Source organism: Canis aureus, chromosome 38 (genome assembly GCF_053574225.1).
Source record: "Canis aureus isolate CA01 chromosome 38, VMU_Caureus_v.1.0, whole genome shotgun sequence".
NCBI lineage: Eukaryota > Metazoa > Chordata > Mammalia > Carnivora > Canidae > Canis > Canis aureus.
The window spans coordinates 4,335,069-4,407,157 of record NC_135648.1 but is presented as its reverse complement, the minus strand read 5'-3'; the positions used below and the strand labels follow the sequence as shown (position 1 = coordinate 4,407,157).

At 41.9% G+C, this 72,089-nt stretch overlaps 1 protein-coding gene and 1 long non-coding RNA gene across 10 annotated transcripts; one reads left to right on the top strand and one right to left on the bottom strand.

Annotated features, from left to right (window-relative positions):
• Nucleotides 1–22,078: 22,078 nt before the first annotated feature.
• On the bottom strand, nt 22,079–50,394 carry NUF2 (NUF2 component of NDC80 kinetochore complex). 2 transcript variants are annotated; one of them, XM_077887085.1, is made up of 14 exons: nt 50,253–50,394; nt 46,854–46,996; nt 45,564–45,638; nt 44,503–44,579; nt 43,961–44,022; nt 39,093–39,190; nt 37,819–37,892; nt 36,415–36,511; nt 35,072–35,134; nt 32,041–32,178; nt 29,930–30,070; nt 28,854–29,029; nt 27,797–27,932; nt 22,079–22,464 (listed from the first exon to the last, which is right to left on the bottom strand). In XM_077887085.1, exons 2-14 carry the CDS (start codon nt 46,974–46,976, stop codon nt 22,330–22,332), a joined length of 1,395 nt encoding a protein of 464 aa, XP_077743211.1. In that variant the 5' UTR covers nt 46,977–46,996; nt 50,253–50,394; the 3' UTR covers nt 22,079–22,329. The 2 variants fall into 2 exon arrangements, with proteins under 2 accessions (XP_077743211.1, XP_077743212.1); XM_077887086.1 differs by lacking the exon at nt 50,253–50,394 and adding an exon at nt 47,646–47,765.
• Nucleotides 50,395–50,618: 224 nt separating this feature from the next.
• On the top strand, nt 50,619–54,137 carry LOC144307355 (uncharacterized). Of its 8 annotated transcripts, none has more exons than XR_013374242.1 (4): nt 50,619–50,713; nt 52,341–52,472; nt 52,765–52,905; nt 53,045–54,137. It is a non-coding gene; the product is annotated as an uncharacterized LOC144307355 (long non-coding RNA). The 8 variants fall into 8 exon arrangements; XR_013374246.1 differs by lacking the exon at nt 50,619–50,713 and adding an exon at nt 50,925–50,943; XR_013374244.1 differs by lacking the exon at nt 50,619–50,713 and adding an exon at nt 51,000–51,018.
• Nucleotides 54,138–72,089: the final 17,952 nt, after the last annotated feature.

Sequence of the window (72,089 nt, the reverse complement as noted above, 5' to 3'; positions counted from 1 at the left end):
AACAAGACAAAACAAAGCAAACGCCTTACAGAATTGTGATGAACAAAGTGAAGTAGTAGTATCTAATGGTAAAAGCCAGACTCTAGAATCTGGGCCTTCTATGTATAACTTTGAATTTCTCTGGGCCTGTTTTCCCATATGTAGAAAGAGAATGCTACAATTTGCCTTGAAAAAACTTGTTATGAGGATTTAGATGAGATACTTTATGTGCAATGTTAGCTCCTTAGTAGCCATTAAATAAATAGCAGCTATTGGCAATATGTATTATTAACATAACATATTATTAACATATTAACATAGGGGACACACAAATCAATGCACAGCTACTAAAAAAGGAAAACAAAAAATGTGAATGAAGAGCCCAATCACAAAAGAATGAAGTCAAATAGGTAATAAAAAAAAAGAATATCATCCCAACTTCACATACAAAAAAATAAGAAAGAATGAGATGCATTTATTGACAACCAAACTGACGACTTATTTCTAAGTGTGGCAAGATTGTGGTAAAATAAGCTGTTTGGGGCCGCACAGTGACTTTGCCGAGAGTTGTAATCTTTCTGAGAAGGATTCATCAGTATATATCCAAGACCTTCAAAATGATCATATGGCCGTTAGCCCGGTAATTCTGCTTCTACTTCGAAGATATCCGTTATGCTACTTTCTATCATAAAGATTTTTCAAAACAATCTAGTTGTAAAATACAGGAAGATGGTAAGGTTTCATTCTACACCCATAGAGTAGACTATCATATAGTGATAAACACAATGGTTGGCTAGAAATTTTTTATGATCTTGATTAAAATGTTAAGAAGAAGGAAAGATACAAATTTGTTGCAATTGATGTAATCTCCACCATGTAAAAATATGTATCCGTAAGCTGTTGGTGCATAACAAACTGCCCCTCAAAATTTAGTGACCTAAAGTAACTATTAATTTAGCTCATAATTCTCTGGCTAATTCAAGCTGGGCTCACGTGGGCAGTTCTCCTCCCTGTGTTCATCTCCATTGGGTTGGTTTGGGCATCCTTGATTAGCTGGTCAGTGGGAGCTGGCTGGTGTAGGACAGCCTCAGCTGGAATGATTCACCTGTTCTGTGGATGTTCTTTTCTCCCTCATCAGGCCAACCTGGGGTTGTTCTCATGGTGTCTTGAGGTTCCAAGAAAGAAAGTGCAAGTGCAAGGCTCAGAATGCACATGCCATCACTTCTGTCACGGTCCGTTTTCCAAATAAGGTCACAAGGTCAACCCTGACAAAAGGGAGGTCAAGTAGACCCCATCTCCTGATGGAAGACGCCCCAAAGGCATATTGCAAATGACAAGAAGGCAGTTGGAGGTGAAGAACTGAGGAAATGTTTAGTGATTCACCTATCCACCATACACGCAGAAAAAGGTGTGAAAGGTAATACTAACAAAATATTAGCATTGTATCTCCGAGTGGTAGATTTACTGGTGATTTTCAGCTTTTCATAATTTTCCCTTTTCTGAATGCAGACTTTACCTTTAGAAGGAGATAGAAATTAATGTGGAAAATGCATACCTAGTATACACGCATCTAGTGCTGTAGACACATGAAGGCAGCTGTGGGATTAGGGCCCTGACGTAGAAGTCAGGCTTCTAGAGGCATTTGATCTGGAAGTCGATGGAAGTATAAAGGGGATTTGGCCAAGCAGAGAAGGTCAGGACTTTGAAGGCAGGACAATAGGTCAAGAAAAACCCCTGAGCAGGTTGGGGGAAAGAGTCCTGAAATATGGGGTGGGGGGAGTCAGGTGGGGAAGGGGGTTCACGGAGGGGGCTTGTGTTTCACTGTCTGGACATGAGCTATGAATGTTTAAGTCTAGTCCTTGCAAACTCAGAGCTGGATCATTGTGAAAGGCGGTTCTCTTTTCAGGTTTTAAAAATATTAAATTATAGTCAGGGGGACACTGCTGCTAAGGAAGTTTGCTTTCCGCTGAGGTCAGAACTCCCAAAGGACAGGGTGCGGAAGTAAAAGGACGACCATCTATTTTCTCAGCAGCACCGACCACCCCCCTCCCCCTTGCAAAGCATGGAGAATCTGGGCAACCACCAGCTAAGGGAAGATTTTTAGAGCGGGATTAATCAGCACCTGCTGATTAAATTTTGGGCCATAAAATTGCAATATAGCTGTCACAGTTCTAGTGACAGTAGTCTATGTTATGTGTTTTCCAATGAAGTGCTTAATTAAAATGAATGCCTAGATATTTAAATTCCTGAGCAATCCATCAGCTGGTTGTTTATGGCTTCTCAAAGGACCCCTCGTGGTCCCGGCGTAATGTCAGCTGTGGTCCCTCCACTAAGAGACTTCACCTATTCCGAAAATCAAGTGCACAGCCTTGTCAGAGCCTGACTGGCCAAAGGAGGAGAAAAAAAAATGCAACAAAATGCAGCAAACTGAGATCTGAATGGAAGGTCATGTATGGAAATCCATTCACCAGCTTTCCAAATGCCACCTCCCACAGTCGGCTGTCAACTCCACTCCCTCGTGAAGAAGTCGGAGGAACACGACGTACGTGCGCTGCCTGTGACAGCAACTGGCACTTACTAAAAGCTCGGGGAAGGTTCTTTTACTTCCCTAACTTTCCGTGACTTTATGTGATGGTGAGTAGAGCCAACTGAGCGAAATGGTGTTCTTCTCGTACTGATGAATGTATTTTAATTAGGATTGCTACATTTAGCAAATAAAAACTACAAGATGCCCAATTACATCTGAATCTCGGATACACAACAAATATAAAGGTAAAATATACTTATACTAAAAAAAAAATACTCGTTGTGTATCTGAAATTCAGATGTAACTGGGTATCCTGGATTTTATGTGCTAGCCCTGATGTCAAATGTTTGCTGGGATGGCAAAGCTCCTTCTTCAGAGAATCACTGAGACTCTGAATGGACCTTGGAGACCCCGACAGGAGGGCAAGTGTCTGAGTCCGCACCCCTATAGGGGAATGCATGCTCTTCCGAGCCCCCGCTGGATTCTCTTTCATCCCAACACCCTGGTGCTCTGTGGTTGGGCAAGTCATTTCGTGAATTTCATCATCTTCCAAAGGATTCTATCAAATTTTCTGTAGCTTACCTGGGGAGAAATAAGCTTCTCTAAACAAAAAACTACCTTATTTGCTAAGTTGAGAGCCCAGAGTTTGGCTGTTGGGGTCACCATAGGAGCTACTCAGTCCAAATGTGCCAGGATCTTGGAGTTGAGGGGGAAATAATGAAGACTTTGTGAAAACCCTGAAGTATGAACTGCAAATGAACATAGTCACTTTGAGGGACCCAACTGCCAGAGGGAGGACTCTCCGGACCTCAGCTAGAGCAACTGTAAAGTAGGACGTGGCCACTCCTCTTCAATTCCTTCCTCAGGGAGAAATTAAAGACAAAATATCCTTCAGCTTGATGTGGCCAAAAGGGAAAAATCATGCACACACCTCTCTTTTCTAGAAACAGCCAGATTCCTCTTCCACATAGCCCTAATTTTGGAGATTCTGCTGTATAATATGCGCTCTGTCCTCACCGCCACCCTGGTCTCTCTGCAGTGATGCTTCCAAATAGCAAGGTCTTTCCTCGTGGCCCTGCAAAGATTTTTCTTAGTATTTTCTTAGACACGCTGCCAAATATGTGCTGGTTACCTACCATCCTAGGAACAGCTTCTCTAGCTGCTTGATGCTGCAGCTCAGCGCTCTGCCCCGATGGACTGTCGGCGTGCTGCGGGGACAGAGCGTGTTCGTCTCCCCTCCTGGGAGAAAGTGCCATTTCCTATTTGGGACCCGGCCTGAAAATAAATCCCCCACAGAGCAGAGCCATTGATTTCATGCATGCATCCTTCCACAAAGTATTACTGAGCGCCGATTGTGAGCCAGGCACGATACGAGGCCGTGGGAACAGAAATGAAACAAAGAAATATGCCCCCAGAGTCGATTGTGGAAGGCAGATATATATTAATAATTTTTATAATGTTCAGTGTTTTGATAGGAAGAGCATGGCATATGTGAGGACGCCACCGGGGGCTTAACAGAGGTTAGGAAAGGCTTCCTGGAAGAATCAATGTTTAAGGTGAATAGTAGGTAATAAAAGTAAAAAATAAAAACCAAAAAACAAAAAAGTATGTATGTTGGGGGGTGGTGGTGGTGAATGAGAAATACGTGTCAAGGGCCCTAAGGAGAAATATAGAGCATGAGGTATCGTGAAAATAATCCGAACATGAAGGAGGCTTCAGGAGATCCACAAATAAGTGTCTGCTATGTACCAGGCACCGTTCTAGAATCTGGAGGAAGAGCTGTGGGCATGACAGACATTGAGGGGGGCCTTAAGTCCTAGCGGGGGAAGATGGCCAGGGGGCAAACAGGGGGACAGTAACAAGACTACCTCATGCCTGGAAAGCTCACTAAAAAAGTAGAATAATGAGATCGGGGTTGAGTGGGTTAGGGGTCGGCTGCTTCAGCCACAGTGGTCAGGGAGAGAGTCTTTGAGGAGGTGACATTTGCATGGAGGTCTGCATTCCAAGGGCTGGGAGAGGCAAGAGTGTGTGAGACAGAAAAGATCATCAAGGGCCCTTGGAGCCATGTTTCAGGAGTTTCATCTTTATCCCAAGGGTAATGAGAAGATAGTGGAGTCTGCTAGGTAGATGACAGTATTTCTAAGAATTATGATTATTTTGGCTTTTCTGTAGAGTCTATGTTGGAGAAGAGCAAGACGGAAGGTAGCAAGTGGTCCAAGGGATGAAAAAAGGATCCGGGTCCAGAAACATTTAGAAATGAGAGTTGGTTAGAGTGTTGACTCAATTGTACAAGGGATGAGGGAAGAGAAGAAATATAGAGCAGGGAGGTGGGTTTTTTTTTTCTTTCTTTTTTTGTCTTGTGCAACCAGATAACTGGTGGCACCACTGCTAAGAAGGGGACATGAAATTGACGGGTTATATTTCGGATGCGTTGGAATAGGGTCCTATGGTACATCTAAGTGGGGGTGCTCAGAAGAAAAGCACACGCATGGGTCCAGGTGCAGAAGAAAGATCTGGGCTGGACATGTAGAATTGGAAGTTAACAGAAAAGCAGACAACAAAGCCCAGGGAAACAGCAGACCGTGAAAAGAGGGCCTCAGACACAGCGCTGAGGAACGCCAGCTGCAGCCGCTCAGGAGCACGATGGTCTTCCACGTCCAATATTATGCACACACATCTCCTGGCAATTGTTGAAAGGCCTGACACAGCTTGGGATGACTTCCGTTTTGCAAAATTTATTATAGATCTAGCCTGAAAAAGGTCCTTTGTGAAGCATGGTAGACATATCTCTTGATAGAAATTGTGTATAGGAGGCCAAGGATATGACCTGGATGCCATGGGGGCCAAGGTCATGGGATGACCCCCCCCCCCATATTGGTAATAATAACAATAACGCGTAATGGAGTGTCTCTGCGCCGGATGTTGGAGATCAAACAGAGTGAGCCCAAAAGCTCACAGGTGGAGGTGGAGTTGCTCATGTAGGGAAGTAACAACAAACTCCTGTGACACACAGACAGGTAGGTAAAGGCTATCATGGGACATAGAGGAGGGAGGTGGTAGTAATGGCCTGGAGCACCAAGGAGAGGAGGTCATGCCCTGGACCTGTGGTCACGGCCAAGGTCATACCGAGTAACCATAATAACCCTTAGTGGGACTCGCAAAGATAAAGCCCAAAGCCCCTCTTTATGGTTCATAAATACTTATGCGCTGGTGGGTATTTTTAACCTGTTTTCAAACATTACAAAAATGAAAGCTTTCTATGGCAAAATAATTTGATTAGACGTCACTCTTACCTGGTCCACATCAGGTGACTGATTGGGAGCTAAAGTAGGAAAGCCAGAGGCTGCTATGAGGACGTGCTGGCAATCTGCTTCTTGTGCTTGGGCTTCCATGAGGGTCGTCGAACTTCTCCGACCTGAAGTTCCCCCATCTGTAACCTAGGTGGGGGGGTGGGGGGGCATGAAAACAGTCTCCACGTGATGAGAATGAATGTCATGATGTTCCCGAATCAGACCACGTACTCGGGAGACGGCCCAGGATGTCCTAAGTATTCCAGTTACACCCAATAACACTGATGGATGCTTCCAGATGTATCCAGACAGGCATCCCATTTGAAGGAGCTGGGCGTTGCATGTTGGGATGTCCCTTGATCTACACAATTAGCAGCACTATCCATGCCACCCATGAGTGAACTTGCTGAACAGAAAGTATCCTTGCTGAAGACAAAATAGAATGACCAAAACCACAGTACTGGGGAGCAAGTCGGAAACTCGTTCCGACTGACGCAGATTAAGAAAAACAGTATGTAGAACAGGCCCCGATATTGCCTGAGGTTGGGATTAATTAGCAGAGATGCTCCAGAATCAGGGGACAAGGTCAAAACTGCTCCTAATAAGGTAAGAGTATTTAGAGTCCATAACGATTTGCGCTGAAGCCATCATTTGAACGCTGACGATGTCCTCCACGTTCATGTTTCAGTCTAGACTTTCCAAATAAACCAGAGCATTTGTTGATCAACCTCACATTAATTTTTAGTTATTTTTGCAGCACCAATGGTCTGCTCAAGTCAATGGTTTTAGTCACAAAGACTAGGCATAGGGAGGGAGGGAGGTCGTGGCAGCTCTGAGCGTTCTGCAAGGGTGATCAGGGACCAGCCAGTCAGGCCTGGTGCCCAGCCGCGAGCCAAGAGGAAGAATCAAAGTCCAGAAGTTGTAGCGTTAGGTGACAAGCCTAGGTGGCATTTGGGATCCGAGGGCTAGGCCCTGTTCTTGGAGTCCCATCCCGGTGTCCATCACAGCAACTGCCCTGGTGGAGAAGGGAGTCATCTGCCACTTTCTAAGCAGATGGAGCTCAGATCCAACAGTTCTTCCCTGGGGAGTGAGTGCAGGGGATGGGGGGCTGCAGAAGCATCTAGATAGTCATCCTCCTTCCTCCCTGTTCAGCTCCTCTGGAAGATCTTCAGGGAGCCGTGGAAATCCTGCAGGACGACCTCATTTCTCCTGAGCCCTGGGCTGGTTTTCTCCTCCGGCTGCCTTCTCATGAGCCAGGAGTTGGGTAAATGGTGGTGTACTTCTGGCCCTCACAGGTCAACACGTGAACCTCCAACAGCCACTCCAAACATTTTGCCCAGTATAAAAATCAATCTATTTTACAGCATTCTTTTCTCCTTTAAGAAAAGTGTTTATCTTTCAGAAAAAGGGAAGGTTACTACACTGTGAATGATAAGGGACATCCCTGTGACACCCTCTAACTTAAGGAAGCATTTTTTTTTAAGAGTTTATTTATTCACTCATAAGAGAGAGAGGGAGGCAGAGACACAGGCAGAGGGAGAAGCAGGCTCCATGCAGGGAGGCCCGATATGGGATATGGGACTTGATCCCGGGTCTCCAGGATCAGGCCCTGGGCCAAAGGTGGCGCCAAACCGCTGAGCCACCCGGGCTGCCCTAACTTAAGGAAGCATTAGGGATGCACTGCAAGCCTTTGCTAGAGGCCTGGGCGAGGACAAGGCACCCACCAGGCTCCAGCAACCACTAACCCCGAAAGCGAAAGCGACTGAAGCTTAAGTTGGAAAGAGGACCACCGGCTCCTGCGAGGCTTGGGCTTGGGGAGTGGGTAAGGACTCCCGTGCCAGCCATGGCTCTGGGGCACGGTTTTCCCAGACCCCAGGCCCCCCGAAAGGCCGGTGAGGTGCCCTCCCAGCATTGCACAAATCCCTGTTGCCAATTAATACCAGCAAACTTGAAAACTGCAGCGAGGAGTCTGCTGTAGCACATTTTTTAAAAATTCAAATTCATTACCATAAAAATGAGCCTCTTTTCTGTCACAGCTTGCGATTCTCTCTGACATTCAATTGACTGATCACCAGACCTGTGCTTTATAGTAGGAGACTTTTTGCATTCCTCTTTGATCTGATTTCCCCCTATTTAATAGACAATTATAGGCTCTTTAAATCCCAAAGGTTCGGAGACAGCAAATAATTACCAGTAGCAATTTTAGAATAAAGCCCATCTAAATGAGTTCAGTTAAATTATGCAATACTAAGTAGTGGCGGGTTTTTTTTTTATTATTTTAAATAAGGACAGCAAACCAAAACCCCAAACAATCGTTACACTGCCTCAAATTCCTCCTGACAGCTGCCTGTTAAACTTCTGACCTGTTTGTAAAAATCTGCACACCATCTACCAAAGGGATACACACATGATTGCAAACTTCTGTTCTAAGGACATTAAATAAATTATTTCTTTAAGATCATATGGCAGATCTATAATTAATTAAACCCACCATGATATTACGGCAAAATAATTTAGCTTTTCTAAAAAGGTAAATGTAATTTGCCGATCCGGTATTTGGAAGAATGCTTTGCCCAAAATCAATTCCTTTAGTTTCTAGAGAATAGAAACTAGAGGCAATCTCATTTTAATTATATCTCTTTATTGCTAACAAAGGAATGATTTATGCAATTAAATTAACTGGCTAGAAAATTATTCTCAGCTGGGCTGTCCTAATTCTTTGCTTTCTGAATTGCAGGCTCTCACACTTTCCTACGTAGATTAATTTTCCTGATATGCAAACAATGCTTCTGTGTTCGTCTTGTCCTTTTTTTTTTTTTAATTCAAAAGTCCTCTTTTCTTCTTGCCAACGACATGAGTAATATTTGTTGAACTGCCGGGCTTTGACAAGTATTTTTTTTTTAATGTTAAAAAGATGAAAAAGATCTTTTCTTTCCAATCTCATTATTACAGAACAGAGAGAGGTTTGAGGGTTTCTTATCTGTCGTCCTGGAACAGCAGCGAAGACACGGAAAAATTGCAGAAATGTCAAAGGCTGCAAAATCTGAAAGTGGTTTCGGCGGCCCCAGAAGTTGTAAATTAGCAAATGCTTTCAAGACCGTCTTCCTTCACTGCTTCCCTCTGTCCCTCTGCCCCCCCCCCCCCATGCTCCATCCTAGGCCCCCTCCGTCTGCCCCAATTATTCCCTACAAACTGCCACCAGGTAAATAATGCGCTCTAATATCAGGAGCCGTAAAGCCACATTTATGGAGTGACCTCCTCTGTGGGCAGCAGAGGGTGATGGTGGGGAGGAAGGCAGGGGAGGGTGCTTACAAAGGAATTCCAAGACTCCTTCTCTGTCCCTAAGTAGTTGGTGAACCTGGAGGCAATTTTTGGTAGAAATTTTTATGAAATAATATCCATTTCTGTATCGGTGGGTTAAAGATAGAATGATGGCATTATGGGGGGGCTACATTAATTTAGATTATTTTTAAACATTCTGTATATTTTATCATTGAACTTTTAAAACGGGATGAGGTGAGGAGTGGCGACACGCATAGGCTGGTGATGTTAGGAAAATAAAAGAAGAGATTCGGTGCATTTTTTTCTTTTGAACACAAAGTGTGTGATCATAGCACGCTTGACAGGGTGTCACCTTGACCTACTGGACCAGGGCTTACAACCTTCCCCTGGAAAGGGCCACATAGCCAGGTCCGAGCTTGTCCTGCTCGCCACACAACAGGCCAATGAGTTGAGGCAAGATCACTGGGACTGCGACTTTACTGGGGAACGTCAGCAAACCGAGATGACAGCAGACCCCTGTCCCAAAGAACATCTCCCCTGGGTATAACGATGGAGCTTCTTTTTTTTTTTTTTTTTTTAAAGATTTTATTTATTTATTCATGAGAGACACACAGAGAGAGAGGCAGAGACACAGGCAGAGGGAGAAGCAGGCTCCATGCAGGGAGCCCGACGTGGGACTCAATCCCAGGACCCCGGGATCATGCCCTGGGCCAAAGGCAGGCAGGTGCCCAACAGCTGGGCCACCCAGGCGCCCTTTTATGTTAATTATATTAACATAACATAATAATAACAATGTTAATTAATTATAAATTAATTATGTTAAGTCTGTTGAACTCAAGGCAGCTGGTTCTAATCCCTACAAAATAAACTAGAAATAGGAATTCTTAGGTCGGGGCAAACTTGATCCCTCAGCCTTTCTTACTAGACGTTGTTCACCTATATGTGGTAAATGCACCCACAAGGGAAGGCTTCACAAACACCTGTTTTGCTCCAAAAGAAGGCTTCAGGGGAGGAGAGGAACTGGAGACATAGGTGAGGGAGATTAAGAGCACACTTCTTGTGAGGCGCACTGAGTAACGTATAGAATCGTGGAATCATTATATTGTACACCTGAAACTACTATAACTGTTTCTCATACTTGAACGTAAAAACTTAAAAATAAACGACTAAACATCCACCCCCTCCAAATTAACTAAAATAAAAAGGCCTTAAAAGCAGTAATCTGTCCAGAAATTCTAACTTTTTTTTCCAGTCGAGTTTTTCCATGAAATATTTCCTTACCTTTTTCCTTCCTCTATCACTGCAAGATTTGTATTTTGTTCATTTGTTTCAGTTTTGGTCCTTTGCGGTCTAGAGAAACAACATACTGTGTCAAGTGACTTGTTACTCACAAATTTATCTTTAAATTATGGGGGGAAATAAATCTAATAGTGGATTAGCAAGGCAACATTTTTCTGCACCATTTGATTGCAATGGCTCGATGTTGGGGAATGCTCGTAGACCCACGCTTGCTTACTAGGTTGTGGTTTACTGGAAAAGTGATCCTTTCTTTCTCAAAACCTCCAGCTGAATTAACAGTAATGGCAACTGTAGCCACTATTAGGTGACACTCTGGACAGTCTCTTTGGGGGTGCAGAGTTTACATTTATTTGAATGCTCTCTGTTTATATTCTGAAAGCCTCTTTCTTTGCCCTCCCCATGAAGATCCATCTGAAGATGTTGACTCCAGCTTTCTCAGAAATACTAATTAATATGCAATGACAAAGACAAAGAGCATTCCCATGTTTCTTTTATTTTATATTTAAGATTTCATTTATTTATTCATGAGAGACACAAAGAGAGGGGCAGAGACACAGGCAGAGGGAGAAGCAGGCTCCATGCAGGGAGCCTGACACGGGACTCGATCCCAGGACCCCAGGATCATGCCCTGGGCCCAAGGCAGGTGCCCAACTGCTGGGCCACCCAGGCGCCCTTTTATGTTTGGAGAAGGCAATTGACACCCAAGGAAGGTGTCCTCGGTCAGCTGATCTTGGCGTACAGGAACGTGGTCGCGTCGTCCCCATAAATCTCAGACTTACTTAGTCATTTCTGACTCACGTCCTTCTCTCCTCGAGGGGGGTAGTTGTGGGGAAAGAGCAGTTCTTGCACATCTCATTGTCACACGCCAGCGTTCAGGGCTAAGCAGAAGCTTCTAGGCAATAGGTCACTGCAGCAGGGAAGGCAGCAGAAGGCAGGCGGACGGGCTCACCTGCTCCGCTCACCGGCAGACACTAGGTGTTTCGGGACCCAGAGGCCCAGGGGGGCTCAGAGGTTGAGCATCTGCCTTCAGCTCAGGTCGTGACCCCAGGGTCCCGGGATCGAGTCCCTCATCGGGCTCCCCGCAGGGAGCCTGCTTCTCTCTCTGCCTGCGTCTCTCATGAATAAATAAATACATCTTTTTAACAATATAAAAATAAGTAAATACCTTGGGACCTGTGGGCCACATGGTCTTTGTCACGACAACTGAACTCTGCCGCAGCAGCAGGAGGACAGCCACCGACCACCCCGGGGGCAATGACCGTCGCTGGGCTCTGATACAACTTCATTTCCAAAGCACCAAGCGGGCTGCTCCGGCCAGTGGCTGTGGTTTCCCAACCCCTGGACGCTCCCCACTTGCTGTCTTTCACTTTGTCTGGGGACGGAGCCCTCACCATTCCAAAACTGAAAGTCAAAAGAATTTATTGGGCCCCAAAATGTACAGGGCACCATGAATGATAGTTTGCCTCCGAGGACCCCACAATCTAGTGGATGAAGTATTTTTAATGGATTGTAATGGATTGAAAATTACAACTCAATGGAATAAGTACTACAGTGCAAGGTTGTGTTTTGTTTTGTTTTGTTAAATCCTGCAGGGAGAAGACAATGAAAAGATAAGCCACAAATGGAATAAGACATTTGCAAAGCTGACAAAGGATGACACCCAGAATTAATAAAATGTATATTCTTGGAGTGCCTGGGTGGCTCGGTTGGTTGAACGTCTGCCTTCGGCTCAGGTCACGATCCAGGGTCCTGGGATCGAGCCCCAAGTCGGGCTCCCTGCTCCTCGGGGAGTTTGCTTCGCCCTCTCCTTCTACCCCTCCCCCTGCTTGTGCTTGCTTGCTCTCTCTTGATACCTAACAAATAAATAAAATCTTTTTAAAAATATGTATATTCTTGAAAGCAGTAAGGAAAAAAATAAGTAACCAAACCAAAAAGTGGTCAAAAAATATGATCGGGTAATTCATCAAAGAAACATGAACGGTCAATGAACGTATGAGAGGATGCTATCCTAACAGTAAACAGGAAGATAGAAAAGGAAAAGTACAGAGAAATGCCAACACATTCATCCCAATGGCCAACATTAAGAATTCTGATTAAACCTAGTGTGGAAAAGATAGGAAATCTCTAGAATGCACAAATGTCACTGGCACTGATATGAAATGGCAAACCACTTGGGAAAGCCCATCATCCTACTCTGATATATACCCCAGAAGTGTCACTATCTGTCTGGAAAGGTAAACAGATGTTTGCAGTGCATAGCACATCTATAATAGAAAATAAGGAAATGATCTAAATATCCTTCAATGGGACTATGTGATGTAACCAAGTGAAATACTACACAGCAGTAAAAATGAAACAAGAGCAATACGTATGTAGACAAAGCTTACAAATATCATGCTGGTTTGGTCTAGAAATACTTGAGTACCCGCTACGTGTCTGGCACTGTCCTAGGTGGTGAACAAAACAAAATCATCACTTGTAAGTTGTTCCCAGTAATTGAAAAAAACGAGCTGCAAGAGAACATATAAAGTATGGCATTCAACATTATGCCCATGTATTGTTCGAGATGCTTCATAAAGGCAGTAAAAGTATAAAGAAATTCATGGTGGGACGCCTGGGTAGCTCAGTGGTCGAGCATCTGCCTTCAGCTTAGGGAGTGACCCCAGGGTCCCGGGATCAAGTCCCGCATTGGGCTCCCTGAAGAGAGCCTGCTTCTCCCTCTGTGTCTCTCGTGAATAAATAAATAAAATCTTTAAAAAAATTAAAAAATAAAGAAATTCATGGAAATAATCAACTACAATTTCAGGATCATGATTATCTGCGAGTGGTGAGGGGGTTGGTCATCGTGGGGCTATGGAAAGGGCTCTAACTGCATGCGTGCTTTCTCTTTGAAGTTAGGTGGTGGTACAGGGATGTTCATTACTATTCGCAATGCAATAGCCTTGCATATTTCTGAAATATAATGCCTTTCTTTTAGAAAAACAGAAATATCTTTGCATTCAGTCATTATGTAAAGATTTTGGTTATCAAGTATTACAACCAAATATTTTAAAAAGATGTAAGCGTCTGCTTGATATTCTGAATATCCAGGATAGAATCAACTGGCTCTTGGGAAATGAAGCACATTATAGAGTTTTCATTACATCAAAACTAGTGCTGGGACTTGGTAGCGTTATCAGTTAAAACAATAAGCCTCTTGTTTCAGGGTTTCTGGGCTAAAACCCCATGTCAGATGTTTATAAATCCTTAGAAAAAAATTCCCTTGTAACCAGGAAAGAAAAAAAAAAAAAAAAAAAGATGGTGGCCTTCGGGGAAGCCGAAAATGAAGAATAATTTTATCTGTGAGAATCAGGGAAAACTTCTCAGTGGGTACTCCAAGCTTGACCTGGATTCCTAGCCCTCTTCCATTTATAGCAGTGCTGTCTAACCATGCATGCCAGTGGTCTATTTAGAAGACTTTGAGGGGACATTTCTCCTGGGGTTGATGGAGACAGAACTGACGTAGTGGGCCTACTTTACTCTGACACCACCTTTGGAAGGTAAGTCAACTATTTGGGACATGCTAACTGTCAAATCACTGGGATGAGGGTAAGGTAGGCTGGTCTTGAGTTTCAAAGAAAAATTGAAGTAGATCAAGACTTATATGGGGCCAAAAAAAAAAAAAAAAGACTTCTATGGGGCCAGAGGTTGGTGGTAATCCCAGAGGGCCACAACAGAAAGTTGAAAAAGAGCCATATTTGTTTCTATTATAAGGGAAGCCCAACTAGGGAGCTTCCCAGAATCTACGGATCTAAATCCCTGCCATCACATCTGGCTTGTAGAGTTCAACCTGCAGGCTCCGAAATTCTGGAGATATGGCTAATAAATATCCGATTGCTTTTGTTAAAAGTTAAAAAAAAAAAAAAAGTTGCATCCTCTTTGGAAGAAAATATTCTTTTTCAAATAACTAAATGAATATTTTATATTTTTATATATTTAATTGCAGATACAGAGAAATGATAGTCACACGGAGTCCTAGACCACCACCAACTTTCTTGGTACATCACTGCATAGTTAAAAGCACAGCAGGAGGGAGAAGCTCCAGCTAAAACTCCAAGGTTTGCATTTTTTTTTCCTTTCCATTAATAAAAGGGGGGAGCTGGGATGTGGTGCAGGGGCTGGAGGGGTGGGGGAACTCTGAATGTGTTGAAGAGAGGAGCTTTTTTCCTTGAATGCCTAGATCCCACAATCCCATTGATGGACAGCTGTGAGCGAGCAAAGGGTCTCCCTGTGCAGATGCTCTGTAGGCTGGGAGGGCGTGTGGTGCTCTGATCTTGCTTCCCCACCCACCTTTCTGGGCACTTGGAAAAAGGATCTTCACTCATAGGAACTTCGGCTGTTTCCCTTCACCCTGAACATAAAAGTTAAGCAAAAAAAGGTCATCCTTCTCTGTGTTGGCAGAGGATGGGCTAGGTCTCTCTGAGATAATCTAGGGCCTGGTGGCCTAATTTGTTACACAGCCATGGGTTACAAACACAAGGACTGGAGCAAAAAGGAAGACTCTGGATGGAGAGAAAGTCTTTCAGAGTTGACAATGTCCCTGGATACTTCTGGAGAACAGAAATTATACTTTCACTTCTTTTCCTGCACACAGATTGGACCTGGTATAACAAGGACTCTTAGTAGGTGTTGTTTGAGTTATTGAGCGAAGGCGGGGTGGGTAGGGGTGGATGCTAAACTTTGTCAAAGTAAGGAGCCCAGCCAGGGGTAGGAGCATGGGGTGAATAAGTCTTCATGTATAAGAATATTCCTCAGCCATTAGAAACGACAAATACTCCCCATTTGCTTTGACGTGGATGGAACTGGAGGGTATTATGCTGAGTGAAGTAAGTCAATCGGAGAAGGGCAACATTATATGGTCTCATTCATTTGGGGAATATAAAAAATAGTGAAAGGGAATAAAGGGGAAAGGAGAAAAAATGAGTGGGAGATATCAGAAAGGGAGATAGAACATGGAAGACTCCTAACCCTGGGAAACGAACAAGGGGTAGTGGAAAGGGAGGTGAGCAGGGGGTTGGGGTGACTGGGTGATGGGCACTGAGGGGGGCACTTGGCGGGATGGGCACTGGGTGTTATGCTATATGTTGGCAAATTGAACTCCAATAAAATAAAATAAAATAATAAAAAAAAAACCTGACATGGCTGTTCTTGCACTAGAGCCATCCCACGCCGAACAATCCAAATAAAAAAAAAAAACAAAAACAAAAAGAAAAAAAAATACATGTCTAGGGGGACCAACCATTGTGGCTCGGCCAGCACAAAGGGGTTTCCTGAATGTGGGATATGGAGCGCTCAAACTAGGAAAGGGAGGGAGCCCAGTTAGAGGAACCCTTCCAAGGAAAGCAAAGAATTCATGGAAAAACCTAATGAGGGGCAGCCTGTTATACCTTTGAATACAGTGAAGTTTCTTCACCAAATATCATTTCACTCCCATCGTGTGCTAAGTTCTAAAATGAAAAAAGTCAATCCTGGCCCCCGAAGGAGAACTGCTATAAAGTTGCCTTGGTTACACCGGACAGCTTTGCCCTCCTGGAGACATGCAGTTGATTTCTGAGAATTTTTAGGAGATGTTAACATTCCCATAACACTTTTTTTCCTTCAAATCTTATCCAAAGGATGGCTTTAAGCATCTCTGTATTTTCTGAATCCTCTCTCCTTTGCCTGGTGATGGACCTGATAGCAACAAGTGAACATTGGTCCTGGGGAGTCAGAACCCCTAGGAGGACTTGTTACTTCTGGTTCCATTCTGTTTCTTTCCAACTGTAAAAGCTCCCCTGGCGCGTGCCACAGCCCCTCGATCTGTCACCTCCATTTCTTGAGCTTTACCAGTAACAATAGCCATTCACCAAGAGTGCTAAGTAGTTCACATTTATTACCTGATCTAACCCGCACAGCAGGCTTGTGAAACAGAGACACTATAATCCCTGATTCACACCCTTGAGGCTCAGTGCCATTCTGTAACGCGCCCCAGTTCACACGGCTGGTCAGTTGTAAACGTGGATTTTGAAGGTCTTTCCAAAACCCACCCACTGCACTAAGTACCTCGTCTTCATAGTGGCCAACACGTATAAAGTGCCTGCCTACGCCCCGGCCACTGCGCCAGGCGTTTTGCCTACATCCTCCCAGCCTTGAAGGGCGAGGCACCTGGCGGTAGGAAGGTGAGATCAACGATCAGAGGCTATTACTGTTATATTCCAAGTGTGGCCTGCGGCCAGCAGCACCAGTACCGGCTACGAGCTTTTTAGAGATGCAGGTATCAGGTCTCACCCAGACCAGCTAAGTGTGTGTCTTCATTTTAAAGGAGAGCTCTAGGTGACTTGGACCTCATCGGGCTGTGGGTGGATTTCCTTAAAGCAGTGGCTCTCCAACTGGGATCCCGAACCAGCAGCATCAGCTTCGCCTGCACTGGATTGAAAGGCACATTCTAGAGCCCCAGCCCAGCCCTTCTCCATCAGAAACTCCAGGGCAGTAAGCTGGGCGAGAGTCCAGAGGATTTCCGATGAACCCTGGGGTCTGAGACCCTCCTCCTGCCTTCTTACCTCTGCTCAACCTGGAAAGAAGAGCCAGCAGCGACACCCTGTGGACCCAAGGGAAGTTTGCACCTTTTCTACAAGTACCTGCTGCCTTTCCCTGGTGAGGTAAAACTGTCATGAGCTTTGTCTTTTTGCGCTAGGAATACAAAGCCCATTTCTTTCCCTGTGAACTACTTGCTTTGGGATCTTGTGCTCATTGTGATCAAACAGACTAGATCCTTTAATGCAGCAAACATTCATCAACGAGGAGTAGAGGGTTATAGTAGAGCTAGTGCAGAAGGCAGGGAGCGTATCAGACTCGTCCCCAGAGCAACGTACTGCCCCTGGAGTATTTGCAACGTGGCAGGCACTGTGCTAATTGTTTCCCCAAACTCCCTCAGTCCTTACGAGCTAGAGATGTAGTTATTATTCCCATTTTATATAAAGTAATGTGAGGGCTGGTTCTAATGCTGATGCTCTTAATCCCATAGCAGCGTTTCTTGAAGTGATCCCCAGGGATCATGTCCGGAGGGTCACTCAGTGTGTTTGTTACAAGTGTAGGTTCCCAGAGACCCGCCAAAGCAAGGCATGTTTGACAAATACCCCAGGCACATGTTACACTCCCACAGTCTGAGAAGTGCTGCACTACTCTGTACTCCCTCCATCACGACATTGCCCTTCAAAGGGCTGTGGACTCTTCCGAAATGGTGAAGTGAGCAGCAAAGATTCGTCAAGCAATGGGGAAGAGATGGCCAAGGGAACTCCGAAGAGAGATCTGTGGGGTGGCAGTATGAACAGATTGGAGGAGGATGTGGTGGTAGAGAGTGACTTTGTTATCTTAGAAGAAGAAGAAGAAGAAGAAGAAGAAGAAGAAGAAGAAGAAGAAGAAGAAGAAGAAGAAGAAGAAGAAGAAGAAGAAGAAGAAGAAAGAAGAAAGAAGAAAGAAGGAGAAGAAGAAGAAATGTCCCCCAATGTCATCAGGGCCAGTGGCGATTGAGGTTCGAGGTTTGCTTCCTAAGTGACCTGCTCATCGTCATCGTATTGGGTGTCTCAAATCCCTGTCTCGGGAAAATTCAGTTTCAAGAGTTGCATGAAATTGGAGCTGGAAATCCAGAGCCAAGCACGAGGAGGATGACTTAGATAAAATAATCTTTAAAAGATAATAAAATAGGGTCAGAAATTGGAGCTTTGCGTTGAAGTCATCTTTGTAGCAACATGATAAGTAATTTTAAGTTACTGCTTAGAACGTATTTTGACTCTAAATAGATTGCCTCTAAGTTCTTTCTGACACTTTCTTTGGGTTGTAACTATCACTTTAAATTTTTCAGCTTTCCGATCTTAAAATCAAGTTATTCCAGCATTGGTCATGCAAGCTGTGTCATGCCCCCTGGTGGCAATATGGATAGGAAGATGAGAGGCCTGTTGCAATCAAAGACAGGGAGCCAACTTAATTGAAGTAGGTGGCGGGCCCTGAATTTGAAATGGAATTTCATATAAAACTTTCCTGGTCTTACTAAAAATAGGAAACATCCTGTTAAGCTAAAATCAGATGTATTAACTTCAGCCTGCAAGGTGCATATTTCAATTTCCCTTGCTTTGTCATAAAATGGATTAGCTCCTTGAAATATGCCAGTTGAATTTGAAATTAAATATTTGCTCTACATATAGCTAAGTAGCTGGACTCATAAAAGACGCCTGGACTCTAAATATGGGCAGAGTTTCCTTCCAGCTCAGGCCTCAGCATATGTCACACACACACACTGCTCTTTCCTTTCTTCAGAGCAGTTGGCGCCTTGTTAATAAACTTTAAAATGCTACACAGCCCAAGTAAGTCATATATATTCAAGGCGGCTTTGGGGGGGAAAAATTTCAAATTTTATGTGTTCTTCAATTGAAACAGCCCAATATAGGTTTTGGTGGGGATTACACTGAGGGCTTCTTGAATGTGGCTTTTTATCTGGGGAGGGGAAGAGAAGCTAGCAAACTCATAGTTTGGTGCAAAAAAAAATGCACGAAAGACACAAGTTTCTTGCTGGATTTAGATAAACCTGACCTCGATGGATAAATTATTTGGTCACAGGAGAGAAAAATGGCAGTTCCTTAAGTAAACAGAGTAAGTGACAAGCAGATGCCCAGCTCTATGCTATCCTAGAAGTATGGGACAGAGACAAGAGACAGAGAAGGAGAAGCAGAGAGATAGAGCGACACACACATGGCCTCAAGAAACACGAAGTCTAGCAAGTGAAGATGTGTAAAAAAATCACAATGAGTTAGTGAAAACCATAACTGACATAGAGGAAAACCTGACAAAGCTTAAAAGTGTATTTCAGCTGTTGTTTGGATTGAGACTTGAAAAATGAGTAGTTTCCAGTTGAACAAAGGAAAAACATAAACGAAGGGAGAAAACACGTGCAAACACATGGAAGTGTGACGCGCTGAGGACACCAATCTAGTCCCGTACTGGTCCAGGGTAAAGTTCTGACGAGGAGTGGCAAGGGTCTAGATTAAGATGGGGCTTAAAACTCACGCACATTTACTTTGTCCTGTGAGTGAGAGGTCCCACGACTTCCCCAGTCCATGAAGCCCTTCATGTTTCAGAATCTCATCAGTTCCCCTTGCAATCCGTATTTTATTTCCAACACGAAAAATGTTATTTTTGAGAGAGTCCATTAGGCTCCCCCAGAATGCCAAAGGTCAGAAAGATCTACTGACATCACATGCAAGTGTGAAATTCAGGAGAAATAGGAAAAATGTTATTGAATGTGCGTACTGCAGCAAAAGTTGCATGGATGTCGTGAGTGAAGCTGTGAGAGTAGATGTAAGTTCTCAAGCAGGAGTGAGAGGCTGAGGATCAAGGGAGAGGCCTAGAACACAAACACTTCAGAGGTGAACAGAGAATTTAAAGAAACTGGGAGTTAAGAGAACCAAGGAAGTGGTGTTAGGAGACCAAAGAGAAAAAAGGATTGGACAGACAGAATGAAAGGAGGATAATTCAACAGTATCCAGGGAATTTTGATACTAGTAATGTCTGGGTGATCTCAGAAAGGTCAGCGCGTTACTCTGGATAAAGCAACGGTGTCATGATGGGCAGGGCATGGAGCAGATTCACATGTATAGAATTAGGTTTTCAAAAAAAAAAAAAAAGAATTAGGTTTTCTAGGAATTCTGTTCTTTTTCTGAAGTGTGATTAATATAGCTACTAGTTTCAGGGTACAATATTGTGATTCAATAATTCTTTACATTACTCAGTGCTCATCGCGATGAGAGTTCTCTTCATCCCCATTGCCTGTTCCCTCCATCCCCCCATCCTCCCCCCCTCTGGCAACCACCAGTTTGTCCTCTATTTAAGAGTCCATTTTTTCCCTCAAATTCCGCATGAGTGTAATCCTATATCTAATTTCACTTAGCATTACATCCTCTAGGTCCATCCATCCATGTTGATGAAAATGGCAAGATTTCATTCTTTTTTTTTGTGTGGCTGAATAATATTCTATTGTGTATATACGTACACCTCATCTTTATCCATTTATCTACCGAAGGATACTTGGGATGCTTACGTATCTCGGCTAGTCCGAATAATTCTGCAATAAACATAGGGGCGAATTAGTCTTTTCATTTTCTTTGGGTAAATACCCGGTAATGGAATTACTGGATCATATGGTAATTCTATTTTTAATTTTTTCAAGAACCTCCATATTGTTTTCCACAGTGATGGCACCAATTTGCATTTCTCCTTTTTCTCCACATCCTCACCAACACTTCTTATTGTCTTTTTTATTTTAGCCTTTCTGACAGGAGTAAAGTGATTATCTAAGTTGTCAAAAAAAAAAAAATAGCAATAGCCGAAAGTGGAGATAGGTTCCGGGGGGGGGGGGGGGGTCACAGTTTTAGATTTAAAAAGAGACAGACATGGTCATGTTTACACCTGTTACGTGGTCTCATCAACAGACTGTTTAAAGGCTTAAAATCCTAATAATTTAAAAAGAAGCAAGGAAGGGACAGGCCAGTAGCTCAATCTTGTACCCCAATTCTTCCTCCTTGGACACTTGTATTTTTCTACTCCTCCCATTGCAGGGCTTTTCCTCTCACTGAAAAGCTGTTCTCTACCTACACTAGTATTTTATAATCTCTGACAAAGAGACGAGTACTTGGACTTCCCATGACTCTAAATACTAATATTTAGTATCTACTGAGGTCTACCATGGCTCTGGTCTAAGCCCGAGGCACATTTTACCTCATTTTCCTCATAAAAATGCCATGGCATTGTGAATATTAATAAAGGCCAACCTGGCCACAGTAGAGTCTGGAGCTAGAAGCGGGGGCCCTTCCACTCAACAACAATTACTGGAAGAACTGCCAATTACAGATCCTTCTGTTAGGGTCATTACAGGCCAGCAGGGAGAGAGGAACATTGCATCTCCGACAAGAAACAGACCACGCCAGCAACTCCACCAATGAGAAACCATCCTCACCTTCAACTCTTGCTTCTCTCCAATGGACTTTCGTTCCAGCAACCCCTCCCAACTTCCTCGGTCTTCTCCATAAACTAATGTCCCTCTGCTTTGTTGGACTTGCCTCTGGTTTTCCCACAGCCCGCATGTCCTGAATTGCCATCTTCTGCTATTACTGAATAAACTCATTTTTGCTGGTAAAATCATGGACCATCTTAAGTTTACGAGCATCAGTGAAAAATGAGACCACTGCACTCAAACTTTCTCTTTCAAGTGATTACACTAGAAAGTGTGGTACAGGGGCGCCTGGGTGGCCCAGTGGTTGAGCGCCTGCCTTTGGCTCAGTGCGTGATCCCAGTCTGGAGATCGAGTTCCACATCGGGCTCCCTGCAGGGAGCCTGCTTCTCCCTCTGTCTGTATCTCTGCCTCTCTTTGTGTCTCTCAGGAATAAATAAATAAAATCTTAAAAAAAAAAAAATCAAGTGTGATACACCGCCAACATTATTAACAGCGCACCACTCAAGTTCTGGCTCAGCTGTTTAATCTCAGGACCCTCGTGGTCACTTCACCCAGAAAGCAGTAATAAAAATATGCAGCCAGAGTTGCCCAAGTGAGGATCAAACGATATCTCAACCTCAATGTTCCTGATGTCCACAAAGCAAGCACCAACGGCCAGGATAACAATAGAAAAACTGCATCTTTCAAATCCATGTATTTTGGTTTTATTCCAACTACTTACAAGGGGCAAGGACATGAATAGCTACACAAGTTATTTTAATTATAAGTTAATAAAAGCCTACATCAAATGCATTATCTTACAAAATACCAAGCTATGAGAGTATATAGAGTAATGTGCTGCTTCTGATACTTCGTTGACTTCAATTTCACTACTCCTTCCAAAGGTGAGATGAAGGCAGTGAGCTATTTGCAGAAAGAAGTGACTGTGTCCATCAGGCTGACATTCTGAACATCCTCTTCCTCAGTTCAGCCATCTTCTGCTCCAGCTGAGCACCACAGTCCTCTGTGGCCTTTTCAATGCCTTCATGGTATTTCTCCAAAGCAGTTTTCAAACTTAGAAATATTTCCTAAGAGGAAAATGAAATGGACTAAGAATTATCCCATGTGTCAGCCTAAACTGATGAGTTACAAGAATTCTAATCATCTCATTAATATTTATTAATAACACTGTAAAGCCTAAATGATCTTCTGTGCGGGCACACACACGCACACACACACGCGCGTGTGCTTACTCATTTTAAGAATCCTTCTGCAGGCTCAACAGACACACCGAAAAAAGTCCACTGCTTAGAAAGAACAGAGCAGAGACCTGTGACAATGATTTGGATTCTAAGATGTGAAGAATGTATTTTTAATTGTCAAGGAAAAGCTTTTACTTTGGAGCTTTTCATCTCTACCAGGCAGGTGCCTGGGTTACTGCAGACAACTAGACCCTCTGCATCTGGCCCCAATCACCACTGAAAAGACAGGTCAACAGATTTAATAAGTAATCTGTAAGACTGAAAAATACACATTACAGACATTTTACTAAGCTCATCAGATAATTCTATAAGCTACGAGTTTTCATATAAACCTTATGTGGATGTGTTAAGAATTAAGAAAAAAAACAAGAACAATTTTTATAGATGGAATAAAAATAATGAAAGAAGCCAGTTGGCCTTTAAACACTTTCTTGTATCTCATACTCATCCAGTGCAATTTCAATCCTTGTAAGTTATTCATTTTTCTGGAAAAAAATAACTCTCAAATCTTGATACAAGGAGTGGTATTCTAACTTTACAGGTGTTTCATCACTGAAATAAAATAGCAGTCCTCTTCCAGTGGGAGAAGCAGGAATAAATAGGTATCACGTCCTCAATTTTAATCATCCCTCTCATTACATTTTTCTTAAACCTAGAGTTTGGCTGCTACTTACCTTAGTTTAAATTTTAGTGTAGATACTATCTGATTTCGAACAAATTATATAGATTATAATTTAATATAGTGCAATTCATAACGTTTCAAAAAAGAACAAAACTATTTCCAGACTCTGACATTTATGCAAGTTTGAGAACTATTGCTCAAGATTCAGCGAATATAAATAGATGCTTAAGGCTAAACACTTTCCCAAAATCCAAACACAGATAGTTATTAAATCCTAATACAAAAATAGAAGAGTCTATTTAGATTTCTAAGATCTAATTGGGCATCAAATTACTACTACTATGATGGAATGTGAATCATTAAGAAAATAAGTCAAACATTTTTGAAAGCTTTATTTCTTAAATCTTAAAGGAAAAACAAGGTGAATTAGTTGCTAGCTTGCGTAAACACTATTTAAAAAAAAATACTCAGCACATTCAGCAGCTATAGATCAATTTAACTTCCTAGTTCCATAGGAGTGTCTATTTATTCTTACTAAAAAGGAAGCTAAATAAATTTGGTAGAACGATAGTACTCGTAAGAAACTATTAAGACCAAGTATGGTTAAAGAAAGATACACAATCTAAACATCTGAACCAACCACCTTGACATGTCTAAGGAAACCATTTCCTACCAAGGACAAAGACACCCTCATGGAGGAACCAAACCCTGAAGGTAGAGCCCCATTAAATGAATGACATGTTAAAAGCCCATTCCAGGGGTGCTTGGGTGGCTCAGGGGGTTGAGCATCCAACTCTTGATCTCAGCTCAGGTCTTGATCTCAGAGTTCAAGCCCAATGTTGGGCTCCATGCTGGACATGGAGCCTACTTTAAAAAAAAAAAAAAGCCCATTCCAGGGCTTCTTTCAGCAGAAAGAAGCAAGAAGCAAGCACACGGTAGAAGTTACGAGGCAAACCTCACAGAATGTTAATGACACAAGCACAACCCTCTCAAATGCTATTTTAGCTTCCAACTGAATTCTGTATCCAAGTGGAACTTTATATTATTAATTCACATATAATTCACAAAATAAGTATATCTTACTATGATGACATCACTAAAGTTAAATATTTTTAAATTCAAAGTCTGGTTCTGTGGTGTGTGTGTGTGGTAACCACTAGGTGCCTGAGGCTAGAAAACTGACATTTAAATACCTACAGGCCCCTGAGCTGCCCTTTCCACACTTCAGCTGCTCAGCAGCCACAGCTACCTAGTGGCTACTGTACTGAAAAGGACAGAAGAGCATCCCCATCACTGCAGAAAGTTCTACTGAATGGCACTGGTCTAGGTAACTTTCTCACTTGCAAATTAGGTAAGTTTAAGATGACAGTTGACCCTTGAGCAACGTGGATTTGAACGGCGCAGGTCCACTTACACACGGATTTTTTCGTGGTATAGGATTATAAATGTATTTTCTCTCTCTCGTGATTTTCTTCATGACATCTTCTTTTCTCTGGTCTACATAATGTAAGAATATGGTACAAAATACATACAGCATACAAAATATGTGTTAATTGGCTGTTTATGTTATCAGTAGGCTAGTAGTCACAGCAGGCTATCTTTTCCTTTTTGTGGAAGGTAATTATGAAGGAAGCTAAAAGGAGCTCTTTGGCAAAATGCATCATGCACCACAGGGTTCAGACTCTCCCACACTGTTTAGGACACACTGATAGCACAGCGCAGACTGGGTAAAGTTATAACTTAACAACTTCAACAACTGCAGGAACTGTCCGGATCAGTGGCTCTGTGCCACTCGGAAGAAAAGAAAGATTTAATGTAGCAAAGGGCCCAATTCTACTTAGCATTTTTATTTTGGAGAAAAAGGCATGTTGATCAAGTGTGCAGGTGACGCTAAGCCATGAAAAAATCGTTAATGTGAATGATACAAAGAGTTGATATGACCTTGATACTTGGAAATTCACACTGAAGGAAGCAGATGAAGCCTTAAAGAAATAATAGTAAAATTCTGAATTAAAAGTCCCAAGAAATGGCTGCACTCAAGCATGGTGAAACATTTTAACTAGACAGAGCTACATGCGGAACCGACAGGGGTCATTTAATTGATCACCAGCTCAATATGAGCCAAGGCGAGAAGCTGCTGCTAAAAATCCAAGCCAGTAGTACACTTCATTAACAGAAGCACTGTGCTTTGGGACTGGCCATGGTATTATCTGGGAGGCTATGTTTAGTACTGGGTTCTACATTTTAAACAGAATAATGACAAGCAGGAAACAGAGGGGAGAAGACAGTAAACAGGATAGTAATGAATCTGAAAATTAAGCTATATAAAGAATGGCTGGAAAACTGGGGCTCATTAACCCAGATGAGATGGCTGGAGGAACCCATGATCATTATCCTCAGATGTCTGAAGTGATATTAGGCACACGACGATATAGATTTGTTCCAGAGAGATCTTGGTTCACTTGAGTACAGAAATTTTAAATTCGAAATAAGAAATAACATTTTAACCACTAAAGCTGTCCTAGTAGAAGAGCTTGGATGGTTATGAGCTCAATGATATTGAAAACAATGAAGCAGAACCTATCAATGGTTCTCAAAAGCCACAGGAAAAAAATGCCAATCATGAACCCTAAAGAAGCTGACGATTCCAATTCAGGACATTTGGGTGGGGTTGGTTTGTTCATTTTTTAGTTCCTCTTTGAATTCTAATGCACAGCCAGTTGTAAAAGAAACACCGTACTGGATGACCTTCCAAGTTTACAAATATTGATGAAAAACATCCTACATCTAAGGCACCCATTCCAGGCACGGTTTGACAGGACATACTAAGGTAAGAAATACATGATCGCTATTGTCAAGAAACTTAGAATGTTACTGGTGAGACCTGGAGGCACCGACCCCAGTTACACAAGGCCGTAAGGCCCGCAGGGACTGCCAGCCAAGTGCTGACTTACCTAGTCACTGGTCCACTCATTGTGCCTGACCATGTAGTAACAAAGAAATATTAACTAACTGATTGCTTTAAGAAGTAGGACTGGGTTTCTCCTAAGATACTCACATTTGTAACCCACATTCTAAAGACAAAAAAGGGCTGGGCCTTGGTGAATATCCAGTTATGGGGCAGGAGAAGAGAAGTAGTTGAAATGTGTAAAGAAAGTCAGGATAGCAGGCCGGATGGACCGCGGCAGAGAAGACAGCCATTCTCTTTTCCTTTCCTTCGTTCCATCCTTCCCTCCTTCCTCCCTTTCCCGGCAGCCTGGAGACGACCCTCAGTGTACGTATGTGCACAGTTAGCGATGTTGTCTCTGGAGGGGTTAAAGTTCCTGAGAACCCATGCGGGACTGTCTGTGGCATCTCAGTACTAGGACCCCTTGCAAATTGGATGTGGGTGGTGGAGGGGAGAGACAGCAAGTATTTAAATATTTCTCAGGCATCAGGGTTTTAGGAAACCTGGATCCAATATGTCAATAGAGGCAAGGCGAAAAAGAATGAGGGGAGGGGGGCGGAAAGAGAGGCCATGGGCTTTCATAGGATAAAGGGCTGTTTTTAGTGATTTCTAGTACAGGTGTTCAGGGCAATCTGGAAGATATAGGTCAAACTTCAAAACTTAAGCAAAAATGAGCACTAGGACATGTATCAGGAAAAGACTATTTCTTTGAGACCCTGGCAGTTAAGAAAAGGACAGAAACAGGTAAATACTTGATGTGTGGCATATGACATTTCGGAAGGACAAAAATGTAGAAGATATGTGTCCTCATTAAACAGAACTGTTTATGAAATGATAAAATAAATACTCTGAAACAAGCACGAATAAGAGCAGAAGTAACTTTAGGCAACTATGATAAGGATATCATTAAGTCTCATCACACAAGGGGCCACCCTCAGCTATTCTGTTTCAGCTAACAACTCAAGCACATTTAACACTGATGTTGAGAAGATAAAATATATTTTTTTAAGATTTTATTTATTTATTTATTTGAGAGAGAGAAACAGAGAGACAGAACATTAGCAGAGGGAGGGGCAGAGGGAGAAGCAAACTGCCTGTAGAGCAGGGAGCCTGATGTGGGGCTCAATCCCAGGACTCTGGGATCATGACCTGAGCCGAAGGCAGACGCCTCACCAACTGAGCCACCTAGATGCCCCAAGAAATACTTTTGAGATCCTTTTATCAGGACCAAAAAAAAAAAAAAAAAAAAAAAAAAAGGCAGCAACTTTTTAGAGGATATTACTTAACGTCACTATCCAACTTCACTTACCAAAAAAGTTCAGGACGTATATGGAGCACCACCCACTCCTACTGCAGAGCACAGTGCTCGGCTGGGTCAGGGGGAAAGGACAAGGGGAAAAAAAAGTATGAAGGAGGCATACCTCCAAACACGAGTAATGGAGAAGGGGCTGTAGATGGAATCAGAACCAGAGAACTGGGAGGTCAATCTCTATTTCAGAGAGCCAACAGAATCTTGAACGTGAGGGCAGCAGAACCGCCTCTGTGAGCTGGTGAGACCGCCAGAAAGGCACCTGTGGGCACCCACTCACCTGAGACTTCAGCTTCTCCCTCTCAGTGGCATCCTTCAGTTGCTGAATTCCAAATTTAATTTTCTGGATTTCTTGATTCATTGTGGTTACTCGCTCATAGACAGCTCCTCTTTTTTCTTGAACTTTATTGCAATCTCTAGAGGAAAGCAGACAGCTAAATTTTAACTCTGCGCAAGCATCTGAAAAGGTAAACATTAACTTCTTCCTTTTGATTCCAAAGAGATCGTGTATATTTGTTTGACAAACCTAACCCCCTTCTCAGGACATAAAAGCAGAGAGCTGCAAACCCCCCCCCCGGGGGGGGGGCTGCACCCAAGGGCTATAATTTACAATGGAGACTTTAAAGTGTGCACCCCCATGTGTCCCCCACTGGGGGGGATGTGGCTCAGGACTTTTCTGCAAGGCAGTTTGGCAGCAAATACAAAATCTGCCGGTTCCGCTTCATCTTCATCTGCATGACCCAGAACAAAGGAAATCTTTACCATGTGCAGGCTGAAACGCAGACATCTCAGAGATGGGGGGGGGGGGGGGGAGGCGGCGGGGGCATATTCTAATAATACATTCTCAGAACCAACGGGAAGAAGGCTCTCCCCAAGCAACACCCCAGCATCCTAACGACAGCCATAAACACTTAGGCAAGTATTCATTCTTACCTGGATAAGGTAGACAAGACTTTTTCTCAAAATGTGGATGCTATGATGCCACAGCCCGCCCGGACTATCACATGGCCAGTTGATTCATGTAAGGCAGCCCTGGCCCAGTCCTTTAAGTACACTGAGACAAGCTGTGGCACCAGAGCCCTTCACAGAGACAAGCTGTGGCACAGAGAGCCCTTAAGGGAACTGGAAGCAGGACATCCGGAATGGGAAAAATCTAGGACCTAAAACATCTCTAGATCTAGACACAGCATTATCCAATTCAAAACGAATTCATCCTTTTTTAGTCACCCACAGGTGGAATAACTTTTAGAAATCATAGGAGTTTGGGGATCTTGGGGAAAAAATAGACCAGCTTCTCCCAATTATTTTCCAACATGTCAAACAAAACAAGTTCTTACTCGATCACGGTGCGTTTGTACTGCTTGACATCCTCGTGCTTCTTATTTATTTTGAATTGTGCTGTGGCGAGTTTTTCCTTCTTGACGATCATCAGTCTTTTGAAGGAATTTTCTTCTGTCTTCAACTTCTTCAGCTCTGACTCGTCACTCTCAATTCGGTCCTCCAAGCTCAGGCTCTGTAGGTCACAGAAGGTATGTAAAGTTGACATATCCAATTAGGATTTATAAACACGAACACCTATTTCCTGGGGTGAGCTATGAGATGAGACAATCTGAAGGTGAAATAAAACTGCCTGAGCCTGGAAAGCCGAGCAGAAGAATGTAGAGTCAGGAGGAGGCCGCAGCAAGGTGCTGGGGATGTGAGGAAAGAACAGGACCCCAGTCCAGGCTGCACAGAGGGGTTTGGGTCTCAACTAAGGTAGGAGGAATGGAGAGAAAAAGGGGAAACCCTCGGGTAAAAGCAGCAACCTCAATCTTTTTTGTTAACTCCGGATGACAGATAAGGGAGTGCAGGACACCTCAGGCCACCTCGCCTTCCAACCCCTACTTCCCTCAAAAAAAAAAAAAAAATCCTTTATCAAATGCAATGTTAGTGATCCTGGGGACGGTGTGGGTTACTGTGATAAAGTTAAGAAGTAAAAAAGGATTTTCAAGCTTCCAGCCTGAGAAACTTAAATAACATTGGCATTAGCTCTCTCCATCTTCAGGGCAGGTACATAAACTACAATCCCAGGTACAATGTGAGGCCGTCCATCGAGACTTTAGGCTTACTGGTGAGAGGATCATTTCCAACTGTTAGAATAAGTTTAAAATTCCATTACTTTCTCCCAAAATATACATGGCAATCTGCCATGTTAATTAATCATTCATTTCATCTGAAGGTTACCATAGGTCTTACCGCGGCTGTGTTTAAGAAGAAAAATGTTTTATTGCTCAGTGTACACTGCCACATTTATTATACTCTAGAATGATCCTGCCTTTCTTTAGGAAAATAGTAACAAAAAGTAAAAGCAAGTCCGAGGAACTATAGTAAATGATTGCATAATAAAAACATTAAAATTCCACACTATACAAACCTCTTTTAAGATGCTGGTTAATTTTTCCCTATTATCTGCAAGGTCCTGTATTTTCTTCTGATATAACTGTAATTCCATTTGACATGAAGGCAAGCAATCAACGGAGTCTCTATAGATTTCATACTTTTCCATCACTTCTTGCTTTGAAAAAAAGAAACACAAAAACCAGTTTGATCGTCTCCTTTATGAAACTGCAGTACTGTCAATTTGTTTGCTCTTAAATAATTTCTGCACTTAATACTGAAAGCTTAAGAGCAGAGAACAATTAAGTTTCTAGGTCAGTAAGAATGTGCTATTACTGACATGTGTCTAAGTACATATAATTACGCTTCTTAATTGCCAAATATCCTTACACAAAGGAAAACTGCCACAATTTTACTAAATCACTCACTGAAGTACCTTCCAAAAGTTATTCATGATGATTTTAAAAGAGTTCGTGTCTGCTAATATTCAAACTGCTCCTAATTACTCCTGGGCAATTGTATTACCAATTATAATCTTCCTATTCATCTGTATAATAACTATCACTACAGCTGATTCTTTTTAAAAGATTAATTCCTCTTCTAAAATTAGAAAATGAACATGTTCACTCCAACCACCGTAACAATACAGACCGACTTTTCTTCTCCCCACTAGCCTACCCCTCCACCCACCTTATCAACCAATTGGACTTTGTCATCAGTGAAATGCTTAATCATATTATTGCTCATTTTTGTTGTCTTTTTCTTACCAATCTGTAAACACTCTTTGCATGTCATGGATGTAATTCCTTTACCTCTCATAGGCACTATAAACATGTTCCATAGGTTTTTTTCTATAGCCTTTGGGTTTCCAATCTCAATTAAAAAAAAAAAAAAAAAAATTCATCCCATTTTAAGATTATACAAATGTTCTCCTAAAATTTCTAAAATTGTTAAAGTTTTAATCCACAATTTGTTTTTGTAAATGGTGCAAGGTATAGACACAGTTCCCTTTTCTTCTAACTGAACAGCTAACTGAACCTTAATTAATTTTATTAAGTAAACTACACTTTTCTCCTAAATACTCAGACCTATTTTTGGCTCTCATTTCTGTTCTGGTGATCTTTGTCTATTCCTGTGTGATAATTCTTAATTATCAGGAATCACTAGAATAGGAAATTCAGAGATAAACCAGAAATGTTCTTTCAATTGATAATATAAAATCTCTGTCTCAAAAAAAAAAATTTAAAAAAAAAATCCCTGTCTCACAAAGGATGCTAACTTGTCTACCTGCTGCTACTTCTATCCCACTGTGTCTCCAGCCATCTCTCACAGTAATTCATCTTTTTAAACATAAATTATATCATGTTCCAATATCTGCCTTTTAAAGTAACCAGTGGTGTGCCCTTGTTCCTAAAGTAAAATCCAGTATCCTGAATAATCTGCCTATTGTTTATTTTTCTGTGGTCGCCTCATGCCACTCCCCCTCCTGTGCATTAGGCTGTGTTCCTTGAATATACCTTGCTTCCTTCTACCTCAAAGAATTTACACATGTTGCTCCCTCTGCCTCCAATGGTCTTCCATGTACAAATTTAGTAGAATAACCACTGTCTATTCTTCAGATGTCAGCATCAATTCCTACTTCCTTCCCCCCACTACCCCAGGTTTCCAAAACATTATATCAGGCTACCCTCATTATTTCAAAGAACCCTATACTATTTTTTGTTTCTCTTTTTGATGCTTTTTAAAAAATATTTTCAGAGCAGTTTTAGGTTCACAGCAAAACTAAGCAGAAGGTATAGGGACTTGCCATGTACTTCCATTATATAATTGATTATAAACTTAATACTTTTCTCTATCAGAAAAAATAACTAAATAAGTCTCCTGAGGACAGAATTTCTATTTTGATCACCCAGGACAAAAATCTCAAAAATGTGTTGCATAATTGAACAAATGTCTTAAAACTATACTTCTTTTCCCTACACCTACTTTAGAAGAGAATTACATATCAGGGACAAGAGCAAAAAGTTTAAGAGGAAAAGAAGTGTAGATAAACTTGGAAATCACAAAATTAACATACAACTAAACAAGAGTTGCTAAAAAGAAAAAAAAATATATGGAAAAGTGTTAAAATTATAAAAGGAAATTCACCCTGGAATTTTTAAGTTTCTGGACTGTGTCTTTCATTTTTTCTTTATAATTCTTTAGCTTCTCTGGAGAATCCACAATTTTTGTTTTCAAACTCTCTTGAACTTCTTTCAAAGAAACTACTGACAATTTCAGCTCATTCTGTTGAGAAAACATATTTACATATTAGACAGAGTAATAAAATTGTTAGCTTACCATATAATGGAAAATAACAAAGAAATTGGGTCCATGCTTGTTGTTGTGGGGGTAAAATTAAATTATGATCACCTGCTTATTTGCTCCCATTTGTCTATGGGCTAAAGACTAAGCCTCTCAGCAAGACATTCGAGGTCCTTTACTGTACTCCTCCTGTCCTTGCCAATGTCCTCTTCGGCCAGTTCCAGTACATCAACAACCTGCTAATACCAGTCCTAGGTTTACAGATGCAAGTGATCTTTCTTTGAGCAGTACAGTCCTTCTGAATACCATCATCCCACTCCTGTAGAGCCTCTTGAGTTTCATTCAGCCTTGGAAATCCTGCTCCCACTTCCTCTACCTTCTTTCTATGAAAAGTACAATCACTGTACACACAATGGTTTAATTATGGACTTAATCTGTGTTACTGAATTTGACTGAATGATTTGGGGTTGTGAAGAGTTATCTTTGTTCTCCCAGAACACAGACAAAGCAACAGCACTGAGGAGGTGGTCAATACAGGCCTGTTGAATTATAACAAATTTCCTTGCTCTCCTGAATTTCAAACCATTTGGGGAACTGAAGTGAAGGGCATTGGAGAATTCTGTGAAAACTCTCTGCAAGTCTCAAATTATATAAAAAGATAAAAATATTCATATAAACTTCCTCCCCAAGAATTAGTTGATAAATTACGTTTACATTGTGAGAGACTCTATGTATCGATATGGAAAGATTTTCATGAATATTAAGTAAAAGAATCAATTATAGAGGGATCCCTGGGTGGCTCAGCAGTTTAGCGCCTGCATTCAGCCCAAGGCATGATCCTGGAGTCCCGGGATTGAGTCCTACATCAGGCTCCCTGCCTGGAGCCTGCTTCTCCCTCTGCCTGTGTCTCTGCCTCTCTCTCTCTCTGTCTTTGTCTCTCATGAATAAATAAATAAAATCTTAAAAAAAAAAATCAATTATAGGTCAACGTATAACATAAACCCATTTCTAGGAACACAATAAGAAAGTAGCAACAGATAACTATATGCATCTATATAAAAAAATGCATGCAATGTCACTGGAAAAGGACAGGAGGGGAAGCAGGCCAGAGAAGAGGGCCTTCTGGTCTGACTCTCTGTCCCTCTCACTATACATATGTATGCATTGGAGTATTTTGTAACAGGAATATATTCCCCTACAGCTTGTGTAAATTGTCTACAAATTATTTTTTAACTAACAAATACCACAAATGATTTTACATTTTGACCAACTAACTCAGAGGCTAAAATTCAATGTTTGAAACAATATGTTATTTTAGCAACAGCCCCACTATGTTTGCTACTTTCACAAGCTTTACAAAACTAGAGGCCACCCTCCTTACAACTGACATTGACTTTTTTTTTTTTTTTTTAAGATTTTATTTATTTATTCATGACAGACACAGGGAGACAGAGAGGCAGAGACACAGGCAGAGGGAGAAGCAGGCTCCACGCAGGGGGACTTGATCCCAGGTCTCCAGGATCACACCCTGGGCTGAAGGTGGCGCTAAACCGCTGAGCCACCCGGGGTGCCCTGACATTGGCTTTCATCACATTTCTTCCCTTTATAAGAAGACTAAACTGGATATTCTAATTACAAAATGATGTTGTTTTAATGTAGATTTTAATGGGACAGAAAGAACTGCATAATAAAACTGAACCACAGTCAATACTACTCAGATCAAAGCATTTGCTAATAAAAAAAAGTGAGAGAAAAATGAGGAATATTTTATACCAAAGTAAATTTCAGGTAGTTCTATAATATGTGTTAATAGGGAAGCCATAAAAGTACAATGAGACAATGTGGGATTAAAAACATGAGAAATGGGACAGGGTTTTTTATGTATAGAATTAAATCCACAAACCATAAAGGCCGTGTCTATAAATTTTACAGTAAAAACATAAGCCTTCTAATGGAAAAAAATCATGAATTTTAAAGATAGTTAATATCCCTAATTCATAGTTTAAGAAAAAAAACACAAAAAAACACCAAATAAGCCAAGAACCACAGGTAGTTTACAAAATAAGAAATAACAACAAACCATTGAATAGATGTCAAAATCACTAAGAATGAAAAAAGAAAATCAAAATTAAAATGAGGTGTTTTTTTTCCTATATAAGTGACAAAGCAAACTAAAAGCATCACATTTTGGCAACAATAGAAAAAAAGAACACTCTCAGATTCTCTTGGTAGGAATGTAAATTGATATCCTTTTAGAAGTCAGTTTGGCAAGGTGGGATAGTTTTAAACGTGTATTTCTTTGAACCCAGAAATCTTCCATGTAGGAAGATGAAAAGCAGCCCAGTACACAGACACCTGTGTGTGTATGCGGGTGGGTGTGCAGCACACACACGCAGCTGTCCAGCAGAAGAAACATTAGAAGCCAGCAAATGTCTGTCACTAGGGCACCAGAAGGACCTACATTAGTGCAATCACAGCCACATGCAGCTGTTAAGGTAATGAGGATCTACAGTGGAGTGCAAAGCATTTCTGCTCTTTTGTTCAGTGAAAAAAAAAAAAAAAAAAGGCAGGTTTGAGGCATATAGAGTCTAATAGCTGATGTAAAATTACACATGCCTCTCTGCACAGAGAGGTGTCATATATGACACAAATCAGACTGTGTGCTGAGCTTTCAGGTGATTTTCACTCTCCTCATACATTTCTGCGTTTCCATTTAAAAAAAAAAACAGTAGTCAGCTATTATATTTAAATTGAAAACAGTTGAATTAGTTTCATTTTAAGGAAAAATGGAGAAACATTAGGCTATAATAACAGTTAAAATACTCCACACAAAACATTCAAACCTTAAATGCTGGTTATATGAAAAGACACTTACCAAACGCTTGGTTTTCTCTGAAATATCAGACTTCTTTTGGGAATTTCCATCCTGAAGCACCATCTAAGGAAAAAAGAAAACTGCTTTCTGTAATGATTCAAAATAGATTAAATTTCGCCACTCTATGCTTTCTCATAAAATAAAAGGTAAGAAAGGAAAGGAGTTAAATGGATTAGATCAAATATTCTCAAATTTCTCTGTTCACAATGCCCCCAGGCCAGAAGAAATACCTAAGGGTTCCTTTAGTAAGTAGTGGAGGCCACATCACTGCATAAGTACTTATGTCCTAACAACTTAGTAGCCCTTTGAAAAAGTCATGCATACAAATCCAAAGAAAAAACAATGTTTCTTTCATTCTTAAATAACCACAACTACTCCCATTGGATGCATGACCTATTGGATGCCCTGTACAAATTCACACGCGTTGGAATCTGAGTGGACACACATTCTCATTTCCTGCTCTATGAGTTTTTTCTTGGAATACTGGTTTCTCACCACAGCAAATGCCAAAACCCAGGTTTGCAAAGATACAAAAGGAGGCAATGTCAGTTACTGGAACCCGGAGCCAGCGGTTCAAGCACGGCAAAACAGATGCTGAGCATCTCTGTTTCCCCTGAAATTTTAAAACACCCTGAAGCAGCCCCGCAGGTTTGTGTCAAGTCCAGGGTGCTCCCACACATCATGGGAACAGCAAGATTAGAACGCGGAAAATCCTAAAAAATTCTAGTCAACAAGACAGTGTAGAACTTTGACCACACAAATGAATAATCACGGTGGACAGAAGTACATTTCCATCACAAGGAGCACAAACGGGCACAGCAATAGACCCTATATCTTTAGTAACTGAAAGTAACGTGCCCTTACCCCCTCCACATCCGTTAATTTTTTTTTTTTTTTTTTTTTAATTTTAAGCTAACAATGGTGGAAATAAAATGAAACCTCATTCACTTGGGGCTGAGAGGCCAGGAGGGGGAGCTCTCACTCCGCACCACCAGCGTCAACCACAGGAAGCCTCATCAACAACCTCATCAACTGGGGGACCCAACAGGGCAAGACACCCACCCCATCTCCACGGGAAAGGCACTACCCCTGCCGCTCCACCAGTGAGGAACCATCACCACCCTCGACTCCTGCCTTTCCTCCCAGGACTTCCATTCACAACAACCCCTCCCAACGTCCCCCTTTCTCCATAAAATAACATTTCTCTCGTTTGTTTGTTGGGCTAGCCTATGGTTTTTGCCGCAGCCTACTTGTGCCAAACTGCAATTCTCTGCTATTCCCAAATAAGCTTATTTTTGCTGATAAGATAACTGTTTAATTTTTAAGGTCAACATAGCTGATACCGTTTTTTGACGAAATTCTTGATTCAGTGATTGCTGCAGCTCCTGAATATCATCGGAAAGCTGCTTGAACTCTGCTTGTTCTTCAACTGGAACAGAACTAAACATAGCAAAACAGATGAAAACAATATGTATCAAGTTCTTAACTTTGCAAGGCCAAAACAGTCCCTGTCCTCAAACGACTCAAGTGAAAGCAACAACAAAAAACTATCTGCTTTCATGTTTCTGAGTTCTCATCCCTCCATGTGACAGAGATTTAAAATAGATGACCTGGCCTCTACAACACAGAAAATAAAGATCAGATGGGCTCCTTCGGCCTTCCACCACCGAATCTATGAATTCACCTATGGACTAGCCTGCATGCGGACCTGTCTTTTCTAATGCGGCTCCTAATTCGAGGAGTGAGATACTCCCTTTCCTGTCAGTGATGGCTCCTGCCAGACTCCTCTCCTCCCCTCTCTCCCAGATCAGCCATTCCCTTTGCTCGGTCCATCCTTCTTAACAGCACTTGCCCGTGTAAAAGTTTCTGCCATGGGCATGGTTCACAACTTCTGTTTTGAGACATGGTACAGAATTGTGGTTTTAATTATTATTTCCCCGACCGCTGGTGAGTTTAATAATCTTTACATATTTTTAATTAGCTATTTGCATTTCTTCCTCTGTAAATCCCCTGTTCTTAGCCTCTGCCCATTTTTCTATTTTCCTTCTGCCCTTAGTTGGTAGGAACTTCATACATTAGGAATATTACACAGGCTTTCTTATGAGGGACAGTGCTCCTCTGCTGCATAGGCTGCAAATACCTGCTCCCAGTCTGTCACTTATCTCTTGACTTGGTTTATGCTAAACTTACCTGTGAAATTTTAGTATCTGCCTCCTATTCCCAGTCTCTGCAGTGTACTGCAGTCTCTAAAGACAATCTATATCAGGCCAGTTTAGGAAAGCTCCCCCGTGAAACAAAGAAACTCATAGCCATCAAGAAATTACAAGGGATGGGAAATCCTTCTGCTCAAAATCTATCTATCTACCTGACCAAGAAATCCTAATTCCTGAATGACTCTCCTAAGTGACTGGTGAGGCAAAACAAAACAAAGCTCTGTTGAAGGAGTAAAACTTTTAACAGAATTAACTGACCTTAAGGAAGAAGGAGAGGCCAGTTACTGCTCACCAACACACAATAAATACTTCCAGACAGAATTTAGGAGTTAAGTGAATCGCTTTAAAACAACTCAGGCTAATTCACTAACTATAAGAATATATTACATACTAAGAGAAAGAAGAGTTTTTCCTTTTTTGGGGACAGGTAAACTTAAATAGTCTGCTTTACTTGAAGTAGCCTACATGGTTGTAATATGGTACTCATGATTCATTTTACATCTTGAAATTATATTTATTTGTTAATCTACTTACTCAAGTCTCTCTAATTTCATTAACGCTTCCTGGTGTGCAGTATTTAACTGGTGCATTTTGTCCAGAGAAGATTTCTGTTAAAGCAACTTTCATATTAGTGCCTTTCAACACAAACAGTGATGTGCTTAAACAAAACAAAACAAAACAAAAAAACTCCCGGTACACACTGCAAAATGTTTACTCACCTCTCAGCTTTCACCATCAGAAATAAGACTTTAAGAGAGGACAGGAATTCGTGATGAGTGAATTAAGAATTCCTTATTCACACATAAATGCTGAGTTCTTACCATAGGCACTGTGCTAAGTGCCAAGAATAATACTCAAGAAGACAGAGTTACAGTTGGGATTTAAGTAGCTCATTTCCCTTGAAGGGTCAGATACATGCATGTTAGTCTACAAACCAGCTTGCTATGGGACTACATAGAACGACATCCAGCCAACCTGGGTAATGGCTGGGGAGGAACAGCAAAGAGTGCTTCATAAAAACAACAGATGTTTGAGCTGTGTCTTTAAAAATGAGGAGAAATTAGCCAAGCAAAGTTGTATGTTTCTGTGAGTGTGTTAGCAAATACACATGAGGCTTTGGGGAGTCTGTGATGTTTAAAAAGTATCAGCTTAACATGATTTGTGCAAGGAAGCATTTATCTATATACTCAATGTAGCTGGAGCTGAAGTTCTAATTGTCTGGTATAACTCTGGCACTTTTCTAAGAATATGGTAACCCAAAACTAAGGACAGATGGAAACAGATCACACGGGTGACCCATAATCTTTCCAAAGTCTCTAAATCGTTGATGAAATGAGTTTCCATCTGTTAAAGTGATTTACTTGGACTAATCTTACAATGCAACACTGGGCAAGTGTGATAGACAAAACATCATTTGAGGCCATTCTTTAGAAAGCAAACATAAATCTCAAATACCTCGATTAAATAAAGCACACTGCTATTAAACTTCAAAGGAAAATAATGTGAATTTGTCACTTTTCCTCTTCCTTTATATTTCCTAATATAGGAAAAGGAGCCTCAACTATAGTTAAGATTAGAACAAAAAACCCAGCCTTTCCCTAATGTTATCCAATAGCAAAGAGAACCTCATTCTGATATACATTTTCCAGTAATGGAGATCTGCTACTTACATAAATATTAAAATAAAATTGATCCTAATAGCTATATGACAATTAGATATCTGTGACAATTATTTCAAAACAGATTAGTAGTTCATAAGTGATGCTACTGATCTGGTTATGTGACCCAAAAATATATTTACATCTTACATATTGCCAAAGAAATTCCATATACGTCTCACGGCATGCTTCTCTGAAGTGAATAAAGTTGATAATGCCACTTAAAAACCGACTTGTCCGTTTTGTCTCTAAAATAGAAAGCAAGACTCCTTAAGTAAATCTTTGAGATAATGTAAAAATAAAATTCATCCTCTCCCACCATATACTCTGCTTGTAGCATGTAAAATAAAACTGCGTGCATGCTATAATTAATCAAAGTGCAAAAACTGTGCTCTAATATAAGATCAGAATTATCTTTGCATTAATAACTTTTAAAAAAAAGTAAATCATTTTTGGCTGAGAGTAAATAATAGGAAATAAATTTACTCTCCTATCTTAAACAACTTGAAAACCAGATAAAATATAAAAAGCAACAATTTTAGACACCAGATAACAAGTCCCTGAGAGAAACAAATGAGGTGAACCCTATTATATGCGTCAGCCTACTTGGGGGTTTTCAGGCTCTACTGCAAGGAGAGAACACAAACAACTATCAGGATTTGCTGAGTCACAAAGATAAGTTTGGTGTTTGGAGAGGCCAAGGCAACTAGAATTTATGAGTTCTAGAGGCCTTGGCCTTTCTCAACTAAACTCTATCTTCCTGACAGCCTTTATAAATATATTCTATAAATATATTCTGTTTGTTAAGGAAGAAAGAGAAATGCATCAGCATTATAAGAAAAGAGGAAGATTTTAAGTCCCAAATCAAACTTTTATACTTAAAAAATGTCTGAAATAAAAAACACACCAGATGGGATTAATAGCAGATTGACCCGACAGATGAATGCATTAGTGACAATGAAGACACAACAATAAAAGCTATCTGAAAGGCCAGAGAGAAAATAATGAATATAGCACCTATGAGCTGAAGGACATCAAATAGCATAACAAATGTGTAATTGGATCCCACAGAAAGGACTGGCAGAAAAAAACCTTGTATAAAATGTCCAAATATTTTCCAAATTTGATAGACACTACAGACATAGCCAAGGAAGTGAGTAAATCTAAGTGGGAGTTGGAGAACAGTGGGGAGTGGGGGAGAGGAACATGACAACAAATAGAAAATCCCCCAAAAGCACATTATAATGCTAAAAACTTGTGATAAGGAGAAAGTCTTATAAGCAACTAGACAGGGGGAGGATGAAAAGAAAATAAGTCCCAGCTAAGTAAGCAAGTAAATAATTACTTTCATGTAGGAACGGTTGCTGATGCCTCGGGACTCGGTGCTGAGGTCCCTAGAAGATGTGGGACTCTAGGAAGACTACATCCTTAGTGAAAAGGTAGATAAGGAAAACAAAAATCTCACACCAGTGAAGGAAATGACAAAGCTACTACTGTCTCTTAGCCTTGTCTCTGGTGAGAAAATAATCTCAGAATTCTAAAGCTTGAACCCACCACCATAAGGATTTTGTTCGAGTTAAACTCTGTATGTGATCCGAGAACTACCACAATCAGGAATCAAAAAGTGATCATTAGCCAACATTAACCCTGGAACAACTGCCAGAAGCAAAAAGCATCTCAGGAGGGATGTGGCCTCAACTCCAGGAGCAGAAGGCCACAGGACTATTCTGCTGAAGACAAGCTTAAATTTATAATCCAAAGGCTTATGTGCACATGTACGCACACACAGAAGAAACAATCTGTCATCGAGTTATGGGATATGGCTAAAGCGGGACAAAAGGGAAATGTATGGTACTAACACCTGTGTTAGGAAAGAAGACAGGTCTCAAATTCATGTCCTCAGCTTCTACCTTAAAAAAAAAAAATAGGAGAAAAAAACCCAGCAAATCCAAACTACACATGAAAAAAAGAGGGAACAACAATAAGTACAGAAACCAATAACATAGAAAACATGAATTCAGAAAAATCAATGAAACCAAAAGCTGATTCTTTGAAAAGATAAACAAAATTGATTAGCCTCTGGCCACACTGGTCTGGGAAAACTATAAGGGTGAAGAAATAAATTACCAGTGTCAGAATGAGAGAGGGACATCACTATGGACCCCAAAGACTGAAAAATGATAAAGGAAAGTTACCAACAACTTTATGTTAATAAATTTGCCAACTTATATGAAGTGGATAAGTTCCCTGAAAAGGGAAAACACCAAAGCTCACTCAGGAGCACTGGCAATAAACCATCAGCATTTGATATTATCAGTGTTCTGGACTTTTGCTATTCTAATAGGTGTGTGGTAGTTGGTCAGTTGATTGTTGACAAAAACTGCCAAGGTAATTCAATGGAAAAAGAACAAATCTTTTCAACAAGTAGTGCTGAAATAATTGGTGACTATATCCAAAAAAAGAAAAAAACATGAACTTTGGCCCTGACCTTACATCATATATAAAAATCCAAGCATTAAATAATAAAAGCTAAAACTATAACATGCTTGGGGTGTCTGGGTGCCTTAGTTGGTTAAGCATCCAACATTTGATTTTGGCTCAGGTCATGATCTCAGGGATCAGGGGATCAAGCCCAGCACCTGGCTCTGTACTGGGTGTGGGGCCTGCTTGAGATTCTCTCTCCCTCACCTGCTGCCCCATCCCCCACTCATGCACACTCTAGCACATTCTCTCTCCCTAAAATAAATAGATGATAGATAGATAGAACTATGATATACTTAGAATACACAAATAAAATCTTACATCTCTGAGGCCAAGATTTCTTACTACTACACACACAAAAAATGGTTTTATGAATCATTTTTATGAAAAAAGAAAAAACTGATCAATTAGAATCTTCAAATTGAAGTATATTTTGCTTTCAAAAGATATTGTTATATTAAAAAAGCAAGTAATAGACGGGGAGAAAATATTTGAGTAATATTTATCTGATAAACTATGTGTTTTTATAGTATCTGAAGAAGCCGTACAATAATAGACAAACAAACAAACAAAAGACAGGGGCATGTGGCTTGCACAGTTGGTAAAGCATGTGATTTTTTTTTTTTTAAGATTTTATTTATTTATTCATGAGAGACACAGAGAGAGGCAGAGACACAGGCAGAGGGAGAAGCAGGCTCCATGCAGGGAGCCCGAAGTGGGACTCGATTCCGGGACTCCAGGATCATGCCCTGGGCCAAAGGTGGTGCTAAACCGCTGAGCCACCCAGGGATCCCCGCATCTGACTCTTGATCCGAGGTTGTGAGCTTAAGCCCCACATTGGGTACAAAGATTATTTAAAAAAATAAAATCTTAAAAGAATGATTCAAAAAGACACTTCGCCTAAGAAGATATATGGATGGCAAATAAGCATATGAACATATGATATGCTCTTAGTCCAGTGAAATGAAAATAAAAACCACTAAAAATCTCCAATATCAAGTCCAGGGAGGACATGGAGCAATTGAAAACTACCAGATATTGCTGATGGTATGATGCCACCACTTTGGAAAACAGTTCAGCAGTTTCTTAAAACACTGAGTATGCACCTAACACATGAGCCAGCATTTCTACTGCTAGGCATTTACCCAAAGAAATAAAAACACAGGTCCTTACGAAGACTCATAGCCTAGGTTCAGAGCAGCCTTGTTCATAATGGCCAAAAATGGAAACAATATACATGTGTATCAACTACAAAAATTGTAGTTTATATTTACAATAGAATACTATTCCAAAATAAAAAGAAACAAAGTACTAATAAATGCAACTAATCTCAAAAGCATTCTGCTAAGTTAAAGAAGCCAGACACAAAAGACTACAGACTATTATCTCATTTATATCAAATATTAGACAAGAAACTACAGTGTCAGAAAGTAGATCAGAGGTTGTCAGGGAAAAGGGGTGGTGGGAAGTGATCAACTGTAAGGGGACCCCAGGGAACTGTTGTAGGCTCAATTTCCATGCATAATTGTGGCAGCGGCAAGACAACTATATATCTTTGTTAAAATTAATTTAGTTATGTTTAAAATTGGTTAATTTTTATTTTGTGTAAATTATAGATCAATAAACAAAAAGGTAGATCAGGAAGAGGAAAAAACATTCTTTTGAAGATTATTTATTTATTCATGAGAGACACAGTAAGAGGCAGATACAGGCAGAGGGAGAAGTAGGCTCCTTGTGGAGAGCCTGATGCAGGCCTCGATCCCAGGACCCCAGGATCACCACCTGAGCAAAAGGCAGATGCTCAATCACTGAGCCACCCAGGTGCCTGAAAAAAATTTTTTGAATAGCACACTGAATCTCTTGCAACATAGAACAGCTTGATGTACAAATATCAAGGAGTCAAAGGAATTAAGGACATTTAAATAAAGAGAAAGAGAAATTGACATTTTTTTTTAATTTTTTTTTTAATTTTTATTTATGATAGTCACAGAGAGAGAGAGAGAGAGGCAGAGACACAGGCAGAGGGAGAAGCAGGCTCCATGCACCAGGAGCCCGACGTGGGATTCGATCCCGGGGCTCCAGGATCGCGCCCTGGCCAAAGGCAGGCGCTAAACCGCTGCACCACCCAGGGATCCCAAAATTGACATTTGAATAAATATCAAAACTATTCTTATCCAAAGTAAAATAAATTTTCTTCAAGGTAAGAAGTAATTGTTCTACTTGAGAAAATTAGTATGATGAATCCACTATGCAATATCACAGCTTGCATATTCATGTTTTCAAATTCACAGAATAAATTTTAAGTGTAAGGAGTTAAGAAAAACGGATCAGAAAAACAGCCTTCCTATGGATCTACAAAGGAAAACAATTCCAGTAATACGATTAAAAATTTCATCTTAGGAATGGGATATATTTTCTAAAGCCAATTACCTGTAGTTGTTTTGTTTTGTTTTGTTTTGTTTTTTACATTTATTGATGGGGAAGTAAAATACTAAATTGAAGTCAGATACTAAAAATTATTTTAAATTCTCACTTACTTGGATATAGAATATCAGCAATCTCAAAGTCATTCACCCGACAGATGGGCATAAATGAGTCCCTTGAAGAATAAGTGGAGAAAGAATACTATGAGTTATATTTAAACTACAGGATACAAACATTTTATTTTCCAAGAGATTTCTGGATATGTTTCTCAATGTCAAAAGACCAAGCAGAAGTCTACTACCATGCATAATCCAGAAAATCTACATTTTCCGTACACTACACAAGTATTCAAACAATACCAAGGCATAAATCCTAATAAACAGCACACACTTTTGGAGGTACTAGGACTTTTTAAAAACCTCCAGACCATTTTAGATTCACAACCTTAAAACCTCCTTTGAAAGCAGAATTTTAAATGCCACAGAAGGAAGCAGTTAGTTCTATTTGAAGAAAGTCTACAATTTTGAATGTGCTGAAAGAGTGGAGGGGGAGATGATAGAAATTCTTTCTCCAAGAAAATCCTGTCATTAAGAGAGCTTAATGTAATGAAAATATGAATGCATGTAGTCTAAGAAAATAAAATGACTTTACTCACAGATGAATAAATAAATTGCTGACTGGCAAGAAGCCTTCCATGATATGTGGATACAGGACTTCTGAGTTCACTGGCATCTAAATGTAAGATATCACAAAATCTAAGTTATACATTGATAGACAAAATGAGTAAAATTTTCAACCTCAAGATACTCTTTTTTTTTTTTTTTAAGTAGGCTCCACACCCAATGTGGGGCTTGAACTCATGACCCTCAGCTTAAGAGTCACATGCTCTACTGAGCCAGCCTGGCACCCCTCCTTGATCATAAATTAATATCAAAATAATCTTATCATTACATTTTTAAAACTTAGCAAACAAAACTAGAATTGTTGCTAATAATGCTAGGTTCACAGCAGGTGCTCAGTAAAGATTTTTTAAATGAATGAAAGAATGAAGGGGTAAAGTCAGCATTTACCAAATATCAAGTACTATGCTAAGCATTTCATATGCATTCTTTCTTAATTTTCACAACAGTGTGCTATCCCTTTTTTGTACACAAAGAAACTAGGCCTTAGCAAGGTTCCATAGCAAATACGTGGCAAAGCCTTTGGTTTTTAAGCAATATGTAATCATATTGATGAGATTCTAACAATAGTACATTTTTAGTAAAACTTCAGATCATGCCCTGAGGGTTCAAAAACAAAATTAAGAAAAATGACTTTTCCTACTAGCAATACCTAATTTGCTAAAGCTCAGTTGCCTTATTTCAATTGTTTTAAACATTAATATACATCTTTCACTGTAATTTGGGAGTCCTTCCTCAGAAAAGAGAGTATGTGGGAAGGCTCTGCTGCTGCTCATTAGGCTCTGAAGACAAACCTGTAAATCTGTGAATAACTGCACAGTTATTTGTGTCAGTTAAGTCTTTTACTACTGTCGTCTTACTAAAGCTATCAATATAAGCTATTATTATAAGATTCTTCTGCAAGGGACATTAATTTTATATAAGCCTTTAATTCTGTTAAAATTAAAGTCAAGAACTTCCTATCCTGAAGCCAGTATGCCATCTGAACAAGGGAAATGCAGCGAAAGAATGTAATTTTGCCTCATCTTAAACCCACCATGTAAAAATGCTCCAGTCGAATTCCATATACTATTTGTAAGGCTCTCATGTAGATCATGTGCAAGACTTCAGGCTACAAAAGAAAAACAACTTTTAATACTCTGACGCACGACTCTACAGCTGAATTGCTGTCATCATTACCATTCAAAATTGTAGTCAATGGATGCTAAGAGTATCAAAATTACTCTATTCCCCTTGAAATATTCAATTTTTTCCAAACTTTAAAACACCTATATACTTATCAGTTTGCTCAGATGTTATAAGTGGTCAATGAGATCAGCTGTTTTAAGCTTATAAACAGAATGAGAACAAGTATATGTAAATCCAATCCATCCACATTAGGGAAGACGGGTTAGTCTTTTAAAACAGATTGCAGGCATGTGGCAAACATAATGGCATACTGAGAGTGTATTAAAAAAAAAAAAAAAAAAAGACCATGGGTAAACTTATTTCATGCTTTAGATGTTAAGGTTTCCTGAGATATTAAAGTTTAAGTGAACACTATGATCCTAGAGGTATAAATTTATTAGAGTAGCATGGAATTTTAAAAAGTTTTGTCTTTTAATTCAGCAGCTGCCAAGTACTGGCCTGTAGGACCAGTTTTGTTCCATATATAAATTCATTTATTCTGAGATTATTCCTTCCATTTTAAAGATTAAAAAGGGACTGAGATCAAAAAGTTTGAGTTCTATATCATTAAACCGGGTTTTCTTCAAGACCAACACAGAAAGATGGACGGAGACTTTGGGATTTTCTGTGACACATAAGTAGTTCATTTTTGCATTTAATAACTAAAGAAATAAGAACGAAGCCTGTCAAAACAAGTCAATCCCCCCCTTGGGGCACAATGCAAGAAAATTAATCTGTAAGCTTCCAAAGAGAATTGTTTCTAGGCACTTTTTATTGTTGGAAACCACTTAGAAGAGGTTCCTCCAAGTCCTACCAATAAATGATACGCTCAGACCACTACAATAATAATAAAAAATTTAATATACTTTAATATGTCTATGATTTAGAAGTGGGTTTTTTTTCTTTCTTTTTTTTTTTTTTTTTAAAGAAAACAACCATATTAAAGAACTGAATTCCTAATGGGAATGTAGATGTCACCTGACATATAAACTTAACAGTATTTTGAAATTACACTAGGTGAGAGACTGCTTCTGGATTAAAATGACTGGCCCACATCAAGTAATAGGGCACATCCTCTTCTGCAAACACTACAGAGGCAGAGTAGTTTCACTTGTTTTTTAAATGCCACCATCCACATGCAAACACAATCACACTGTACCTTTGGATTTGGATAAAGATCACTCTTGGAGAGGTTTTTACCATCAGTTCCTGTTAAGATTTTGTTGCGAATATGAATCACAATCTCGGCTACGTTATATCTGGGGAAAGACAAAGTTTCCATCTTGGGAATCTCCCGCTAGTCTGAAGGAAGAAAAGGCAAAGATCAGAAACATGGCACAACCTGCTGTTCTCTTTATCTGGAAGCTGATAAATATAAGCAAATTTAACAAGCCATCATTGAACTATTCATAGAAGTGCTAACTACCATCAAACACCCTAGTAAGATAACACAATTACATACATATGGATATCCTAAATAATAAATGTGTGCATATATGTGTGTGTCCTAAAATACATTTTATTCTGAAATGGCTCAGTCATTCTCTAAATTTCCTAATGCTGTTGAAAGAGGACTTTGCTTGAATATACTTGAAAAACCATTTGTTTTCTTTGTTAAATCTGGGGGGACTTAGGGTTTAACAAGATTGGTCCTGAGAATCCTCAAAGCAAGATATGTAGGCGACACTCTCAGCAGAAGTTCGATATAAACAGTATCAATATAGGGAGATAATAAAATTGTACGGCGATCTTACATACTATTAAATGTACACATAATGAGATGGATCATAAGATTTAAGAAGCACACAGGAAGAAAGAGCTAAAACAAAAAATACAGTCAAAATAGAATGCTGTGATTGGTAGGAATTCCAATCACCAGAGAGATAACCTAAAAAAAAACAACAATAAAAATCACTCTCCCCTAATGTCCTTGGATGTGAGATATTCCCACCTGTGTCCCCGTGGAGCAGTCGTTCTGGCAATTAAGCACCCCCAATCCCAGGGGAAGGGGGACCTCCGGGTACGTGTGGAGACATCTTTGGCTGTCAGGACTGGAATGGGGGTGCCATGGAAACCTGGTGCGGAGAGGCCCAGCATGCTGCTAAAGAACCTACCATGCACAGGTCAGCCCCCCCGCAGCAAGTAATTATTCAGTCCAAGTGTCAGTGATGTTGAGGTTAAGAAATCATGTCCTAGAGCTCTGCATTTAACTGTTATGATGCCTGCCACAGTGTATTGTGGTTATGTTCCTAGAACTCCGACACTACACTTGGAGCCCCTGTAAGCTGACATCTTTTCATTTTCTTCTTATTTCCAGCTGTGCCCAACAGAGCAGCAGTAGTGACAGCAGGAGAAGCACGAGCCATAGCAGCCACTGCCTCTGCCTTGTTCACAACGTTGGATTTATTACATTCAGATCCCCTACTCTGTGAGGAAGTAGCATACTTCAAGAGACCCAGTGTGAATATACCCAGTTTTGCAAAAAAAAAAATGGAAATGACCCATGATTCTGAAAAATCCGTTTCTTTGGGTGCCTAATGTTTCTTAGAATTCTATAGCTAAAAAGAAGCTTCTCCAACTTGCCTATAACCTCTGATAAATGTAGAAAGCCATTCTGAAAGATGGCTGGAAACATCTTTGCACTTCTGTGTGAACACGTGCAAACATCACAAAATTCACTAATTCTCAAGGCAACTCTTTTCCACTTCAGTACGGCTCAGTAATTAGATTAGAAATCTGCTCATTGTAACCTTTACCCACTGGTCCTATTTCTAGTCAGTGCAACCACAAAGAATGCATTAATTTCTGTTTCCATGACATCACTTTTAAAAATGTGAAGAAAAAAAAATAAAAATGTGAAGAAAGCTATCCTATCTCTGCCTTGCTATCTCTTCTCCAAGGTTAAGTAAATATGATCTAAGTAGAGCCACTGCTTATATGACATCATTTTAGAAACTTTACCATTTTACTTACTCTCCTCTAAACCAATCTGGTCAATGTCTTCTCAAAATGCAATGCTCAAACTGAGCACAATACTCCAGATACGGTTTGCCTGGGGCAGAGTATCCATACAGTAGATATTGGCCACAGCTGGTCTAGTCGACAACTGTAGCCCTTACTGACTCTGTCTCTCTCTCTCTCTCTCTCACACACACACACACACACACACACACACACAAATCAACTAAAGCTCCGAGAACTTCTTCAGTGTGACCCATCGATAGCAAGCCAGGTCTTCTCCATGTTTTTCTTACATAATTATTTGAACCTTAAGCAAGGATCCTCACTTCCCATCACTGAATTTTATGACTTCACACTTTCATTCCATAGCCAGCGTCTTTCTGATTCCAGATCCTGACACCTCACATATTAAATGTCCTTTTCAGCATAAACACACATTCCACATTTTCATCTAAGTCACAGATTTAAAAACCATTGATAAAGACTTGGCTGGAGGATTGCAGAAAAAGTCAATTTTCGGAAACAAGCTACATCTGGATCAAAGAAATTCATGAGAGGGGGTCAGTGAAGAGTCGGACTCTTGCTTTTGGCTCTGGTGGTGACTTCTGGGTCATGGGATGGAGCCGCAGGTGGGGCTCTGAGCTCAGCATGGAGTCTCCTGGGGATTCTCTCTCCCTCTGCCCCTCCTGCTTGTGCTTGCTCGTGCTCTCTCTCTCAAATAAATAAACCTTTAAAGAAAAAAAGATTATCGGGACACCTGGGTGGCCCAGTGGTTGAGCGTCTGCCTTCAGCCCAGGGCATGACCCCGGGGTCCTGGGATCCAGTCCCACACTGGGCTCCCCGCAGGGAGCCTGCTTCTCCCTCTGCCTGTGTCTCTGCCTCTCTCTGTATCTCTCATGAATAAATAAATAAAATCTTTAAAAAAAAAAAAAAGATCATTGTAAGAGAGAAAGAGTAGGTGTAAAATACCTTCATCATCATCATCATCACACATCCTTTTCTAACATGTCTTGCACACTATCAGAGCAGTCCTTACAAACACGAATGCATCATGTAACATCTTCACGAAAAAAATACTTCAATCACCCGACCCGCCACCTCGGTTTCAAATGTTTCTGTTGTTTTTTTTCTTTTTTCTTTTTTTTAAAGCATCCCAATATTTAATAAATCCATGAGTTTCCTGTGTCAAGTTAGTCTCCTCCCAGGCGTTCCCAATAACTCCCAGTGCTTCTTTCTTGAAATCATCCCCCATACCCAATTTCTACCTTTCTTTGATGGTAAACCTCAGTTCCAAGCACAGTACGAGCTCTCTAGGATATAAATGACCTGGTCACGTATGCACCGCGACCCCAGGACCGCCCAGCAAGTCAGCAGGTATCAACTGCTAAATTCTCCCTCCGGTTCCTCATTTATCTGCGACACCGAGAAGCTGAGCAGAGTGGACGCTGCCAGAACACCTGTTAGGATCGTACACGCTTCGCTTTGCTAAAACAAGCTGGTTTAGGAAATCCAAATTCCGGGAGGCAAAGGCTAAACAACAACAACAAAAAACAAAAAACCAAAAAACGTCCCCCCGTGCCCGCCCCCGCTCACTCACCGCGCCCGCCAGCCGCCCGCAGGACGCCGAGGAGCTGCGGGGCTGCCGCACGCGAAGCCACAAGTCAAAAGTCAACAGACACCAACCACCAACCGCTCGTCCCTTTTCAAACTTGCCGCCTCCCATCGGAAGCCCCGCCCACTTCCGCCCCGCCCACTTCCTGCGCGGCCGCCGCGCCGGGGGCCGAGGAGGCTCCAGAGACTCGACGCGGGAGGGGCTTGCGCTGCGAGAGAGGGCGCTGGGATGCGAGCGGAACCGTTTCTCCTGGCGTTGGAGTCCGGGCGGAACTGGATTCCGGGGGACGAGGGGGCGCTGAGGTCCGCCGGAAGCTCTGGGCTCTTCCTCCGTAACACCCCCCCCTCCCCCAGGAGCCGGACCGGCAGATGCTCCTGACCCCGCTGCTCCTCCAGCGCGGGGCTCTTCCTCCGTGACCCCCCCCCCCCCCGGAGCTGGGCCCGCAGGTGCTCCCGACCCCGCTGCTCCTCCAGCTCTGGGCTCTTCCTCCGTGACCCCCCCCCCCGGAGATGGGCCTGCAGGTGCTCCTGACCCCGCTGCTCCTCCAGCTCTGGGCTCTTCCTCCGTGACCCCCCCCCCCCCCGGAGCTGGGCCCGCAGGTGCTCCCGACCCCGCTGCTCCTCCAGCGCGGGGCTCTTCCTCCGTGACCCGCCCCCCCCCGGAGCTGGGCCCGCAGGTGCTCCCGACCCCGCTGCTCCTCCAGCTCTGGGCTCTTCCTCCGTGACCCCCCCCCCCGGAGATGGGCCTGCAGGTGCTCCTGACCCCGCTGCTCCTCCAGCTCTGGGCTCTTCCTCCGTGACCCCCCCCCCCCCCGGAGCTGGGCCCGCAGGTGCTCCTGACCCCGCTGCTCCTCCAGCTCTGGGCTCTTCCTCCGTGACCCCCCCCCCCCCCGGAGCTGGGCCCGCAGGTGCTCCCGACCCCGCTGCTCCTCCAGCTCTGGGCTCTTCCTCCGTGACCCCCCCCCCCCCGGAGCTGGGCCCGCAGGTGCTCCTGACCCCGCTGCTCCTCCAGCTCTGGGCTCTTCCTCCGTGACCCCCCCCCCCCGGAGCTGGGCCCGCAGGTGCTCCCGACCCCGCTGCTCCTCCAGCTCTGGGCTCTTCCTCCGTGACCCCCCCCCTCCCCCGGAGCTGGGCCCGCAGGTGCTCCCGACCCCGCTGCTCCTCCAGCGCGGGGCTCTTCCTCCGTGACCCCCCCCCCCCCGGAGCTGGGCCCGCAGGTGCTCCCGACCCCGTTGCTCTTCCAGCTCTGGGCTCTTCCTCCGTGACCCCCCCCTCCCCCGGAGCTGGGCCTGCAGGTGCTCCCGACCCCGTTGCTCTTCCAGCTCTGGGCTCTTCCTCCGTGACCCCCCCCTCCCCCGGAGCTGGGCCTGCAGGTGCTCCTGACCCCGCTGCTCCTCCAGCTCTGGGCTCTTCCTCCGTGACCCCCCCCCCCCCCCGGAGCTGGGCCCGCAGGTGCTCCCGACCCCGCTGCTCCTCCAGCTCTGGGCTCTTCCTCCGTGACCGCCCCCCCCCGGAGCTGGGCCCGCAGGTGCTCCCGACCCCGCTGCTCCTCCAGCTCTGGGCTCTTCCTCCGTGACCCCCCCCCCCCGGAGCTGGGCCCGCAGGTGCTCCCGACCCCGCTGCTCCTCCAGCTCTGGGCTCTTCCTCCGTGACCCCCCCCCTCAGGTAGCAGGTCCCTGCAGGTGCTCCCGACCCCGCTGCTCCTCCAGCGCGGGGCTCTTACTCCGTGCCCCCCCGCCCCCCCCAGGTAGCAGGTCCCTGCAGGTGCTCCCGACCCCGCTGGGCTCTCCGTACATGAGCGCAAGTCGGTCTCTTGCAGCGCAAGACCTGAGCGCGCTGGAGCCGGGGCGGAGCCGTGAGGTCTGCAGGTTTGGGGCCCTGGAGCCCCCGCGGGCCTGCGCCTGCAGCGGGGGAGCCGGAGCCGGACTGCGCGGAACACGGGGAGGACGTGATGCTAGAAAGGCTGTGTTGGAATCGACAGATTCTGGTGCTTTTCTGTGCCTATGGATATACAAGTCCGAACCCGCTTTTTTTTTTTTTTTTTTTTTTTTGTTCCCTGATTCCATGTACTTAGGCAAAGCTCAAAGTCAGAACCTGGTAAAACTCAAAAGTAGGTCAGGAAAATAGAATCGTAAAAGATGTCAGAGAGTCAAGTGAAGAAAGGAGAGAGAGGGAAAAAAAGACCTTTCGTTGGCGCTTAAGCCAGGTGAACTACTTGCACAGGCTTCTCCTCCACTGGAGCACTTGTCCTTAGGGCCTGGAGGGGGATACCTGAGGGTGGAAGGCACAGCTCTGGGCTCAGCAGCTGGGCTCAGTCTCCCGCCTCCTGCCCATGTGGACCCCCCAAGCTGTGTGACCCCCTGAGCTGCCTTCCAGCTCTTCCAGGGGGAGAGGCCGTCCTGAAGAGTGCACGAGCTTGTTCCCGCCGGCACCTGGCAGCCTTGAGCAGGCAGCACCAGCCGTTCTTTTGATTCTTATTACTTATTTTTGGTCCCTAGTAAAACCTCTTGGTGACTTCCTCCGCACCAGTGCCCAACAAATGTCTGAACTGTTGAGCGTCCAAGACAAGGAAAGCGTGACCTGTATGTGGCCCGAGAACTGAATGGACCCAACGTGGAGAAGAACAAGACAGCTCCGCGGTATAATGGTTGAGCTGGGGGAATAAGGCAACTTGATAGTTGTGTGAGACTTAAAAGTATGAAAAAAAAAAAAAAAAGCTAATGGGTATTTATTGAAATTATCTAAGTGTGAGTTGTTTTTTTTTTTTTTTTTTTTAAGATTTTATTTATTCATGAGAGACCCACAGAGAGAGAGAGAGGCAGAGACACAGGCCGAGGGAGAAGCAGGTTCCCTGCGCGATGTGGGGCTCGACCCCAGGACCCCGGGATCACAACCTGAGCCAAAGGCTGATGCTCAGCCATTGAGCCATCCAAGGGCCTCTCAACCTAGACTTTCTGGAGTTTTAATCATGCATAAAGACACTAACTACAGCAGAAAATTGAACCTAGGATCCTTCATGGCTGTGGCGTCGTGTCTTCCTGCACCTGTGTACCCTCACATGCTGAATACCTGCCCTTCTCTTTCATTTTCCCCATTAGTCCTCAGGCCATTGCCTCCCTTCCCAGCCTAGACTGCAGGGTTTATCAGCATCCACACTCCCTGCGTCCGATGCATCTGACCCAGGAGCCTGTCAGAACTGTAACCCTGAATGCATCCCATAAATCCCCAGCTCGGTGCCCTGGAGGAAGCACTACACAAGGGCGTATGGTCTCCAGTGTCAGCTCACCAGATTCTTGACAATCCTTTAATTGGTCGTTCATCAGTTTCCGGTCTTACGGTGTTCAGTGCTTTCTTACAAACCACCCCTTCCCAGCCTCAACTCCTGTCTTTGTTAGAAGGTGCCCAATGTAGTCTGAAAGGTGTTTTTCAGACACATGCATCTGCAGTGTTTATGTCGGTTCCTGCTCATTTTAATTTCATGTTCCCTTTCTAGATTGTACTTTAGAGAAGGATGACAGACCTTTGAGTGGCATGATGGGGATGCTCAGGGAGACAAGCCTGCAGTTGGAACTTTACCTTTAATGCACGTGGTGCTCTGTGGCAGCTCATGCTTTGGGTTAAAATAAGCAAATGTCTTTTTAAAGTGAAGGGAAGGAAAAATAAGAGGAAATCAGCAAGGGAAACAACCACAGGAGACTCTAATTGTAGAAAACAAACAGGATCACTGGAGGGAAGGTGGGTTGGGGATGGGGGTAACTGGGTGATGGGCATGATGGAGGGCACGTGATGGAATGAGCCCTGGATGTTCCATGCAACTGATGAGCCACCAAACTCTACCTCTGAAACTAAAAACATAAAATGCTAGATTCTGGATTGTTTCTGCTTTGTTTTTTGCAGATCAGTAAGGCCGAAAAGTTGATTCACTTGATCTGGGGTAATAGAAATAGGTGAAAATACTAAGATGGATTCTCCTCCCTACCTGCCATCAGTCACCCATTCACTGCAACAAAGATTCCCTACGGGCCACACATATTTCCAGCAGCCTTGTTTCCAGTTACCAGAAAATGCAAGCCATCCTACAACATGCATCTTAATGTCCTGCCTCCCCATTTCCCTCCCTGCCCCATGTACCTCCGTCTTACTTATCCCAGGAGATGGAATATACCCCCACCTATGCTGTGGATCAGTACTTCTCCTTCTAGACCCCTCAGCTGCATTTGGTACCACTGATCAGATCCTCCTTGAAACCTAACTCCCTTTGCGTTGCTTCTTTTTTTTCTGCCTACTTCATACTTCTTAGCTGGCTCTTTCTCTCCCTGCCCTTTAAACAGTGTAGGTTCCAACATTTTATTTTTATTATTATTATTATTATTATTATTATTATTATTATTATTATTATCTGTATTTTCTCCTTGGGAGTATCACCCACTCATTGTTTTAATCTATTTGCTCATGGAGCCTAAAACTGCTGTTCCAGACTTCTTTGAGGTTCAGACTTTTATTTCTATTGGTTCACAGTCTCCTTGAACCTTCCTGGGTGTAATCGGAAACCAGGCCCATAGTTGGAGGGCAGGGAGAGGTGGAAGAAAGAGGCCACTCCAGAGGGGTAGGTAGCAGGTTGACGAAGCAAAGGAACTTACGTACAAGGCTTGTTCTGCCTGCCAAACCTCGAAAGTTTACGCAGAATCCTGAATGGGGTCCAGTCACGTATGCAATCCAGATGGGTCTCAGCAGCACATCACTATCTCAAGGCTGTGTCCTTGGAGCAGCCTCTGGACCCAGGGGAGGCAAGCTGGACACACATTTCAAGGACAGGGGAGGGCATGATGAGCCTCCAGTTGCCGGTGTCCAGCTCACAGGTCAACCAGTGGTCATGTCCCTTTGGTGACTCCTACAATGATTTCCTGGCCTTCTAGATGGATCCACTTGGGAGGGCTCATGAGCCATTCCAACTTTAATTTGTCCCTTTCATTCCCACTATCTCAGTGCTGTCCCTAGCCTTACCACCGCTGCCCACACGCCCAAATTCATCTTGTAAGTAGCAGCCAGAGGGATCAGTCCCAAATGTAAACCCAAAAGTTTCACTTGTCTGCTTAGATTTCTTCAATCCATCTTTCTTATCACCTCCAAGATAAAGTCTAACTCCATAGCCTGGCGTGCTAGGAGGACCTCCATGGTCTTGTCACTGTTTATGCTTCCAAACTTATCTCCCATCACACCCACTCCCCGTTCATGAGGCAGTTTGAGATCTTATTTTTATTGACTATTTGGGCTATCCTGATTTCTTTGCCTGACTCTTACTTATCCTGGTTTTTCAGAGAGTCAAGAAGTTTTTACCTATTCCATAGTCTGAATGAGTTGACTTTCCTCCTGGCTTTCTTGGCAATCATCTTTTCATTCAAAAAACTTTATTGAGCCTCTAATTTTGTGCCAGACACTGAACTAGATACTAGAAACATAATAGTGAACAAATGTATAAACCAATCTAACAATTGACCTGACATCTTATATTCTCATGGGGAAGGGAGGCAGGTCATAAAAATATTTTTTTTTTTTTTTAGAAAATGCAGTTCAACCCAATTGGCTCCATACTTGAGAATATCTAGGAATTGGCCGGGTTAAAAGGGGAGGAGGAGAAGTGCTCAGATAGAGGTAACAACTCGTGGGAAGACCCACACATGAGAGTAGAGCACAGTCTAAGAACACAGATTCTAGACAGGGGGCTGAGGAGGTAAACAGGGACCAGATCATGAAGAATATTCTAGTCCTGTTAAGGAGTTCTTCCTAAAGGTAATAGAAAGCTTGAGGGGTTTTGACATGATAAGGTTTATATTTTAGATGATGGTTCTGGCTACCGTGAGAAAAATAGAATTCAAGAGTGGCAAGGAAACCAGTTCAAGAGGGAGGGAAACCAATTGGGACAACATTGTAATACAGAGAAAGGAAGATGGTGGCCTGCTCTGGGGTATTGACAATGTAATGGAAATAGATCCCAGAGGAATTTAGGATGTAGAAGTGATGGAACTTGATGAACTAGGACGGCAGAAGTAAGAGAAAGTAAGGATAGAGTCTCATAAACAGGTTTTTTTTTAATTATAAATTTATTTTTTATTGGTGTTCAATTTGCCAACATACAGAATAACACCCAATGCTCATCCCGTCAAGTGTCCCCCTCAGTGCCCATCACCCACTCACCCCCACCCCCTGCCCTCCTCCCCTTCCACCAGCCCTAGTTCGTTTCCCAGAGTTAGGAGTCTTCATGTTCTGTCTCCTTTTCTGGTATTTCCTACCCATCTCTTCTCCCTTCCCTTCTATTCCCTTTCACTATTATTTATATTCCCCAAATAAAAGAGACCATAAGATGTTTGTCCTTCTCTGATTGACTTACTTCACTCAGCATAATACCCTCCAGTTCCATCCACATCAAAGCACATGGTGGGTATTCATCCTTTCTAATGGCTGAGGAATATTCCATTGTATACATAGACCACATCTTCTTCATCCATTCATCTTTCGATGGACACCGAGGCTCCTTCCACAGTTTGGCTATTGTGGACATTCTGCTATAAACATCGGGGTGCAGGTGTCCCGGCGTTTCATTGCATCTGTATCTTTGGGGTAAATCCCCAGCAGTGCAATTGCTGGGTCGTAGGGCAGGTCTATTTTTAACTCTTTGAGGAACCTCCACACAGTTTTCCAGAGGGGCTGCACCAGTTCACATTGCCACCAACAGTGTAAGAGGGTTCCCTTTTCTCCGCATCCTCTCCAACATTTAGGGTTTCCTGCCTTGTTAATTTTCCCCATCCTCACTGGTATGAAGTGGTATATCATTGTGGTTTTGATTTGTATTTCCCTGATGGCAAGTGATGCAGAGCATTTTCTCATGTGCGTGTTGGCCATGTCTATGTCTTCCTCTGTGAGATTTCTGTTTTTAGCGAAAATAGGAACTACCGTGTTTGCTTTCATCTATTCATAGCCGGGCACACGTCCTTAGATGTAGATGCTTGACGAATGTCTGTTTCATGAGAGTTTTCTGACTCAAGTGCCCAGATAAATGGGGTGTCATTCTCTGATTTATAGAGGGAAACTCATTTTGGGTGGTGAGCGATGGGTGAGTTTCAGACCCGTCAACCTCAAGATGCCTGCGGGAGATACACATGAAAATGTCCAGATACACGGCACTTGGAAGAGATCAGTGGGTTCTTTGCATACTTAAAAAAATAAAAGTTTATGTTATATTGAAATGACCTGTTTTATGTCTGTCGCAACTACTACACAGGGCTGGTTCTTAATGACTTGATTCCCGAGCACCTAACTCTGTGCCTGGCACAAACTGTGCACGCAGTTAATGTTTGTTGTTGTGATGAACTACTCCTTTTCAAACATGGTCCATCTAACAGAAATTAGTAATAGTAGTAGCCTCTGAGGAGGAAAGCAGGGGGTCAAAGTGAAAGATTTTCCTGGCATATACTTTGGTTCTTTATGCTTCCCCCTCCACGTGCTTCTATTTCTCAAGAAAAATAGGATGACCAAAAAAAGTGTTCCATTCAACTCTTTGAGCCTTAAACTGAGAACAGCACTGGGACTCTGGTCTGATTGGTATAAGGCAGGAGAGTAATGCTGCCTGAAATCATGACAGCATTTCTGACCACATCACATTGACTGACTCACAAATTTATTGGTTGTATCCTTGATGCCATTATTCCACACACTTAATATTATTAATAATATTCATTCATTTCTTAAAAATGATGGCTAACCATGAATAGCAAGGGGAGGTGAAATTATGAACACACATTGTACATGAAGGGCATCAGACAAAAGCTTTGAAAAGCTTGTGCAAAAGGAGAGTCATAGTTTTATGCCTGCCTGACATTTCATAAGAGAAAACAAGGTGCCATCTAACAGCTATCGCTCGGCAGTATTACAGGTTACATCTGTGTGCAAAACCCCTTATCACAAGTTGGAATATCCTTTGCACATTTTAACGATGGTTAATTATGAATGAAAGGGTAAAAATGTATGGTGCCTTTATAGATTTTTGAATTACTATTTTAGTGTATAATTTTACGTAAAGGTTCAGGGCTATAGATCTACTGAAAATGCACTAATATCTAAAGAAAGCAGTAAGTTCTGGTAACATTTTTGTGTGCACGGCACGTTCACTGGGTGGCGTGGTTGCATTAACGTTAACCTTATGCCCTTTGAAAGTCAACAGAAATAGAGTGATAAACATCAAACACAATGTTCTAGGTGGAAAAAATTATATTCTAAGTTTATTAGCCCTAAAATACATGTTTAGAGTCCAGGCTTAAGAAGAAAAACAGCAGTGAAGTCAAAGTAGCCGCTGTCTACTTTGATTACCTTTTAATCATTCCAGACCTATTGATCTACTTCATTCCTCAGCTGTTTACATCTTTGTGAGTAGATTTGGGATCTGAGCTATGCATTTGCAACAGCTTAAACATTATTTTTGTTCTGGACTTGCATGGAATTTTTAGTTTGAAACCATAAAATACATGTCCTTTGCTGATTTTTGATCACTTCTAAACCAGATCCAGGGGAGCAAACACATGATGTGTTATTTTTTTTTTTTAAGATTTTAAAAAAATGTCTTTATTCATGAGAGACACAGAATGAGAGGCAGAGGCACCTGCAGAGGGAGAAGCAGGCAGCAGCCCGATGTGGGACTCGATCCTGGGAATCCAGGATCACACCCTGAGCTAAAGGCAGACGCTCAACCACTGAGGCACCCAGGCACCCCCACATGGTGTGTTATACTCAAAGCTGTCTAGTAGCCTCTCCCCAACCTTTCACACCAACATCTTGTTTTAACATAGTTAATATAGAGCACTTTATGGATTTATAGCCCAAACTAATTGAACATTGTTAAAAATATTTGTCCAATGTGACTTTTTTTCCTAATGCAATTTTCATACCCTGGGTATTTCCAATGTTGGTATTTTAATATCCTATAATGTTTCCAGTTATTTCAAGGAAGTTCATGAGAGTCACAAGGAAAGACTGTTTCTCCTCTCAACAGTCTATTGCACTTCCCGTCACCAAATGGGTGGGTTTTTTCCCCACACTGACCAATTCTCCAAAGCCAGCTGGGTGTCCTACAATTCAGGTCAGTTCTGATACCCTCTACCAGGGGTTAGCATCAGATCCCACAAGTTAGGAACTCCGTGCACAAGACTGCGCAACTCCAGATACCAATCACCAGTCTAAGGTTGACATCTGTGCTTCTGACCTACAGCTATATGTTGGAGTTTCCATGACCCCTTGGTCAGGCTCAATAGTTTGCTAAAATGGCTCAAAGAATTTAGGAAAATATATTTACCAGTTTATTATATAATAAACGATATGAGAAGAGACACAGATGAACAGTCAGATGAGGAGACACACAGTGTGAGGTCTGGGAGGGTCCTGAGTTCAGGGGTGCCACCTCCTGAAATATAAATGTGTTCACCAGTCAGAAGCTCTCTGAACCCCGTCGTATTAGAATTAGGCTTCATCCCATAGGCATGATTGGTCATTAACTCCATCTCCATCCCCTCTCCCTGTCTTGAGAATGGGGGAGGGCCTGAAAAGTTCTAAGCTTCTAATCACAGCCTGGGTTTGGTTTTTTTGTTTTGTTTTGTTTTTTTGTTTGTTTGTTTGTTTGTTTTTTGATGACCAGAGCCATCCTAAAGCCGTCCGGAGCCCACCCAGAATCACCTCATTAGAACAAAACATACTCCTGTCACCCAAGAAATTCCAAGGAGTTCAGGAGTCCTGTGTCAGGAACTAGGGTCAAAACCCAAATATTAGAACAAAAGATGCCCCTAGGGTTCTTATCACTTAAGATATTACAAGGGCTTTAGAAGTTCTGTGCCAGGAACAGGGTGGGGCAGAGGATGCAGTGGAGAAGATATGGAGAAGAGGACAGAGACTATATATTTTGTTTATTATTTCAGTTTCCTTCTTCGTGAAATAGAGGCTTTTTCTAGATAGGTACTTTTTGCTCAAAAAAAAAAAGACAACAATTCTCATTTTTATTTCACAAATAATATTGTGAAGACTTTAGTAAGTTCCCCAACCATTTACCACTTTGCCAGTGTAGAATTCTAGATTTTATGTTGGAGAAAACAATTTCATTTCAGGGAAAGGAAGAAAGGATATACTAGAATTTATTTTTCCAGGATGAGGACATCTCTTTGGCTCAGGAAGGGGATGAGGTAAAGAGAGGTAGCAGGGACCGGGGAGGTGAGGGTGGGAAGACCACACCACGGGCAGTCTGGCCACAGAATCCAGTAGCTCTGCCCTGTTTTAGCCTTGACTCCTATAGGTGTTGCTCCCAAATGGGAGGTTGAGTGCTCTGGGTATATGAGTTTAGAAATTAAGAGATTAAGAAAAAAGGCGTTATGCTGCCGTAGCTAGTACCACAAACAGGGTGGCTTCAACAACAGAAATATGTTGTCTCACCCTATCTGGAGATCAGAAGCCCAAGATCAAGGTACTGGCCAGGTTGGTTCCTTCTGAGGCTATAAAGAAGAGTCTGGTCTGTGCCTCTGCCCAGCTCCTGGTGGGTTTGCTGGCAGTCTTGGGTTTTCCTTGGCTTGTAGATATACCACCCCGATGTCTGCCTTTATCTTCACATGACTTTTTTTTTTTTTTTTTGCATGTGCCTCTGTGTCCAAATTTCCTGTTTTTTTTAGGGACTCCAGTAATATAGGAATAAGGGCCACTTTAAGGACCTCATTGAACTTGTTGATGCCCCTAAAGACCCCATTTCCAAATAAGGTCACATTCTGAAGTCTTGTGGTTGTGGACTTCAAAATCCCTCTTTTGGAGAACACAATTTAACCCATAAAATATAGCACACAACATCAGGAACCCAAAGCTTTCCTGCGTAGCCTCTATAAATAGCCTGAGGGCTCCATCCAGGACAAATCTGCCAGCTCCCCTCCAAGCAGAATACAGTTAATACTTTTTAAAATTGAGTTCTAATTTCTTGTTATTTTTATGCTGCTAATGCCCTTTGAGTGCAACGTGTTCAAAACATGTGATTCATTTTATTTTTCTTAGAAACCGCGCTCTTAAAAAGCCCTGTCTGGATAACTTCAGAACAAACAAACAGAAAATTAATTGAACTGGTGACACTTTGCATCTCTTCTGTGGAGCAAAATCAGGTTTTATGCAACAGAACATGGAGGTTTGTCTTAATTTTCCCACGACTGCCAGTGACTGTGAATTCTAAACTCAGCACTTGGTGACCACATGGAGATAACATTGAAGGAAGCATAACCAAGTATCGGTTTAGAAACAACTTTAAAAGTTGTACCCAAGCTCCAAACTGCTGATGACATGCTGGTTTGCTAACAGTGGAAAAGTTTGCTTTTAGTTGTGTGGCCAGCTTTCCATGAGCCATGTTACAGAGCCCACATCAGTTCTGCAGGTGGTCCTAGACCAGCATCGGGGGGTGCTGCTTTGGTAACACAGCTTCAGAGCACCCCTCAGAGCTGACCAGCTGGGGACCAGTGACCCTACTTAAAAAAAGCTGCCTAAGAGGATGGTCGGTGGGGAGGGGGGGTATGCTGCAAGAGAATCCTGGGTAGAGATGGAGATGCCAGTGGGACAGCCTGTCTTCTCCTTGATCTGTAGAACCCACAGCCCACCATAGAGCTCCCCCTGGAAAACAGTATAGTGTTGCGGGGTGAGAATCCTTAGGAAAACTTGTCAAGGAATCCAGACGAAAAGCATGGTGGAAAGTGCCTATTTCTAGATATTATGAATACAGAAAGTACATCGGGGTAGACTGTTCCTGCAGGACTCAAGGACATCAAAGTGAATACTTGGGAAGAGAACCCACGATATGATAACTGAGGCTCCAAATGAAAGGATGCAGGGGTTGGGTCGGGGGCAGGATCTCTAGAGCAGCTCTGACAGCCACAGGACCAAGGGAGGGAGCCCTCACCCAAAAAAACATAGTGGTAGGGCTGAGGACAGTAGAAAACCTCTCCAAGAGACCAAGCGCTCCTTCCTTGTAGAGATCACCCCAGCAACAGGAGCCACCAGCAAAGGACAGAGCCCTTCCAAGCCAGGGGGATTCCAGAAATGCCAGATACCTTGGTCCAGGATGGGGATGGTTTTATAAGACGAACTCTGATTCTCTTGTCCCTTCTCCTTTCCTTTAACTTCAAAGAAAATGGGTCCAAGAAAGAAGGGAGAGGAATAGGGGTAGAGCTTCACCTTCTCCCCTCCTGTTTTGAACTGGCAAATCTTTGTTTGAATGATTCAAAGTGGCCGGAACGTTATGGAATCTGCCCAAGATCCCATTAAAGAAACAAAAGAGAGAGATTCAAAATAACGTAGTTGGAGGCAATACTTAGAAACAAAACAGTTTAAGATTTATATTGCTCAGCGGCGTAAACACTCCTGAACCAGTAATGATCCTATTCTTAGAAGGAATCTCCAGGCCTGACCGCTAGATGTAAATGAAGACAGCTTGTTAGAACATGAGACAAAAATAAGTCTTTTATGGCCGTTTTTAGTGTTGGAGCCTCAAATCATTAGAGTCACTCCTCTGGCTGCTATAGACCGAGGAATCCCGTTTCAATAAATCTATCAAAATATTTATTTAACAAATATATATTGACTGCCTATTATTAGATGGACATTGTGTTAGCTGTAGGCAGTACAAGTGCAAAGAAGGTATTGTCCCTGTCCTTGAAGAGGTCATTGTGTGTGTATATGTGTGCATACGTGTGTGTGCGGGCACACATGCGTTTATGAACAGCTAATTATACCTCAACCAGAGAAGAAGGATGGCAGAGGGTTGATAGAAATGTGGTGATAATCCCCAGGAGGAAGCAGTTAATCTCCAGGGGAAATCAATAGTCTTCACACAAAGTATGACATTTGAGCTGGTTCTTGGAGGAGGAGCGTATTCGGCCCACTAAATCCATGTCAGCATTTAACAGGGTGCTCAGATTAGCTTGTCAGGTTGTTTTTCCATCTGGCAGTTAGAGGTGAGCAGGGAGGCTCAGCAGGGAGGCGGAGGCCCATCAAGGATAGAAGCCTGGTGGGCAGGGATGAGACAGGGAGGAGATGCTGCCAGAGTGGGAGGTGGGGAGCCAAAACTGGGGCCTCCATCGCTTTACTGAGGTCCATCCCAGGGCTATTAGGGGTCTTTTTTATAACTGTATTCCATTTAGTAGGCAAGTTTGGGCCAGTGACCAAATACGCAGGATGGTCCCTGATTCTTAAGACTTGACAATTTGAAATAACGTGTGAATGTGTAGAGAGACATGAAGATCAGTAAAACAGGGGCCAAAACAGTTGCAAAGGGAAGCCACCAAACGAGCCCCTGAGCACATACAGAAATGAGGTTCGAGTTCTCTCCATCCTTCCAGCTCTCTGAAGCTTTGGTAATCTATTTTATATTTTTAAATTTTCCGGTTTCCGTGACGTGTACACTAGAACAGCAGCTACTTGCGTGATTTGGAGCAAGTCTCGGAGAGATCCCATTTTTAAAAATAATCCTAAAACTAGAAGGTCGAGCTAAATTACCATCATGATCCTTTCCAAAGCTGTCCATAATTTATGAGTACTTGAGGTTAGTTCAATAAATGCTAAGGATACCACAGTCAGACTCCGAGCACTTGGATGAAATCCATTCATTTAAAAACGATGTGGGGAGTATCTATTAGAAAGATTGCCAGGTAAAATTGCAGGATACCTACATAAATATGAATTTCAGAGAAGAAAAGAGGACTTTTTAAAAATATGAGTATGTTCCACGTAATATTTTACATATTCAAATATTATACTTACAAAGTATACTTGATTTGAAATTTAAATTTAACTAGATGTCCTATTTAAATATATAGTTTTTCTAAATCTAACATCCTTACCATGAAAAGCTCGGCTCGGTGGAAAACGGTGAATCGGGTATAGATCTTGCCCCGGCGCTAAAGATTGAAATAAGACTCAAATATAAATAATCATATTACAATGTGACAAGTGATAAGCCGTATGCAAAATATACAGAGAGAAGGCTACGAAGGTTCACAAAAGGGAGAAATTGGTTCCAGAAGCAATTTCCAGAAGTAAGGGAAGCCACTGAGGAGGGCTATGCAAAATGGCAGGGGTGAAGCTTGTGAACGTGGAAGAAGGGCCTTCCTGGGAGAGTTGGTGGCTCTAGAAAAGTCTTAGAGGTGGGAAAGCACAGAATAAGAGAAGATGATAGTCACATGGTGCATCTGTGTCCTGCATGCTTGCAGAGAATTCATGGCAGAAGGGACTGGAAAGGTTGGGTTGGGCCATACCACAGGAGCCTGGCCAGAGGTAGGAAGAAATCTGGAAATCTGGAAATCTGAAGAGGCTAAGGGGTTGTACTTGGTGCTTGTGGTTTTCGATCTAGGGCAACACCAGACACCAAGAGAAGGGAGAGTATGAAGGATCATCCCCAACCCATTACCTCCAAGAAAACATGGCCCCTTGGTGTCATCTCTGTTCACAAAAGAAAAAATCTATCTTTTTTTTAATAAATTTATTTTTTATTGGTGTTCAATCTGCCAACATACAGAATAACACCCAGTGCTCATCCCGTCAAGTGCCCCTCTCAGTGCCCGTCACCCATTCACCCCCACCCCCCGCCCTCCTCCCCTTCTACCACCCCTAGTTCGTTTCCCAGAGTTAAGAGTCTTCAACGCGGATGGAACTGGAGAGTATTATGCTGAGTGAAATAAGTCAATCGGAGAAGGACAAACATTATATGGTCTCATTCATTTGGGGAATATAAATAATAGTGAAAGGGAATAGAACGGAAGGGAGAGGAAATGGGTAGGAAATATCAGAAAGGGAGACAGAACATGAAAAAAATCTATCTTAACAAATGTAAGTGGAGAAGAAATGTGGTAAAATGGGAAAAAACACAATCTTTGGTGTGAAAACATTGGGAGTTCAAATTCACATTTCCCCTCTGTATGATTTCCTGTCTCCGAAGCATGGTTTCCTTTTCTATAAATGGGACTAACAAGGCTCTTAATATGCCTGCAGGTTATGAGTAGGTACCAACAGATACCTGGAACCCAGGAGGAGCCCACTAAACACTAACTGCTGAGCGAGCTAGGATTTCACTTACTACTTACTCCCCTCTGCCCTTAAGTGTCTTTAGTTTAATAGGTGAAGATGCTACCAGCAAATAGGAAGCTTCCTTTCAAAATATTCATTTTTTTCTCTTTACAAAGAAATATATTTTAAAAAATAAAAACAACATATCCACTTGAACTGAAACAAAGGAAAAGAAAAAAAGAAAAAAAAAACAAGAGGCCAATATTTGAATATTTGGACCAGATATTTGCTCTGAATGCTCTCAACACCAAAGGAAAGCTAGATTTCTGTCCCAAGTGAACTATCATATAGTTTGGACAGGTGTCCTGGGAAGAGCTTGAGGGTCTTTAGGTAGTTGTTAAATGAAAGCAAGCATTTCTATTTAATTATCGAAGGCCTGGCCAGACGGTGTGAAAAGTTATAGCTCTGCTGGTGAACCAGGGAGTCTCAGGGATGCTCTGTGCTCAGTGGGATAACAGACCCTAGCGCTCATGGCCTGTGAAAGCCAGAGAGAAGGGGGAATGGGGCAGGAATGGCAGAGTTTATCCCTCATAAAGACTCATTTTGGATAATTCTTGTTTCCTTTTGTCCCCTAGATGCCTATCTCAGTTGTTTACATAAGATGGACCACAGAGATGGATGGATTAATTTATATTAATTAATTTTAATTAATTAATTTCATTAATTCTGAGAAAAGCACCTAGAGCAGCAAAGTTGAATAGCCACCATAGCTGAAACTGCATTTACAGATAATGCATCCCCATTTCAGTATTTTTCTTTTAAGAATGAATTGTCGCTGGTAGCTACCTTTATTCATATCTTTTCTCCTCAACCTCATTCCTATCCCCGTTGCTGAGCAAATCCAGAATAGATTTGCAGTGGAAGAAAAACTACCCATTCCTTTGTCTTTCCCGCCAGGCCCACAGTTGGCTTCAAGCTCATGGAGCTCATCCCTATGCACAGCGCAGCGTGAGCTGCATCTTAGGTTTATTCTCATCCTTGGTATTTGGGGTCAATAAACTCGGTTAGTGCACAGCTGTGACACAGGAGGATTCCTACGGGCTTTAAGCAAATGTACGTGATTTTATCAGTCCCAGAAGACTGGCCCTTGAGTGATTTGCTTGGGTAACATTCTTGGCAGTGCTTCTTTTTTTGTTTTTAATAATGTTCAGGGTTCATGTTTGTGAGACTCTCAAATTTATTTCCAATTAGATCAAGGTGACCTTCCCCTCCTCTGAGCTGTGTCTCCCATGAGACTCATGAATCCTGCTGAGGTCTCTCATAGCTGCCATTGGTTACTGTGAGAGCACCTAAGGCTTAAAATAACTGACGTTTATAGGACCACACACTAAGGCAGGACAGAAAGGCCACTCATCTCACACAACGTTTGTATCAAATTATTTGGGTTAGTGCTTAAAACCCGGGTAGGGCTTGAGCATTGAGAGACATTTTTTAATTCAAGGTGGAGGAGCTGAAGGGAGCTAAATCACAGAGCATAGAATTAGGGTCAACCACATTCAGGATGAAGAATCTTGGGTTCAATATCTGGGGACATTGAGAATAGGCGGCTTCAGAACTTAGCTCTCATTTGTCTGGATGACTCCCACATATAAGCCATCATTCTCTGATTCAGGCAAGGGCGAGGTGGGGGTGACAAGACCATTGGCCTCCAACCCTTCTGTTTGCCAAGCCTGGATCCCCACAGGCCTCATTAATGTCAGTCACGTTTTGGGAATGAGCTATGGGAGTGATCCCTTCCTTCCTACTCATCTTTCTGCCTCTTGAGAAGAGGGACAGTTCTACTGCTTACTTTGAAAAATGTGAAATCTAAACACGATAAATGTAAACGTTGGATGACACCAGTATTGGATGCTATCAAGTTGAAAGGGTGATGTAAGGGGCACCTGGATGTCTCAGTTGGTTAAGTGTCTGCCTTTAGCTCAGGTCATGATCCCAGGGTCCTGGGATCGAGCCCTATATCCGACTCCCTGCTCTCCCTCTCCCTCTGCCCCTCCCCCTGCTCTCTCTCTCTCTCTCTCCCTCTCATAAATAAATAAATAAATAAATAAATAAATAAAATCTTTTAAAAAATGATTTTGTGAAACGCAGTGCTTGAATTTCAGAACTGACATAAGGGAAACACACAACAGGCCATCCTGTCAATTTTATGTTTCTATTCCAGAAATGTGAGTGTTTTTTTTTACAGGGAAGTATGATTTTTCTTCCCCTGCTAGAAGCCACAAGGCAAGTAATGATCTACTTAACCTGCATAATAGAAATCATACGAGTAATTTGAAATTTAACCAGTTGTTAAATACATATTTGTATGTATATACTTGTCCTATCACTCCAAATGAAGCAATATGTGTGTACAACATACAGTTCATATTTTTATGTCCTGTTTCCCCTTCATTCCTTGCATTGGGATATTATTAGTGCTCAATAAATATTTGTCAAATTAATCATAAATGAGATGAAAGAAATAAAAAGTCTCATCTACAAATCTTTTTTAAAGATTTTATTTATTTCAGAAAGAGAAAGAGAGCACAAGTGGGTGAGGGGCAGGGGGATAACCCAGGGAGAAGTGGACTCCCAGCAGAGCACAGGGCCTGACATGGGGCTTGTTTGAACCCAGGACCCTGAAATCATGACCTGAGCCAAAGGCAAACTGCACTTAACCGATTGAGCCACCCAGGTGCCCCAGCCCATCTATAAATCTGTAATGGAGGCAACAGTGGCAGTGTTCTTCTTTCAGAAAAATAAAACACCAGCTCTAAGCAAAATCAATCTTGGAGATGCTCCTTAATGACTTGGCAATCAATAGCTCCCAGCTCAAAAACTAAATTAAGATAAAATAAAGCATTACCTTTATTGTTACAAATGCCATCAGAATCATTCATTCATCATAAATTCAGTTATGATGAAATTGTTTTTTTTTTACAAAACTATTGGGAACTATTTCCTTTTGCTCCTTGTTCTCAAGTATACATGTAGAAAGATGGAGTTCTTCTTTCTCCTTCATTCCTTTGTTCTGCTCTGCCCATTTCTGCGGAAAGGGAGAACAGATTAAAAAGAAAAAGATTGAGAGTTGGTGGGTATAATATCAAGTACAGTCAATTATTGTCAAGAGAAAGACCTTTCATTTTGTCTTGGGTAACTACTATGTTCTGAGGAATTTAAGAACCCAAAAGTCTGCTCTTGGATTCACAGTCTCAATGTGATGTCATTCACCAAGAATGGAGACAAGATATTTGCATTAAACCTTGATGCCTTGAGAGTTTCTAAAATGGGTTCAGGCATGTGGAGGTGGGCAGGAAAGGAAGAAAAAAAAAAAAAGGGTAGGAAGACCAGAGGGAGCGAGAAAGCAACTTGGCTGTTTCCATCTGGAAAGAAAAGAAGTATAGTCTGGTCATGAATGTTGAGATTCTCTGGAATCAAATGGCTGAAGTTGAATCTGTCACCTGGTTAAATGAGGAAGACAATAGCCCTGACTTCACAGACTTCTTTTAAGAATGAGAGGAGTTAGTCCATGTAAATTGCTTAGACCAGTGGCTGACAAGTAATCGTTTCATAAATGTTAGCCATCAATATCTGAGTTTGTCTCTGCTGAAATTGGTGGGGGCTTTGAGGGGGAAAATATGCAAGTGTTTTGGCCTCTTCTCGGACGACATATGTCTGTTGAATCAGCTCACAAAAATTTTGGTTATAGGATCCTGAGTGACAATCCATTTCATTTGGGTTCCAAATTCCCTACATAGCACAGTAATGCCTTTGGTTTTCCAGCTACCAGAAGACCATCACTATCTCTGCTGATTCTATAATTCTTGAGGAAAGAGCTCAGGCTCCCCACTTTTTTTTTTTTTCCAAACCTACATGATTTGTTTCTGGAGCTAAGGGAACAGATTATTTTCTTATTTTTAGTTTTCAGTCATATTTTTGGCATAAAATTGTGTGCTTTCTTTTTTTATTCGAAGCACTATGAAAGGAAATGCTCACAATATGCTATTAAATCTTGTTTAAAGGCTGGACAAAACTCTATGTGCACAGGTTAACCCCGATAGTTTGCTGTAGTTGCCTCCAGAGGTAAGCTGATGGATGACTTTTGTGTACCTTCTTTATGATTCTTGCATATTTTCTAAATTACTTTAATATGCTGGGATTCCTTTGAATAATGATAACATTATTTAAAATGTTTGTGTTCTCTCCAAAATATTATGTGAAACAAAGGAAAATTATCCAGACTAGATTTAAATGGAGAAACAAAGCCAAGAAGTACCCATATTCTCCCAGTTTATAACCAGGTTTTTTTGCTGCTGACCCAAGATAAAATGGTAAAAATAAATGATACCAATATGTTTCAAAGGTTGCTTCATCAGAATAATGTGGCTGATAGAACCCAAACCCAAATGGTATTTTCTCTGTCCTTAATACTACTTAGTCCATATTACAATCTATATATCAGTCCCACAAATAATATGGTTACTCTACATTAGCTTTATTGACAATTCCAGGTTTTTTAGGACAAAAAAGGAAGGAGGAAGTAGAAAAGATTTTGTCCAACCCTCAGTGCTGTATAACATCAAAATCATTTCTATTTGGGTTTAAAAAGTAATTGTGTTGGCATATCTATGCCTTGTATCTTGGAAATTCACAGCCCATTAAAATAAATAATGAAGCTACACTAGAGACTTGACATGAGGTAGGAGTTTTTTTGGTTCAAATGAGGACCCTATTTTTTTTTTTAATGGCCTGATTTATCTTTCTCAAAATGCATGCCCTGGTGGTATCTGCAGCACTGGGATCTGTATGCTTTCAAAAGAAATCTTTTGATTCATTTGGTTAAGTCAGTAAAATCCATGGAGTGAGAGAACAACAGAGTTTGACTCAACTCTAATATTATTTGATTTACTAAATTCCTGTGGTTGCCACCTGAAACATAATTTAGTACTAAGCCCAAAGAATTCTATTCAAGTGATACATCTTATTATAACAGCCGTGTTTAGGACTGCGTTTAACTGTAGGTAAAAAATTTCAAACTGAAAAATAAATAAATAAAAATTTTAAAAAATTTCAAACTGGACCAATCTCACATAATATCCTTTATTTAATGAAGATGTAAAAGAAAAATTGAGAGGTATGCTTTTTCTGATATTTAAAAGGCTTATCTTTTTCTCTTCTAGCTACAGAAGCCAAGAAGTCTGAGGTCTTTAAGAGCTTTATGTATTTCTCTCTGTAAGACCTGCAAGTGTGTCTTCTGCCCAAGATACTTAAATATGGATTTTTTTTTTTGCCATGAGAGAGATGAATATAATACGACTATGGTATTTATTACAGAAGAATCGATACACCTCCACTGGTAACAAATAAAGGCAACATTAGATTATCCTAAAGAGACATCTTTATAAATACATTGAGATGGCTTAGTAAACAATGAAGAAATTTTGCACAATAGCTCTGGCAAGAACTATACAGGAGGATATAACAGTCAAATGTGGTTTGTGAGATTAAATATGAAATGGGGTACAGTTGCACTGAGCCAGAAGGTAATAGAATTATATAATCAGAATTTTAGATCAGAAAAGGACCTAAGACAACAACTAACCCAACCCTAGTAGTTGAAAGTATGAAAAACAATGTTCAGAAAGATGGACTTTTCTAAGGTCAGGGTCAATATCACAATTAAGTTTAATGCAACATAATTATATTAAGCACATACTATGTATGCATAAGACATGTAGAAGCCCAGAGCACAAAGGTTTTTCTGAAAGATTTTTAAAAATACGACAAAGCCTCCCTTTGATCTGATTATCCACTATCTGATTTGGAGAGCCATGCATTTCCTAGATTTAAAAATTGATCGTGGTGTCGTAAGTACCATAGTAGATGTATACAGATTGCATGGCTTGGAGTTTCTGAAAAGCCTTTTTGAACAAGATAACACCTGATTTAGCCAAGCCAAGAATGGTAGGAAGGGCAATCCAGGGAAATGCAACTATAGGAAGAAAGGCATGGAGGTATCTTGCCCAGAACTAATGAGAAGAACAATGTGGGGGCAGAAGGCTGGTGAGAGCTTTTTGAGGTAGGGATGCGTCTTGCAGGGAGACCTTGACCGACACTGGGGCTTTTTCCTCTTAAATAAAAATATGGAGCATTCGAAGGGTTTTAAGCCTGGGAATAGTATGAATTCGAATTTACTCCATCTTCTAGCTCTAGTGTGGAGGAAAGGTGACCCATTAGGAAGGGATTAGAGCAGCCCAGGCCAGATGGGACTGAGCCACTACCTAGAGCAGTGACCAAACTGGAATATACAACATAAAAATGCCGGAGAGGGGCATGTCCAAAAAATATAAGGAGGTAGGAATTCATTCCTTTTTAGTTATTTAATTGTTTCCAGATTTATTGAGGAGAAATGACAAAGTTGTATATATTGAAAGTGTGTGACATGACAGTCTGACTACAAATGTTTCTCAAAATGATTACCACAATCAAGGTCATTACCACATCCATCAGCTCACATAGTTTTTTATTGTTGTGGTAAAAAGGCCTAGATCTACTCTCAGCGAATATCAAGTATACAACACTGTATTATTAGCTGTAGTCACCATGTTGCACATTAGACTTTTAAACTTATCTATCTTACAACTGAAAATTTGTCCCCCTTGACCTACATCCACCCATTTCCCCGTCCCCCACCCCAAGTCCCTGGCACTCACATCCTGCTCTC

Bases quoted from the DNA above. Each gene is read 5' to 3' on its own strand.
- NUF2 (XM_077887085.1), bottom strand. From the start codon at position 46,976: ATGGAAACTTTGTCTTTCCCCAGATATAACGTAGCCGAGATTGTGATT. The intron at 37,893-39,092 runs GTAAGATGTAAA...TTGCTTTAACAG, and splicing joins TGGAATTTCTTTGGCAATAT to AAATCTTCTCTGGACAAAAT. The intron at 22,465-27,796 runs GTGAGTGGGTGC...TTTTCCTCTTAG, and splicing joins GGGAGAAGCTGAAGTCTCAG to GAAATATTTCTAAGTTTGAA.